Below are 72,089 nucleotides of genomic sequence, written 5' to 3'. Positions count from 1 at the left end.
CACTTTGTTATTTTTGAATCAAGCTATCTTGTATTCTATTTTTATAAATTACATGGGATACACATGACGGTATCACACACTTTCATGCCACAAAGATTATGCAGCGAACAATGTTATAAATGCGAAATTGCATAAGGATAAGGTGAAAACTGCACCCTCAACGAGAATGTACAGAAAGCACAGGGTGCAGGCGTCTTTCCTTCTGCCCGTGCTTTTCAAGTGCGAGCTGTTTTCACCTCGTTCTGACCAACTAACTAGATTGAGATGTGTTGTTATAGTGCAAGAGGATGCTCCACGGGAAACTAGGTTTGTCTCAAAGTCTGTGTGTGTCTTTCAACCTATATGGTTCCCGGTTGAAGAGTTCATGCAGACCAGATCGTGTAAAACAGGACCGTGTAAAGTGGACCGTGTAAATAAAATAAAATGGACCATGTAAATAAACAGGATCGTGTAAAATGTCGTTTTCGTGTGCAACTGTAGTTGTGGTTGTGCTGAATGACCTTTCTTTATATACACTACATAACAAACTTGCTTCTTTAAAGTCGAGTGCATCTTCGGATCGATTGTAAATGTTTGCATATGCGAGGCCTTAAGTTTTATAAGAAATTCCTCAGTGTGCCACGAGGAAATGTGTGTTCAGCGAAAATTTGTATATCATTATATACAACTCTTAAAGCCTCGTCTACAACTTTACGCAGGTTGACCTTGAGCAGAAAACGAGGAGCAGCAGCAGCCCCCAGAAAAGAGCAAGCACCCTCCAAGCTCCCGAAGCTCTCTTCGACAGGAACAGCAAGGTCACTGTGTGGCATTGAAAACCATTGCAAGGAGTGCCTTATCAGTACGCTGTGCTGCTCTTTCATCGCAGAAGACGAAGTTGACCACTTCAGAGGAACTTCACGCCGTGTGTTGTGAGTGCTTCAGTGGTTTTGTTTTTGTCCAGCCAGCAGTTAAGAAATCATGTGTCAGATTCAGCCAGGATGGCTAGAGGGAGTCGGGCAGGCATGTTTGGACATTTGTCTAGCCAAGTAGTGCCAATTTTTGCACTGGTCCTGTTGGAGTTACTGACACAATCACAGAAGCTACGTCACCTCTCTAAATGTACAGATGTGTCGGGGAAGATTAGCTGCATTAGGTTTTTCTATAACTGATAGCTGCCAACATTCTTCATTATACAGGAGTTCTGTTCCTCACTTATGGGTGTAAAGCCGTCTACAGAAAAAATGCAACACGTCTACTTCCAAAAGACTCCAAGGCCCTACTTGTAGGTTTTTTCGGCTTGTATCATAAGCACCTCGTTTGGGGTACATGAACATTTTATAAACATGTACAGCGAAAATTTTGGGTGGCTGGTCGTTTTGTCATTATCTTGTTCCTCGCAGTATTCTTAAGCATGTTGTGCATTACGTTCTCAATCTGGTTCATGTGCATAGAAGACATTACGAAGTTTCAGGCTACAGTATAAAAAGCCTGGAAGCAAGCTATCAATAATTTTTTAACAGAGTTGCTTAATCTGATACATGATACATCACTAAACTTTCGTGCGTATTCATCAATGTAAGCTCGTCTTAGTGTTATCCAAAATGAAGATGTGAGTCGACAGATGGAAACATCTAGTGGGGTAATCAGGGTGAACAGTAGAAGTGCTTCAGACAGGCTGGCCAATGTTGCGATAGGAGGACCTATTTTTTAGAAGTCACTTTGTCATCCTTGGCGGGTTAGCTTAAATGGGGTCAGTAATGACATCATCTTTTGGTATAGGCGTGTGTGCCTGTTGGAAATGTTTGTCTGAAAAAAAAAACCTATAACGCAGAAGAGTGCAGCCCTTGCTTCTTTTCAAGTTAGGTTGCGCTGATACAAAGTGTTCTCCTGTCAGAGGTTGGGGGTAAGGGAAGCAAAAAAAAGATAAATGATAGAAAAGAAGAAAAAAGAAGAAAGAAAAGGGGAATGCAAAGTAAAAGTAGTGCTACACTGCTCCTACTTTGCATCCCCTTTTCTTCTTTTTTTTCCCTTGTTTTCTTTTTTCACCTTTTTCGTTACATTTGCATTGTCCCATCTAGTGCATGAATCAATGACACATGTATTTGCTATAGCAAAGATGCCTATGTGGTGTTGTATTGAACAGTGCATTGTACTTCATTTAGTTAATTACAGACTGATCAGTCTTGCAATAAGTGCTTCCTGTCTATCACCACACATGTTCAATTGAAAAGTTTGTGCTTGGCTCTTAGTATGCTGGTATATAGCTTGTGTCTTGGACTACTCAAAATGAATGGTATTTTGCTGCTGTTTATGGTAATGAATTTATCCAACATGAAAATATCTTGCCTTGTGAACTTTGTCGGACCTGCCTTTCTTTTTCTTTCCTATGCAGCCATTGTATGTGAGGGAGGCAGTAACAGAGAGGTGATAGCTTGAGCTTCGGAAGAATAAATGCTGGCAGTGAGGCAATTACGCATCAAACATCCCAGCCATTTTGCCAACCGTCCTAAATGTGTTTTAAAAAAAATATTGTGCTCGTTTACTGTATTTTTCTGAAAACAGCAAAATGCTAAAGTATATCGCAGAGAACAAAATATTAGGCCACGTTGGTGCCTTCTGGACTTCCCAGGATGTCGTCTGGGTGTTGTTTGTAAAAAGTAAAGTGTTTCAAAAATACTGCCTCTTCTACACCAAATTCGGTCTTGGTATTAAGTAAAGGTGATTGTGTATAGTGCATGAAGCTCAGTAATATTAGTGCAATTTTTTCGCCACATCAAAAGCAAGGAAGCAGTTCTCTTTATATGGCAATTTATATGATTACACTTTGTCTTAAAGTAGAAATGAATTTTTGAAGTTTTCTTATGATGGCTGTTTTTTGCATTTGATGTACGACAGCTTCCGTTCCGAAGTTCCCCATGGCCCTCAATAGGAGACTTCAAAAATCATTTTCCTCATTTAAATAAAAATTGTAATGATAACACTTGCCATGTAACAAGAACTGTTTATTTGCTTTCAACTTACATATAAAAGTAATTTTCAATTAGATAAACACACAGCTCAAATCGCATCTCAATGTAGACAAAAACGATTATATAGTGATATTTGTAATCTGGACCTAACATTATTTTTTTTCCTAAAATATAACTTCTGTGCAGTGAGTATTTGTGGCTCAAATATTCATACAAAATGCAGTATTGCCATACAAGAAATGCAAACGATAAACAGTTTGGCTGAATTCTTCAAAGCCTATGTAGCAGAAAAATTGCACTAATGTTACTTGACTTCAAATACTTTAAGAAGCATCTTTTCTTAATATGTAGATCAAATTTGATATGGCAAGAAAAATCGGTACTTTGAAATTTTTCTCACAAATAACACCCGCACGACATTCTGCGAAATTCTGAAGGTACCCACGTGACCACTTCTCTTTTCTCTTCAAAAGATTTCTGCAAATAACTTTTTTTCAGAAGAGTAAATTACCATCATTTTTTAAACTATACATCTGTGATGGTCGCCAGGCAGTATGGTTTGTATGTTTGGTGTAGAATGGCCCAGTGCAGAAAACAACAAATGGCTGAGCATCCTTTCACGCTCGGGCAATTTCGAAAGCATTTGTTTGTTAGCAGCAATTCAGTTAAGCCCTTGTCTTTATGCTTAGGCCCAGAAACAAAACACAAGTAACTAAAGTAGTCCTAAGAGTCATGTAGTCTCACTGTTCCAAGGCTTGTGGAGCCTAATTTAGTGCAAGCTTCACCATTATTTAAAATTCAGATTCAACCAACAGGTTTTGGAGGCACAGTGCATTTTCAGCTAACTTGTTTCACACCAGTTACTTAGATAAAAAGCGGAAAGTAGAGGTAAAAATACCATTTTAAAGGCATTGTAGGTAATAACAAAAAGGACTGCTTTCTTTTTTTGTGTGGTGCTTTGCCTGAATGCTGTGCTTTTTGTGTTATAGTTCATTGTCTAGTGAACATAGGCCTTAAAAACTAACATGAGCCATGTTGAGGTCGATTTCTTGGTTGTAGTCATAGTAGCCATATAAATAATTATGACTTCAAACTTGATTGTTCTTCTGAAGATTTTTTCCTTGCATAATGATATTTGAGAGTCTTAGTCAATTTTGTTATAAGAAAACGTGATGTCATAATAGGGTCACTTTTTGTAGAGTCGTTCAGTTCTACCTTACCTTTTACATTCCTAATAGAGCAGTTATTTTCAATATCGGTATTTAAAATGGAATGAGCATGCTGTATGTAGTAAGGTGTAAGCACTTACAGATAGCACATGCACCCAACTTTTCTTTTGGCAGTTTATTTCTGTTATTCTTGATTTATATGGGGGGTTTCACATCCAAAAACCACTATATGATTATGAGAGACGCCGTAGTGGAGGGCACTGGAAACTTCGACCACTTGGGGTTCTTTAACCTACACCCAAATCTGAGCACACGTGCCTACAGCATTTCTGCCTCCATCGGAATTGGAGCCGGGGTTTGATACCGTGACATGCGGGTCAGCAGCCGAATTTCTGTTACTCTTGCTCCCCTATATGTGTGCAGTTCGGTTATAGTTATATGGCTTGCACAGATTTTTAATGGCACCTGCCTGGTCCTGCTTGCTTTCATGGTGATTTTACCCTTCATAAGTTGCATAGGTTTAACTCTCAAAATTGTTCAAGATGCCAATTTCGTACACAAACTGTATAGTATAAAGGCAGCAGATGTACATGCACACACTATTAAATGAACATTGAGAGCTTTCACTTGCAGTTCCTAAAGTTTTACTGTGCAGGAAGCGTTTAAATCATAATTTCATAAGGACATATAATCGATTATCTCTACCATTGAAAATCGTGACAACCTAGTTATTTTCACTGCGATAAGCATGCTGTTTTTTTTTATGTGGCAGAACTAATTTATACACTCATTCCTTCTATTATTCTCATATGCATAACATGAAGAATTGTGTGCCTTAAATTTTCAGTTTCATTCTGTGTGTTATATTTCTTGTGCATGTAAACTATTGTGCGAACATGTGTCTCTGGCATTATTTGTGCCAATTATTTTCATTTCCAGGTGCCTATGAAGGACACATAAGTTCTATCGCAGTGACCTTCGAAATTTACAGTGGTGCCGGAGCCTCAAGCAGCATTTCGCCGATCTCCACAAGGCATTCATGAGATAAACACAGCGCCACACTTTCACATTGCTATGATTATTATTTATGTTTAAACATTTCGTTCTAAAATTGCTGTTACATTGTGCCACCATTCTGTGGCTTAGGTGAAGCTCGTGAAATTGCGGTGCAGTCACCTCATTTGTGTACGATCAACACTGCAATGTCACTATTCACAGCTGGAGCATACAGACAAATAAAAAACATATTGATTGTAGCAGGGCTGATGTGTATATTAATGCTTCTCTATTGATAATAATAACTTTATAAGTTCTTTAAGTCTTGCATAAAAAACTGCATTAATGTGTTGCAATGTAACCACTATTTATGATCGCTAGCATGTTAATTTACTAGTTTTGTAATGTATTTTATTTAAAAGGCAATTTTGCTTCCGCATCACGACAATTAGTAAGATGCCGATGACTCAATCCCTCATCATGCACATTTAAGAAATATTGTGATTTGTACACAGTATTGCATGTACTCAAGATGTGGACGTCTATTCAATTTACACATTATATTGCTTTGCACTAGATTCAGATGTAACATGCACACATTTCAGTAATTTCCGCAAGATACGTCTTTCCATAAGAGGCGGAGTCTGCATCATACGTCTTATGCGGAGTCCGCATCATACGTCTTATGCGGAGCCCGCATCATACGTCTTCCATATTCCAATTATTCCGTATGTGAGGTCTCCGCATCTTGCGGAACGTTTCAGTAGGGTAGTGGTCTCCTGATTCTTGGCAGCAGTGCCAATCAGAACCAGCTTCGTTCCAGTCGACATCGTTCTGTGCACAGCTACGTTTGGACGAAAACAGTTCCCTCGTGTGGCTACCGGGATCGTCAATTGATATCGTCTCAGCCGCCAGTTGTGAGCGCCCGCCTACAACTGCTTCCTTTGGGCACGACACCACATCGAGAATGGGTCGCTTACCACTACTGTATTTTCAGGTTAGTTACCTTGAGTGCGTTGTTTGTGTGAAGAGCGACAATCGTTTTTTGATTGCGGTGTCGTGCCCAGCGACATTGTTCGATTCTGTGAGGCGAGCATGCTGTCTTCCGGCACGCCTGTGCCATGCTCTGCATGAACTGTTGCTCATCGTTTGTGGCGATGTCGAGACGAACCCTGGGCCTACCTTGGAAAACAAGGTCGCCACAGTTTTGGAGGTTGTTGGCAGGCTTGAAGCTGGGCAGGCCAGAATACTCAGTGAATTGAAAAGTGTTCGGGAAAGGCAAGATGTGGCTGACCAGCAGATTAAGCAATTGACGGAAAGAGTTACTGCCTTGGAAACCGCAAAGAAGGCAGTTGATTCCACTGTACTCGATTCTGTGCCTAATGAGTCTTTGCGCAATATTCCTGATAGGCTACAGTCTACAACGATGAGATGTGACGACGCGGAAAACAGGCAACGGCGGGACAATCTGCTCTTTTTTTTGGTATAGATGACGAAGACAAAGAAGATTGGGCAACATCCGAGAAAAAAATAATAACTTTCTGTTCTCAAAAACATGGCATCCCACTAACAAACGACCACTTTGAACGGGTACATAGACTAGGAAAGTACAAGACTGATAAGCAGCGGCCAATCATAGCTAAAATGAGTTCCTTTAAAAACAAACAAAAAGTTCTTTCTGCCGCGCATAAGCTAAAGGGTACCGACTTTTCGATTGGTGAGGACATCTTGCCATCTACACGTTATTGTAGGAAAAAATTATTTGAGTTCGCCAAACGCTTAAAGAAGCCAATAAAGTTGTCAGTGGACAAACTGCGCAATGATGACGAGACCTATATGTATGATCACGTAACGGATTTTGTTGTACTTCACAAAACATAGCAAAGAAAGCATGCACACGCAACGGAACCTAAGTGTTCAGATTACTATAACAAGTCACCATTCATGCAGGTATGTTTTACTAACATACGCAGCCTTATAACCAAACGCGATCAGCTTTGCTCGTTCTTAGAAGATAGTAACCCTGACATTTTAGCAATAACAGAGACTTGGCTTCATTCTAGTATACCCGATCATGAGCTTCTCCCCGATAACAGCGCCTACAACATATTTAGGCATGACCGCGATAAAAAAAGAGGTGGTGGAGTTCTACTAGCTATTAAAAAAACACTGTCATCCTTTTGCGTCAATATAGACTCCACTATTGAAATTATATGGACTGCATGCATCACATCAGCAAGAAAAATATTGATAGGTGTCTGCTATCGCCCCCCCCGTCTCGGATAACTCGTTTGTAGAAGAGCTGCGCAAAAGCGTTGATTCCGCAATTCGGCAATGCTCTCCTGATAATATATACTTACTCGGCGACTTCAATTTTCCCAAGATTGATTGGTCCCACCTAACTTCTACCTGCCACGAAGCAATGAAATTTGTAAGTCTAACCCTAGATTATAACCTGTTTCAAGTTGTCAAGGAACCGACTCGCGGTACAAACATTTCAGACCTAATTTCAAATAACGCTCATGAGACTGTTAGTTCTATTCTGCACGTAGATGGTTTCAGTGACCATAAGCTACTTCAAATAACACTTAGCCTCCCCACCCACGTATTACATAGCACTGTTAAAAAATTCGGGACTATAACAGAGGTAATTACGAAGGTATAAATGATGAATTGGAAGCTTTTTACGATCAGGTTTTTCTTCCATCTTTCCCGTACCGATCAGTCAACGAAAATTGGATTCTCTTCAAAAACAAAATCATTACTTTGGTTGATAAGTATATCACCCTAATTTCTATCTCTAACGACAATAAAAATCCCTGGTTTAAGAAAACGCTTAAGTCTCATAGATCAAAGAAGAAGCGGCTCTACAAAATTGCAAAACGCACTTCGAGCCCTTCAGATTGGGAAAAGTACAACTGTTCTTTGAAAGAGTACTGCTCTCTTGTAAGCAAAGCGGAAACTAAATATTTGACAAACGATTTGCCTTCCATGTTAAATACTAATCCGAAAAAATTCTGACAAGTAATTTCCCCTCACAATGCTACTACATCTGTCAGTATACAAGATGCTAACCATATGCCTCTATCAGATGTAGACAGCGCTTCAGTGTTGAACTCATTTTTTTCATCTGTGTTCACGTGTGAAGATCATTCCAGAGTGCCAGAAGTTCCCGAGTTTGATTATAAATTCATGGAACATATTGCCGTCAGCACTGAAGGGATTGCGAATCTTATTGGAAAACTTAAACTATCAACTTCTTCAGGCACTGACAACATTAATTTCAAGGTGCTCGAAAACACGTCATTATGCTCAATTAAAATCTTGTACCACATCTTCACGCAATCTTTATGAACAGGACAACTGCCGGCTGATTGGAAAATAGGTAAAGTAGTTCCCTTTTTTAAAAGTGGCAATAGATACTCACTAGAAAATTATCGCCCCATATCACTAACATGCATTTGCTGCAAGATGCTTGAGCATATTATTTCTTCGCACAATTATTGTCATTTGGAAACCAATAACTTCTTTTTTGAGAATCAGCATAGATTTAGGCGAGGTTTTTCTTGCGACACCCAATTACTGGAATTGACCACTGATCTTCACTCCAATATGGTTAATAATTTACAAACTGAGTGCATTTTCCTAGATTTTTCTAAAGCATTCGACCGCGTACCTCATTCCCGTCTGATTTCAAAATTAACAGAACTTCGTTTAGATTCGCTAACCTTATCGTGGATCCGTAACTTTTTGTCTTTTCGAAAGCAGTTCACTCTGGTTAATACCTTTTCCTCTCCAATTTCCGATGTCACCTCCGGAGTGCCTTTGGGTAGCGTCTTGGGGCCACTACTTTTTCTAATCTACATTATTGATCTTCCAACTAATATTTCTTCGTCAATACGGCTTTTTGCTGACGATTGCATTCTATACCGTTCTATAACTAGTACCAATGACCACCTTGCTCCCCAAAAAGACCTTAATCTCAATAAAAACTTGTGTGGTGCATGGCAAATGACTTTAAATTTATCAAAATGTAATGTTATCCTTTAGTCGAAAAAAATTAACTGTTGAATTTGATTACTCCATAAATAATTCCAACGTGTCACGGTCGTCTTCGTATACCTCAGCGTTCATTTCACTTCTAATCTTACTTGGGCGGCACATGTAACCTACGTATCTGCAAACGCATCAAGAACGCTGGGATACTTACGTTGAAACCTACGAAACGCGCCAAATAACGTCCGCAAACAAGCTTACTTAACCTTTGCTCGCCCACAGCTGGAGTTTGCATTACCCATATGGTCCCCCTTCCAAGCCTATCTCATTAACCAGCTAGAAGCTGTGCAAAACAGGGCGGCACGGTTCATTTCAAGTATTTACAGTCGCCCCTCGAGCGTCACACAAATAAAGCATGACCTTTCATTACAGCATCTAGACATACGGCGCACAGTTGCCCTCCTGTATTTGCTTCATAAATATATTCACGCGTCCAGGCCACCACCCTTGCCACTAACGGCACCATTGCACATGTCTAAACGACTTCACAATCAGCGAAGCATCACACACATCTTTGGAAAAACAAAATCATTCAATTCATCGGCTTTGCCTCGTGCCATAGCACTCTGGAATTACCTACCCGACGTTATTGTCAATTTAACTAATCATGAAAGTTTTCGCCAACACTTAATGATACATCTATCTCAATAGCATTGTATAACCTCCTTGAATTCTGTTTTTGTTCTTTGTGCTTTTTTGCGGCTGGGAAATTCTTGTTGTTGCTTGAAGCCCCTCTTTGTCATTTGTGCAACCACTGTTATTAGTTCCAATGTTATTACTTGCTTTGTATTTTTATTAGTTATTAGTTATTAGTTGCTCTGTAGTTGCTTTGCTGGGTAAGTAGAGGGTGGCCACGATCGTTGAATTGCGGCAGCTTGAAGGCTGATGCGCAGGCGCCGTTCCATAGCGGACTGATATGGCAGTCCCATGGCAAACACTCGGTGACGTCCACGTGGCCAGCCAGAAATGACTGGGCAGAACCATGCGAACCGGTGTCAGAGCTCGTGACGTCCCAGACGTTGAGATCAGCAAAACCAGCGAAACACTGCATGAAAAGCAAGCAACGATTAAACATCGTGCTGTTGCTGCTGCATCTTAGCCCACTGTGTTTGTACACAAATGAGTTGTACACGAATATGTAGACGAATGAGTTGTCACTAGGGGCACTTGCGTCCTCGCCGCACAGCAGCTGTAAGTGGTACATCATAAGCGGACTGAAATAGAATTGCGAGACATCGTGGCCACGTGATTGCATAACATTCACTTTTTCGTGCGTGTGTGCGTAGTCTGTGGAAATAAGCTGATAGATCAATTGAGCCGCTCGTTGGCGTTGCGGCGTCAACACTGCGTCTCTACAAGAGCAAACGAGGCAGAAGGGCCCCATCGTCATAGCGAGCGTCTGTCAATCAAACTGACGCGGGAACATGAATGCAAGCTGGTTGATTCTCAGAAAACCACATGTCAACTCGTGGCTCCCGAAATGCCCGTGTCACTGTCAAGCATTTCACGCGATGAACGCTAAGCAGCAGCTTCTTTGGATATTGTACCAGCACCTCCACCAAATATGAAGGAGATTTATTGGGCGTATTGCTTGTTGCTAAATAGACAAGCCACCGGCTAAAGTATAGTGCCTAGAAATATTACTGCCTAGTGTGCTGAGCGCGCGCATTCCGTACGAGAGAGGGTGGCCCCGCATGTGTTGACCGCACTAAGATTCCACAAGCAGCGCTGCCTGTTGAGTGAGTGCATGAACGCGCGAAATTACTCTCGTCTTGTTGCTGCCAGAGCCTCATCACGTGTAAAATTAGTGTGTGACAGCTAGAATCTGTTTCGCTGTGAAATTCGACGACGCCAGATGTAGATTGCAACATTCTCAGATGTTAAAAGCTAAGCAGCAATGCAATAAAGGAGGTGTTTTGAGCAGCTGTGTCGAGGCAGTTATCAGTCGAACAAAAAGAAGGTGTCTTGATCACTGCACCAACGAATCCAGCATGACTTCTTGAATGAAAAAGTAGGATCAAGAGGGCAGACAAAAGGCTAACGCCGAAGTCTGTCGTGTGCTTAAGGCACTTTGAGAGCGACTGCTTTAACTACCTTTTTTGATTAGGGTGAACGGTGTCGGGAACAAAATCGCCGTTTAGGCGTGGTTTGAAATATCTAAAGAAATCTAGAAAAACCTAAGTACCGCTTTAAATTTCAGTTGCACACTTTTTCCCCATTTTAACGTCGGACTTTTTTGCAAAAATGTATTGAGTATCATATGCGGCGATTGTGAGATTGTTCAATGCCATGTCATTTTTTTCACTCGAATCTAAGTAAAATGCAGGCTATGAAATGAAGGTTATTTGGTCTTCGGTGATAATTCTTGCTCTCAAGAACAGAGCATATTTTTACAATAACTCTGGAGGTTATACTCTCGAGGGTCTTCAAAATGAGTTTTGTGCGTATTGCAGCCACTTTGAGCACCTATCTATCTCTCTATCTATCTATCTGACTATCTATCTATCTATCTATCTATCTATCTATCTATCTATCTATCTATCTAATTATCTATCTATCTATCTATTTCTCTATCTATTATATATATATATATATATATTTATTCATCTATCTATCTTTCTATCTATCTATCTATCTATCTATCAATAAATGAAATCGCCTACGTCTGGGTGTTCTCACAATCATCCTATTAACCTAATGTAAACCAAAATTAGTGTGGGCGGCTAAGTTGGTTTGGTGAATATGACTCACTGGCCCAGAAATGAATAATGTCACAATCCCGTCACGTGCGTCATCAAACCCTTCTCGCCCCACCTCCTTTTTTAAATCGTGAGCGTTAAGAAAAAGCCGACAATGCCAACTTTGACAATTGCCCGCACTCAGCACACTTTCCAGTATAGTTCTAGACACTGTAGCCACAGTTCACGAGCTCGAGCCTCTGCTGCATGCTCAATGCTACTCACTGCCTGTGCACTGCAGTGCTTCCTCTTTTTTTAAATATAAAGAAGTTTGATCAGCTTCTACTGCGCTGAAGCCACACAGGAGCGGAAAATCTCCCAGCTCCTTCTGTCTTAATATATGACTCGTCTACTGAGTCTGTTTCCGAGTCTCAGTGTGGTATCAATCTCGATGAGACTGATTACCTAGGGTTAATAACAACGCTACTGAACAGCTTTGTCTTGATTTGTAAGGCTTCAATTATATGGAAATTATTACGTCAGTTGCTATTAGTAAGACGTTTACGAATATGAAACTACCTAACATAACTTTATTCGCACACTTTGAAATTATAATGGCTTCTTAAGAGCCCAAATTAGCTTACTTCCAATGAACCCTCTACAAGTTAGCCCTTTTTATATTAACATGGCCTTAATATTGATGGTCTCAAGTTTACATGACTCTATTGGCGTTTTCTTAAGAATATGTGGCTCAGATAGGTATTAGCATGTACTTGGCCTACTTAGGTTGGTGATATGTTGTCATGACTTAATTAGCTAGGTGTACCACTCAGGCGATGGATAATACACCTAGCATGAATGCTTGAGCAGGCTAGGAGACGATGAAGGGGACGATATAGAAGAAGTGCGCCAGTTGAGCAGCGCGCTAGAATGTACAAGCTGACCACAGTGAGTACTCACGTGGTTCGGGAATCGACAATGGCCACGTTGTTTTAAGGCACTCGGTCTGAATTATACAGAGAGGCCATGTTGTTCATTACTCTAAAGAATGCTTTTTGTAGGCACTAAACGTTTGAAAATGAGTTCAAACAGCGGGCGCCTCTAAAATATTGTTAGAAACGTTTTTGACAGCTTTCTTTTATACGTCATGTGGGCGACCTTCTACACTTGGTGACACAAAAAAATAATGACAGCAGATGCATGTGGCTTGAAGGCACCACGCAGCTTGGTCGTCCACCCTTGTAGTGACTCCAGCTATCATTCTAACCAAACGAATGCAGCGTTCACTGAGGGTTATTAACCTTTTTGAACCATTCGCTCGTTATATATAGCCTCTGTGTATAGCTTGGAAGAATTCCTAGTTTCGCCAAACTAGGGCCATTCTTCATAGGGACGGCTATTGAAAACGCGTCTAATGTGAAGGACGCGTTGAACGTGCTAATCGGTGAGGCCGCAATTCCGATAAATACTTCACTTTACCACTCTCAGAGCGCGACACTGCTGCGGCGTAGTTGAACATTGCCAGAGAAAAGTGTGACATATAAAAAGCGTGTTTCTAGAGCCCCGAATGTGCGTGATTAATGCGCAGTGGATAGCATCTCTTTTTACGTGCCGAACAGACGTGGGTTCGACGCCCGTTGAAGAATCTTATTTGCGAAGCAGCTTTTACTCGAGTCTGTCCCCGTTGTTCTCACACGCGACCACTCTACCACTGCGCATGTGCGTCCACTCCCCTTTCCTTCCTCTCCTATACTCCCCCTCTCTGTCTTACGAGTCAGTCACCCAGCTAAAGTTTAATTACTTGCTCAGCGCCCAGCCATTTTGACAAGGTGGCTTAGTTCATACTTGTGAACATCGTCGATTAAAAAGCTAATACTTCGCATATAAGGTGCAACATGAATGATGAAGTGTTAGGCAGTGTGTTTCTTTAGAAGAAATGCATACATACGTAATAAAAAATTCTAATGTTTCTTACGCTCTCTCAAATTTCAACTCTATGCAAAAAAAGCGGCTGTTTTTTTACGTTCCGCAGAACGTGCGAAACTATCACGAATAATCCCTCTGTCGACGACATGGGGGTGTCTCCTGGCAGTAGCTTTGGGTTCTACACAAGCTCATGTTTTCCGATGGCATTACCATATGGCGTTCATATCTCCCGCAGCGCCTCCAGAAAAAAGATGTCTCTGAACGACATTTCCAGTGAAGAATGCATATACGCGACCACTTTGTATGCTCTTCGCCGTGTGACTGAGCGCGTTTATTCGAACATTTGTGAGACTGAAATACGACACTGATGTTCTGGCGGAACTCGTCATATAATATTTCATGATTAAAAAGAAAGAAACTGTTTAGGAGCGAACACAACCAAATGAACACATATCCAGGTCCCATGCTTATAAGAATGCAAGTAATCTTTACACTTTGTTGATGCGATTTCTATTAGCGGGATATTCAACCTTATTGACGATGTGCATGTTATCACGAGAAACCCTAGCTCTTATGTGTCTTATTGAATGCTGCATACTTCCGCCCTATTTCTGTGTAAAGCTGCTAACCTTCAATATTTATTTCAATGTACTGTAATTGATTTGAGTGTTTTGTGTGCGTCATGCCGTTATCAAGCGCTGTGAATACATGACAGACCACGCCTAGCTTGAGAAAGTGTGGTGTACAGTTATCCTAGAAATGTAAAAAAGATGAGTACCTTGTCAGTAGGACCCTTAAATTTATTTATGCTTTCTTAGAGTTAAAAAAACTGGGAGAGGCAAGAACTGCAAGGAACATGCTGGAGCAATAAAGTCTCAACAGGAATAGTTGGTATATGTAGAACTTGCAACATCTTGATTCTACTGACGCTGACAGGAACACAATAATAATAAAAGCTGCTGCCTATCTCATAAAAATTTTAGTATGAGCGGCAAAAGATTTCGTAATCGCTTTTTACTAGAAGGAATGAGCAATGTTCCTTCGATATATATCCCATATTCTGCATTTTTATAGATGTGTAAGGCAGTGCAAGAAAAAAGCGCATTTTCACGGCCAGCCAAACCTTCTGTGGAGAATCGTGCCCAGTCTTGAATCATGCTATAATTGCAAATTTTTCGATATAACACAAGATGATTTATAGATTGAGCAAATATATGCAGATAGAAGGGGTAGCTGTAATGACCTAATGTTTCGACCTTATAGAAACTAAATATGATGCATGGGCATATAAGAAAACATGATTTCAACTCCTTATTGTATCGAAATATAATCACTTCCTTGACACCAAAAGGCGTAGAATTCACGATATGTATGTTACATTCTTTGAGCCAGAAACGAATGAATTATTAGTGTGTCAGGTTTTAAAAGAATGTATGACAGCACTTCCAATGGTGTTAAGAATCACGTTTGGAGGTTAATGAAGGTAAATATAGATTATATGTATAGGTAGTGTAAGACCAGATTCGCAAAGGTTCTAAAATGCTCACATAATTACTGTGCTTGTCGCAACAGCGCTACATCGAGCCAAATCGAAATATTCTCAAAAATTTTAATGCGTCGCCACAGCAGAAGTTGAGATAATTAAAAGAAGAGTGTCTTGCGAAGCGATCGTTTTTACAACGCGCCAGTCCCGTCAAATTCGAACTGCATCTACAGAAATGTTTTTAAAGATCTACTTATTGCCGGCAAGGGAGTGGCGAAATTGCCAGAGCGTTGAAAATTGTTCGGTATAAGGGCAAATATTCTATTGAGCTTTGTGTTCCTGGAGCAATTCCCAGGTCAGTTTATCGGCTATTCTCCAAACTGTGGCTCCAGGAAAGCAACTCATCATAAATGGCTTCAGGCAGACACGCGAAAACTTTGTCGCGACAACCTCCAGGGGTCGCACGAAGCCTTGTTCTAGTTCGTCTGTTTGCTGAACGCAACCATCTTCCACGTATTAGAACTAAAAGCCTTTTCATAGTCACTTGCGCTAACCCGCTGCCTCTTCCACGCTGCTGTGTACGATACGAGTGGCTGCGTGGCTGCTCTCTAACGATTGCCTAAGGGAAGTAACCTGTTTGGAGAAACTATTAGTGTGGGCTAGCAACTTACTTCTCCTCTCAACTCAAAGGAACTACTTCGAGCTTTTAATGCAGACCTATTGTTGCGGAACAGAAACTTTTAAAATCTCGGGAACATGCAAGACATGAAGACACGATTCAAAGTCTGGTGAATCACCAACAGGCTGGAAATGTATGAATGACTACGAGAAACCGAAGCACCTCTGCTAAATATCGCATGTACTCGAGGTAAGAAAATGTAGCTCTCAGATGAATAAGTTCATCTTTTTTTGACACCTAATAGAAGATTAGGCTCAATGTCAATGCATAATACTGTGTTAGCAATGTTTCATAAATACGAATTCTTTGCAATTCATTTGAGACAATATTTTGCGAAGTCCTGATTTGCACTATTAACACCATGGAAATGCAATCAAGTCTTTCATTCTTCAAACTCTCTTAATTGAATTTGTGTGTGCAGGTTGTGACGCAGAAAGCGTGTTTTCAAAAATAGATTAGTCATTATTTTTTCATTATATGGAGTCTCCCAAGCATGCTTTTCCAGGCAAACAAACATTGTTTGGGAAGTGATTCGAAATGGCAACTTTTTTATTAGTTATGAACAAAGGCTTGTCAGTTAAACCACACGACTACTCATGAACGCTCCTGTACAGTTGATTATTTCGAAATCACCTGTTGCAAGCCTAAATTGCTTGCTTGTCTCGCTGTGCGCGTTCTAGAGCACGGGTATATTTACAAAAGCATCGAGACCGTGCTATAAAAACAAAAAAAAAGAAACCTGCAAGACTTTTTTTCAACAAGGCACACAGAATGCGCACACAGTGTTTCGCTCCCGAAGTAATGGGATTGCTAAAAAGATGCGTCCTCCTGTTGAAGGTTTAAATTTTCTAGCGACCAGCCTTGCATACTGTTGTCACGCGCATAATCTTTTTTTTTACACTCTGGGGATGGCACTACATCTACGTCCCCGTTATTCAGTTACTCTTCTGTGAGAATACTACTTACGTTGTAGAATGAAATAAAAATTTGGCGACCCTTAAGCTTCGCCTTTAAGAGTTGAACGCGATAGCGAAATCTGGCTCTTAGTGCGCCCTTCAACCAGAATGTGCCTACTTATTAATATGTTTTGTTACACACAAACACACGCACACACACACGCACACACACAAGCACACAGTATATTGTACCAGCGTGTGCGCAGGAATGGTACATACAGGTTTTTGATCTAAAGCAAGAGTCACATAGCCTCCAAGATACATGTCACATGCTTGCCATCTCGGAGGCCTTAACGAGTTTCACAATCTCTCACAGATAACAGCACAATATCTAGCACTTGCTCTTTGCTTTATCATCGCCTCTAGAAAGGGATGATATATTTTCCACTAAATGAACATAGTTGTCTATTCTTAGAGTTGTTTGAAAGTTCCTGTGTGTTTTTAAAAGCTGCGGCTAAACTATTCCGGTCTTTTTCGACGTAGTTCGAGGCCCCCCTATTGCGCCTACTAATCGCCGAATGGGCTCGTTTTTGTCGTGACACCTGTCAAGGAAACTGCGTTGAAGGGCCCTTAAACCATTTTTCAAGTAACCATGAAATCAATTCTCTAGAAGAGCTTATTACCTCAAAAATTCAACGCCACAAACATTTTAAAAATCCGCTCAGTGCGAGTGCAGCTACATAAGTTTGTCGCATATGCTACAATTGCATTCTCTCTTCTCTCGTACCGACGAACGCACTGGAAGCTAAGCAGGGAGGAGTGTCAGGAGCAAAGAAACCACGTCATCTGCGCCTCATGACCTTGAGCACTTCTTTTTTTTTAATGCGCGGCCCTTTCAATGTGATCGCGCGAGCACGCATGGACAACTAGCAGCCTCCCACGGCATTTCCAGTAAGGAGTTTTTTTGCTCGTGGACGATTTTTCGCTCACAACCAACGGGACCGACGCTGACGGCGGATTTTCTGAGACACGAGCTGCCTAATGCTATCGCACTTAAACTTTTGGAGAGTTGTTTTTGATTTGTTAGAGAACACAAGCAAGCTCGCGAATGTTCGCGATGTGAAAGTTTTTGAAAGTGCGTATGTGAAGGTTGTTGGTTTAGCTGACTTTAGTTGAGGTGACCTTGAGTGCAACACATTGTACTAAAGTATAGTTAACAGCACTGTAACTAATACTGTCACATCACTGGTTTGAATATAAGAAAAACTACTACCTTCAAATACAGGGAACAAGCACCGGTAACCCGTATGCTCTGGCTTACACAAGTGTATTCATGGCAACCCCGGAAACCCAATCCCTGTCTTGTTGTGAGAAGAAACTTCACACATACATTTGGTACATAGATGACATATTTAACATATTGTGACGGGGCGAGGTCTAGGCTTATAGGATAGCGTCAACCGAGAATCGGTAGCCGAACAAGATGTCTGAGTTGCCTCTGGCGCAAGCGCCTAAGGCACAGGCGTCTTTTTCACCTTCGCAAAGTGCCACGCTTGCTCCTGTCGATGATGCACCGTAACATCACTCCCCTGTGGCGGAAGCGCCGCCACGGCACTTAGTACGGTGGCAATGAACGAGGAGGGCGATACGGTTTGAGTCTGTAAACGTGTACAACGTCTGTCTGGAGCGAGGGGGTCGAAGAGGCATTGTTTAGGGGTGCGATCTCGTAGCTCACGTCACTAAGTTGTCGTAACACTTTGTAGGGACCATGGTAGTGTGACAGTAGCTTCTCTGATAAGCCGACTTGGCGGTTTGGTGTCCAGAGAAGTACCAGAAACCCCGGCGAGTAGTGCATGCTTTGGTGGCGACTGTCATAGCGGTCTTTTTGGTGCGCTTGCGACAAGTGCAGCCGATCACGAGCAAGCTGACGGGCTGCATGGGCTCGAGAAACGACATCGCTGGTGTACTCAGTAGACAAGGGGGCACCCGAAGGAAGGAGCGTGTCAAATGGTAATGCTGGATATCGGCCAAATAGCAAATAAAACGGCGAATAACTAGTTGTGTCGTGCCGTGAAGAATTGTACGCGAACGTGACAAAGGGGAGTGCTTTGTCCCATTCACAGTGATCTGGCGAAGCATACATTGACAGCATCTGCGTCAGCGTTTGGTTCAGACACTCAGTCATTCCATTTGTCTGTGGATGATAAGCGGTGGTAAGCTTGTGCTCAGTGGAGCAGGCGCGGAGAATGTAATCCACAACACGTGAAAGATAGTACCTTCCTCGATCAGTAAGCAGCTGCCGCGGAGCGCCGTAATGAAGAATGACTTCATACAAGAGAAAGTCAGCGACGTCAGTGGAACAGCTTGTCGTCCGTGCTTTAGTGATTGCAAATCGTGGGGTGTAGTCTGTGGCGACTGCAACCCATTTATTTCTGGAGGTGGACGTAGGAAACGGGCCCAAAAGGTCAAGGCCAACACGGAAGAATGGTTCCGTCGGTATGTCAATTGGCTGTAGGAGGCCAGACGGTAGCACAGAGGGGCGCTTGCGGTGTTGGCAGTGGTCGCAAGCAGTCACGTAGCGAACCACTCAACGATACAGTCCGGGCCAGAAAAAGCGACGTCGCACACGATCGTAGGTACGAGAGACGCCTAGGTGACCGGCTGTAGGTACGTCATGTAGTTGTTCGAGAACGCTGGTACGCAGGTGATGGGGAAGCACGAGTAGTAATTCCGGGCCATCAACGTTGAAGCTGCGATTGTACTGAATGTTGTCCTGCAGTTCGAACAGACGAACGGAAGGGTCTGTTGGAGCAGAGGTCAGACGCTCGATGATGAAGAGTAACGACGGGTCACGTCGTTGTTCGGTGGAGATATCACCTAAATCGTGGATGGAGAGAACGCAGGGGTCTAAATCAAGGTCTGTCAAGTCGGGCGTTTCAAACGGATAACGTGACAAACAGTCTGCGCCTGTGTGCAGGCGTCCCAACTTGTAGTGGACCACGAACGAGTAATCTTGCTGACAGAGCGCCCAGTGACCAAGATTTCCAGATGGGTCGTTTAGCGATGACAGCCAGCAAAGAGCGTGATGGTCCATAACAACGGAAAAAGTTCGGCCATACAGGTAAGGCCTTCATTTCGCCACGGCCCACACTAAAGCTAGGCATTCACGCTCAGTGATGGAGAACTTCCGTTCAGCAGGTGAAAGAAGACGACTGGCGCAAGCAATCACGCGGTCCTTCCCATGCTGTCGTTGGCCAAGGACCGCTCCAATTCCATGACGACTGGCATCGGTCCGAAGCTCTGTAGGTGATGCAGGGTCGAAATGGCCAGTATTGGTGGCTTAGTCAGCAGATGGATAAGAGCCGAAAAAGCGTCCGCTTGTTCTATGCCCCATGCGAAGGGAACGTCCTTCTTTAAGAGATCAGTAAGCGGTCGAGCGATGTCGGTGAAGTTGCGGACAAATCGACGAAAATAGGAACTTAGCCCTACAAAACTTCGGACGTCCTTGGTTGAGCATGGTTCAGTAATTTGTTGTACTGCTCGCACCTTTTCGAGATCTGGTTGAACACCATCGGCACTAACAAGGTGGCCGAGTATATTGATTTGGCGAGGACCGAAATGGCATTTTGTAGAATTGAGCTGGAGAGCAGCTCTTCGAAAAACATTCAGAACGGCTGACAGACGTGTTATATGGCTGCCAAAGGTAGGTGAAAAGACGATGACATCGTCCAAGTAACATAAGCATATGAACCACTTATATCCTCGGAGAAGGAAGTCCATCATGCGCTCGAAAGTTGCCGGCGCATTACACAGTTCAAACGGCATGACTTTGAACTGGTAGAGGCCGTCGGGCGTAGTGAAAGCGGTTTTTTCACGATGCTTAGGGTCGACGGAAATTTGCGAATAGCCGGACCGAAGGTCGATAGACGGAAAGTATTGGGCACCATGGAGGCAATCGAGGGCATCATCAATCCGAGGCAAAGAGGAGACTTCTTTGTGGGTCACTTTGTTTAAATGACGATAGTCCACGCAAAAGCGCCAGCTGCCATCCTTCTTCTCAACGAGCACGACTGGGGAGGCCCAGGGGCTGGATGAGGGTTCTATTACGTTTTTAGTAATCATTTTGTCCACTTCATTCTGAATTACTTGGCGTTCCTTGTGAGATACGCGATATGGACGCCGCCGTATAGGACTGGCATCACCAGTGTTGATCCGGTGAGTCACTGCAGTTGTGTGGCTGAGATGGCGGTGGTCAAAGTCGAAAACGTCTCTATATGATGTTAGCTTACTACGAAGGCGGGCAGCTTGCACTGCAGTGAGGTCGGGAGCAATCATCTTGCTAATGGCATCTGTAGGGAGAGTGTAATTGCTGCCAAGACAGGGGGATGTAGTATCGGTGTCCAAATTAGTAACGTTGCAGCTGTCAAGTGGAGATAGGGTGGCCAAAGACATGTCTTGCGGAATAACTTGAGTCAAAAGACTCACGTTGAGTAGTGATAGCACCACTGTATTATTAGCGACGGCTACAACAGTGTGAGCAAGGGCGACGTCTTGGACCATCAGTACGTAGACTATAGGAGTGACGAAGTAGTCACCATCGGGCACATGACGTGAGCACGAGAAAGTGACATATGTAGCAGCTTGCGGAGGCAAGCGGACGTGGTGACGAGAGCATAAACGGGGAGAATAGTCTGCTGGGAAATCGCCAAACTGCGGCAGTTCAAGCTGAAGAGCACCAGTGGCACAATCAGAGAGTGCAGAATGACGTGACAGGAAGTCCAAACCAAGTATTAGGTCATGAGGACACATATAAATGATGGCAAACTGAACTAATGTAGGATGATCGGCAATGGACACATGGGCCATGCACATCCCTTGAACATCAGGGGTCCTCCCATCAGCGACAGGAAGTTTGTGGGAAGCGTAAGCGTCGGCGAAGGTTCGCGCTCATTACAGAAATGTGCGCTCCAGTATCTATAAGGACAGAAATAGCCACACCGCCAACGTCAACGTCTAACAAACTTTGTCTCGTCGGAAGCGTCAAAAGAGGATTTGTGGAGGGAGTCGCAAATGCAGCGTCACCTCCGGGCGCTGCACCATTTAGTTTTGCGAGTAGGCAGGAGCGGGGTTGAATGGGGACGACGACCAGCGAGTCTGCGGTGAGCGAGACGACTGGCGACGTCCTGGAGGCAAACGTGACTGACGACTATGCGGTGACGGAGTTCGGCTGTTGAACCATCTGTAGTTGTTTGGCGGAGAAGGCTGCGCGGCAGATGCGAAGCGGGTGCTGCCTTGTTGGCAGTGAGGTTGAGATGAAGTCCGAGTTGGCGAGGACCAGCGGTAATTGCAGTAACGAACGACATGACCGATACGGTGGCAATGAAAACAAATTGGTCGATTGTCGACGGTTCTCCACGCAGCAGGGTAACGAGATCGGGCCATGAACTGCTGCTTGTGATGGGACGAGGGTGGACGCCATGAAGCTAGCTGCGCGCTGGCCAAAGCACCCACCGAGCGAATACCTATGCTTGCGAGTTCTTGGCGGACGATGGCTTGAACCATGTTAGCAGTGAGTGGGGTGGTGTCGCTTGCAGCGGTGTGAGCCGGAGCAGAGGCAATGACTTCAAGTTCGCGCCGTACAATTGGGGTCACCTGATCCGATGAATCTAGAGGTGGTGGCTGTGTTCTTGCACGGTCTTCGCAAGATGATGTTGCAGCTGTATTCGGAAGGCGGGTAAACACGCTGTTAATCCGCCGGCTCTTCGCTTACTCAAAGCGCCGACATTCTTTTATAATGGCGTTCACTGTAGAAAAACTTTTGCAGATGAGGAGGTTGAATGCGTCATCCGCAATTCCTTTAAGAACATGTCCGACCTTGTCAGCGTCCGGCATCTCGGCATTGGCTTTGTGACACAACGATAACACATCTTCTATGTAGGAGACGTAAGACTCGGTCGAGGTCTGCGCCCCCGTCGCGAGCATTTTGTTCGCGGCCATTTTTCTTCCAATCGGCTTTCCGAACAGATCCACCAATTTCTCCCTGCACACTTCCCAACTCCCAAGTTCTGTTTCATGGTTCTCATACCACGATTTGGCGGTTCCCCTAAAATAGAATAACAGGTTTGCCAGCATAAAAGTCGGGCCCCATCGGTATCGAGTACTCACACGTTCGTACTCTGCCAGCCAATCTTCAACGTCAACTTCATCTGGATCGCCGGAACCGCTGAACGTGCCAGGATCCCGCGGGCGTTCGAGCCCGAAGGTTGTCGTCGCAGAAGGATATGTAGTTACCGCATCATCTCCGGGCGCAGGAACACCAGGAGCAAATGCAGGCGCCGTACTCTCCGTCGTCGTTGTGAAATGACCCTTCAAACGTCGGCCGCTGCGAAGTTCCGTCGTGAGGCGGTTACCCAGCACTTCCAACCATTGTGACGGGGCGAGGTCTAGGCTTATAGGATAGCGTCCACCGAGAATCGGCAGCCGAATAAGATGTCTGAGTTGCCTCTCGCGCAAGCGCCTAACGCACAGGCGTCTTCTTCATCTTCGCAAAGTGCCCCGCTTTCTCCTGTCGATGATGCACCGTAACAATATGAAGACGCAGGCGGGCCACTGTACCCAAGTTCCCTTCATTCCTAAAATCATTTCATACAACAAAGTTTAACTCCGACGCCTCGGCTCAGCCCATCAACTTTTCACACAGGGTCTTACATCCTGAAAAATGCATACTACAACAACTTTGTATAAAAAACTATCTGACAAGCAACAATACCTAAATTATACAAGTCATCACGCGAAACACTGTAAACAGGGCGTTTTCAAGAGACAGGCAACAAGATTATATCGTACATGCATAAAAAATGATCATTACGTAAACAAACCTACAGCTCTAAAAGTTACGCTATCAGACAAAAAACCCTAACACATCGCTTGACAAAGCCTACACCGATGCATAGGAACAAGACCGCAATGAAGCAGTCAAACCACGATTTCAAACTACAACGTCAACGCCCCTTCTGGCTACTTTCAAGGGCACTTTTAAACATGAACAACATCCTGACAAAATACTATACAATTTTAACAATCAGCCAGAACTTTAAGAAAATCTTTGCCAGACCGCCTAGGGTCACCTAGACGCGCGATTCCAACTTCAAAGACATGCTTGTTCGCGCGAAATTCCAAGTGAAGAATGGGACAATGTCGGGTCTCTCTGGCTGCTCCAGAGGCTCAAGCTGTAAACATATAGAGCAGGCTATCAGCGTAAAAAGCAAAGCATCTGATTACACTCACAAGTTCACACCGAGCTTCACCTGCACTTCAAACAATCAACTATAATGTCTTGAGTGTGCCACCTGTAGTAGACAATACACGGGCGAAACCGGCCAGGCGAAACTGAACAGGCACACTACAGGCACAAAACGCAATTTACTAGAAGTAGCGGTCAGTCACTACAATAAAGAAGACCACAATTGCGACCCAGCCCAGGTTTCCGTTTTACAAACAAACTTCCGGTCATCACGAGAATGAAAATAGATGGAGTCATATTTCATATACAAATTTATCTTCCTAGACCCATCAGGAATCATGTATCACATGTGCGCACGGGTGGTCCCAAATGTGCTGTGTTTATTCCACTTCCCTCTCTGTTCTCTATCTTTCATATCCCCTGTCTCACTTCCGTGCGCAGGATGGCAAACTGGCTGCCTATAGGCTGGTTAACCTCCCTGCCATTCTTTTTCTCTTATTCTCCATGTAGCACATGAAAATTTAGGCTTACGGAAAGCCATCGCATAATTGTGGCAATAGTTATAGACATAAGGTACGTGCAATCTCGAAACACACAACACTATTAAAACATAGAATTGTTCATTGCCTGCATATCATCATTATTTTTCTGTTTCAATTTTTTATAAATACAAGATACCATTTAGTCTGTATAATAATACGTTATTTTGATTTTCCAGAAAAATCAAACCACTGCTTCCTTTCTTCTTGCCCCAATTCTTAAACAACTTCTATCGCGCATCGTCAAAGTCACTGCCTATCGATAAAGTTTTCTGAGGCTATTTTTGTCCATTTACATCCACTTCCCACTTTCTCTCGCCTACCTTTCCTTTCTTTTTCCTTTCCTTCCTTTTCTTTTTTCTACATTTTGCTTATTTCGTTTGTAATATGAATTTTTTTCTTTTCTTAGCCAACATGCCGCCAAATTCTTGAGGCGATTCCACTGAGCGGGCTACGTACGGGGACACTTCAACCATTCCTATATGGACACTCTCGGCTGGATTTCATCGCCGATATCGGCGTCGGCGTCGATGTCATGCACCATATGTGTATACGTACCATATATATGAAAACGCAAATAAGAAAAAAAATCCCTGAATAAAGAACTGCGGAGCGTGAAATCGTATGCGGAACGTCCGCGTCCAGAATGCGAGGCGTTACCCACTGCGCGACCGAGAGCTACCTTCTTCAACGTTGAAACGACAGGCCATTCATATCTACTACTTACCCGTGTTAGCGGGCATCTAGGGGGGGGGGGGGGCACTATCCTGTTTTCAGCATTATCAGCAAGATAAATGGCGCAGTGAGCGCGTTGCGCGTGGCGGCTCTCATCTCTCACGCGTGCTTTGACTCGCGTAGCGAATAAGAGGGTGTACGTACGAATCGTACGTCTCGGCTAGCCTTTGGGTTTCGTCGGAATGATTCTGTTGTAGTTACTGGGCGCACACAGGTCATTCCAATTATTGCACTGCCTCCATTTGCAAAAAGGGCTCGCTTTTCAGACACAGTGAAGTAACAACTTTGACGCTTATTCGCGTTCATCTATACCTGTGAGTATGCTGCATGCGTCAGTTGTGCGCGAAAAACGCGGAGCACGTTTTGATCGGCTTGACACTCTACGCCTGACCTTGCAATTTGCTGGTATCGCGTGCATTGCTTCGCGTTTGTGGCAGCCCTGTGACGCTTTTTTTTTGCCAAATACCTCTCCCATTGAACATGGGCTCTCTTGACACTTGAAGTGCACCGCCTGGTTCTGCCCTTATTTGAAACTGCTTGCGCGTCCTTCCCAATTATGGGCGTTTGGGAATAGGGGTACGCCGCTATTACCGGCAGGTTTTTGTGGTGGGTGTACACAGCGCCCATCTGCTGGTTTCGAACTATTTTTCGCTTTTTCCTTCATTTGCGTCTGTAGCATCCTCCGCTTTGTTGCACTCCTCTCCTAGTTTGCGTCCCCCCCTTTTTTTTCTTTTTAGCGGCAATGCTCCTTAGGTCATGGGTAATTTTCTGTTCTGTAGTAGTTGTAGTAGTAGTAGTAGTAGTAGTAGTAGTAGTATATCAGTAAAGATATATATATATATATATATAAATATATATATATATATAGCCGAAATATTATTATCAGTAGTAGTAGTTTTAGTAGTATATGTATATAGCAGAAATAATATTATCAGTAGTAGTATTATGTAGGCCCCTTTATAACTTCTTCAGAAGTTCCCTTCAGCATTGCGGAAGCCACATCCCCCCCCCCCGCGGCCAATAGGAAGGGAGCTTAGCCCCTCCACATGTTTTCTTTCGCGCCTTGTCGTCTGCTCCCCGAGTCATAATTATTATGGCTAGTTTGTTAACCTTAAAAATTCAGTAAAGCTACTAAACAAGTAACTCCACCGACAAATTGAAGAAGCGTGAATTTTTCCTCTGCTGGGAATCCGTAAAATCTCGTGCCAGCAAATAACTTATTTGTGGCTGTTTCTCTCACACACCATTCGTGGCTCCTGTATTACTGCTTCTCCGTTGACGCACTCCTTCGCGTCTGCCGCTGCAACACTCTTTTTCTCTCTTTTTTATTTCCACCAAAGGAGAATTCGATGCGCACAAATGTTGTGCGAGGTTGCATGTGAATTATTTGGAGATGCAGCGTTCATGGACTGGCGACGCAGTCCAAACACTGTCTCGGTGCGTTAGGCTTCACAGGTGCTGCTAGGCAAGTACAATGTCTAACCAATATCGGGAAAACGTACCTAATGCTTTAGTTCTAGAGTGAAATATAACGAATTCATGGCTGATTTCACCCTTTGTTTACTTCTGGCAGCGCAGTTACGTGTAGCAAGTCCGCATAGAAGCGGGCGGTCACTTCTGCATGGGAGATGCCATGTTTTTTGTAAATTAATGGTGGTAAATGACAAAAATTGAGAAATGTGTACAAAATAAACGCAAAGAAGAATAAATTTATTATGTATTGATGTGGCCCAAAACGCACCAAAGAAACGCCAATTCTAGCCAACCCTGTCAATTTTAGGGCACTTGTATGTGAGACTTCGTTTCGCTGCGCCAGCGTGTGGCTTTCTTACAGCCCGCCACTCTGGTGGGGCTGGACCAAACTGTTCAAACTGAGTATAGTTTAGAGAGTAGAGTAAGCGGTTTTTTTATGTTTTGAGCTTGTCTTTAAAATCAATAATGCAGCAGTTGAAATGTTTGTAGGATTGTTACATTGTACGGCTTTTCCGGGGGTCAGTCACCAGGTATTTTCTAGTTTGTGCGTCCTGAGTGTTTTTGTTTCTTTGTGTTTTTCCCCTTGCCGCCCCGTGGGGGAGGTCCCGTGCATTGAACACGCAAATTTTTTAAATAGAGCTTAGACTTTCTCTTTTTCGTAGTGCAGGGTTTGTGTTTTGTATTTATTGTGTGAGACAAGTCATAAAGACAATTGGTGTCATAAAGACACGATTAAAAAGACCGTAAAGTGTTCAAAATGCAGGGTGAATTTGAAAATGATCCCAAGTGCAGAAGCAAATGAAGAGGAGTCTGACGCGAAGTGTCAGCAATGTGAGGTCGAGGAAAAAATAGAGAAAACGATGGTTGCCCAGAGTGAACTGTTGATGAGAATCACTGAGCTGGAGACTGCGTTGATGACAGAGCAAGAAAAAACGAGGGCAATGGGAGAAAGGCAGAAGTCCACCGAGGAAGCACTAGACAAGGTGAACAAAGGAGTGGCCGACGGAGAAAACAGTAGGGCACCGGCGACCGGAATCGCGGAGAAAAAAGGGCAAGTTTGAAAAACTTGGTTCAGCCAGTTAAAATGTCGCAAGGCCTAGCTTCAGCGAAGTAGTAGTGGGGCCGGGAGGAGACAAAGCAGCTGGCATCACAGGTGCAAGCAACCCCCAGGGGCAGGACGCTCTAGCTTAAAAGTCACGCCATGTGGTAATCGCCGGAGATTCGAATTTAAATTGTTGCTTACAAGCAATCAAAGAGAGGGTAAAAGGTGACAAGAGGGTTGCAGTAGCGACGTTCCCAGGACCCAAGCTGGAAGCAGTCATGAGACAAGCGAGCGCAAAACTCAAAACTACAAGTTATAGACGAAACCTCGTGATAATTTCAGGCGGTTTAATAGATGTCTTAAATGAAGATATGGCCGGACTAGCGATTACACTGGAGAAAGGGGTCAATGAAATGCGCGCCACTTCTCCTCAGGTATGGGTAGTGATATGCACGATACTGGAGGTACCGGTGCTTGACGGCAACCTGCAAAGAGCGGTTGTCAACGCAAACGAAGAGAGTTGGCGGATGAGTTGAGAGAAAGCCTTTGAGGTGGTGGAAATAAACAGAGAGGTGCATAGGTGGGGTGGTTCTCAACGAGACAGAATTCACTTTGACGGGCGGCTTGGACATGAGGTGGGTTGACGACTTGCAAGACCCGAAGTAGCTTTTTGGGGGGGCACGTGGGCCCTTCAGGGTGCAGGATAGCTAGTAACGAGGAAAAAACCAGGGAGACTCTTTGACAGGTGGTATGGACAGATACGATTCCAAGGTCACACCAGTATCTAAGATAGGTAGAGTCCTGGGCAGAAATAGACGTAGCCACGAGCGCCGAGCCCATTCAGACATTGCGTATATTATATGCATGGTGGCAGGAACGGGCTGAAGTAGGAAGAGATAGAAGAACAGCTAAGGGAGGAGAGGCCGATGGTAAACGGTTTTGTTTAAACACATCTTAGGGGCATGGAACAACCTTTTAACGATCCGGACTACGCGTGAGAATATTGTAATAGAACAGAAGGCAGCAGAAAAAGGGGTGGTATTGGGGCGTTAATTCATAAAAGTACAGACTGAGAAAGGGCCGAGCAGGAGTGCAAGGAACATTTATGGCTAAAAGGGAAAGTGGTAGGGCAAATGCCACTAATTGGTTTGGTTTACTTGTGGACGGGAGCAAAGGTAAGAGAGGAAAACTAGGCAATGGTAGAGTGTATATCATAGGACATTGAGGAGTTAGGAGGAGAATGCGACATAATTATACTAGGAGATATGAATGCGCACATACAAGATATAGATGGGTATACCGACACAACAGGCAACATGATCATGGATATTTGTGAAAGGCCTGACTTGATCATTTGTAACAGTACCGAGAAGTGTGAAGGGCAAATAACATGGGAGATACGAAGGCTGCAGTCGATAATAGATTACACACTGATGTCACATAGGATGTATGATAAGCTCAGGCTAATGCACATAGATGAAGGTGGCTCCAGACGTCTGGGAAATGATCACAAACGTATCAAGCTAAGTTTTGGAAGAGCAGTGAAAGTGGGAAAGAGAGAAGATGAGCAACTACAGAAATATTTTTAGTCAGAAAGGCAAATAGAAATAGCTACTAAACAAAATGAGGAAGTAATTACTGAGGATAATAAGACAGTCCGGATGTACACGAATCTAAGTACACTGTTTGAGCTAGAGCTCGCTAAGGCACGTGACAAGTCACTCCGGAAAAGAAGACACAAATTCAAAAGTTCGTGGGACGAGGAAGTTAGGAGAGCCATAGCAAAATGTCAGGAAGCCTCTAGGGCACCCAGACATGCTAAGTAGCGGGGTGAACCGACAGATGATGTTGAAAGATAATGGGAAATCTTTCTAAGCTGCAGAAGCAATGCACCCCTTCTTATTAATGAAAAGATTAGAAGAAAAGGAGCTCAGGGGCTGGCAAAAGTAAATAAGAAAGATAGAAAGGCAGCTGCGAAATTTAGGAACCATCTAAGCTCCCTAAGAAATGAGACGAGCCTAGAGCAGAGGTTTATAACCACAGCTCAATGTGCTAGGCTAGAAGGGGATGAAGCTATTGAATATATGAGAATAAGGGTAACAGAAAAATTTCCACAAAGAAGTGCTTATGAACCATAATAGACAAGGATGAATCAATTGGCGCAATGGCTCCATTTTCACAACGAGAGTGGGAAAAGGCTGAGAAGTGTGTTCCTAGTAGCACATCGGCAAGCCCAGATGGCATCCCAATTATGTTGATAAAGACATTAGGTACGAAGTCTAAGCAGGCTTAGAGAGAGGCTGTAGGCAAAATAATTATCGATGGTGAAGTCGCCGATGAATGAAAACTTAGCAGGAGGAACATGATCTATAAAGGAACGGGGACAAAGCTGACATAAACAACTACCATCCTATAACGGTCCCATCAGTGGTCTACACGCTTGCGATGCAGATTTTAAATGAAAGACTGCAAGTATGGATAGAGGATTAGAGGGTGCTGGGAGAAATGCAGAATGGGTTTCGGTAACACAGGACGTTGGAAGACAATCTGTTCTCACTGACGCAGTGCATCGAAATAGCAGAAAAGAAACACAGGCTTTGTGACTAGCATTTTAGAATATGAAGGGGGCGTACGATAGCATGGTTCAAGAGGACTTGTAGGGAATACTGGACACACTAGGCTCGGAAGATGTAGTCACTGATCTTTTAAAGGGTAGCTATAAAAGTAACAAGGTAGTGGGAAAAACAGGTACCCAAGCCTGCAGAGGTAAAACGGGGGCTTAGCAGAGTTGTCCCCTGTCACCCTTTTTATTCATGATGTACCTACAAGGGTTAGAGGCCAAATTAGAGGGAATTGGACTGGGCTTCAACCTCTCCGTCGTCAAACAAGAAAAACTCATTAATCAGGCACTACCAGCGTTGATGTACGCAGATGATATAGTACTGATGGCCGACAACAAGGAAGGTTTCCAAAGATTGATGGACATCTGCGGTAATGAGGAAGATTGGTTAGATTTCAGATTCAGTAAGGAAAAGTCAGTAGTCATAATTTTTAATGATAATGAAGGTAGTGAGCTTAGAATACAGGAGGTCACGGTAGAGATAACAGATAAATACAAATATCTGGGTGTATGGATAAGCAATGGGGCCGAGTACCTAAGAGAACACGAAATATACGTGATGAATTAAGGTAACAGGAATGCAGTGGTGATGAAAAATAGGGCACTGTGGAATTACAATAGGCATAATGTTGTGAGAGGAATATGGTAAGGGGTCATGGTTCCTGGTCTGACGCTCGGCAATGTGGTCTTGTGCATGAGATCAGAAGTTCAAGCAAAATTAGAAATTAAGCAATGTGGAATAGGTAGGCTTGCCTTAGGAGTTCACGGGAATACAACAAATCAGGGAGGACAAGGTGATATGGGATGGACATTGTTTGAGGGCTGGGAAGCTAGCAGCAAGATAAAATTTGAAAAGTGATTGAAAGAAATGGGGAAGGAGTGTTGGGCTAGGAAGGTATTCGGCTACTTGTACATGAAGAATGTCGATACACAATGGCGGAAGTGAACCAGAAAATTGACTGGTAAATACTTGGAAAACAGCAGGTGGCCAAACCAAAAAGAATTATCGGTTAAGAAGAAGGTTAAGGAAGCTGAGACCAATATGTGGAGAATCGGCATGAATAAGAAGTCCGCACTAGAGATCTATCGAACTCTTAAGCAGGAAATTGCCAAGTAAAGGATCTATCATAGTACTCGGGGTAGTTCTTTACTGTTGGAAGCCAGGACGGGAGCATTGCGAATCAAGACATGTCGGGCCAAATACGAAGGAGTAGACACGGTATGCAGTGTGTGTGGAGAAGAAACTAGCGAACAATTGATAATGTTCTGTAAAAGGCTTCATCCTATATTTCAGGATGATTGCGCAGAGTTTTGCAAAGCACTGGGTTTTAGGAACAGGGAGGGCAAAACAAACTTTAAGCGGGTAGAATTATCTAGAAGAAGGTGATCTGATTGGCGGCTAAAGTCAAGGGACAAGTGAAAATTAAACCCTTCACTGCAAAGTGCAAATCCTCAACCTCACTATTTAAAGGGAAAAATAAATATAGTTTTTGGGTTCAATAAGTAGTACGGCTTGGTCACGCTAGCCACCGCCAAATCTAAAGGGTACAGTCACATTCATCCATCCGTCCGTCTGTCCGTCCGTCTGTCGCTGCATCCATTCATCCATCCATCCGTCCGTCCATCCGTCCGTCCATCCGTCCGTCCATCCATCCATCCATCCATCCGTTCGTCCGTCCGTCCGTCCATCCATCCATCCATCCATCCATCCATCCATCCATCCATCCATCCATCCATCCATCCATCCATCCATCCATCCATTCATTCATTCATTCATCCATCCATCCATCCATTCATCCATTCATTCATCTTTCCGTCCATCCGTTCGTCCTTCAGTCCATCAGTCCATTCATCCATCCATCCATTCATCTATCCTTCTCTCTCAGGGGAACATTATCGCGGTGCGCGCTCATGCTGTCGCCGGCCCTGAGTTTCCCCTCCTGTCTTTCTTGCTACCTGGCCGTGTTTCGATCAGAGGATTTCAAGCTGAACGGAAAAATAGGGGCGGGGCGATGGGCTAGGAAGGTATTCAGCTACTTGTACATGAAGAATGTCTATACAAAATGAAGGAAGCGAACCAGAAAATCGACTGGTAAATACTTAAAAAACAGCAGGCGGCCAAACCAAAAAGAATTGCTGGTTAAGATCAAGGTGAAGGAAGATGACCCGGTATGTGGAGAATTGGCATGATTAAGAAGTCCGCACTAGATATCTATAGAACTCTAAAGCAGGAAATTGCCAAGGAAAGGATCTATGATAATACTCGGGGTAGTTCTTTACTGATTGAAGCCAGGATGGGAGTATTGCGATCCAAGACATGTCGGACCAAATACGGAGGGCTAGACACGGTATGCAGTGCGTGTGGAGAGGAAGAGGAAACTGGCGAACACTTGATAATGTTGTGCAAAAGGCTTCACCCTATATTTCAGGATGATTGCGCAGGGTTTTTCAAAGCACTGGGGTTTAGGGACAGGGAGGGCAAAATAGACTCTAAGCGGGTAGATTTAACTAAAGGAGGTTATCTGTTTGGTGGCTAAAGTCAAGGCACGAGTGCAAGTCAAACAATGACTGCAAAGTACGTGTCCTCAACCTCACTATTTAAAAGAAAAATAATCTAGCTGTTGGTCCAATAAGTATTACGGCTTGGTCGTGCTAGCAAGCGCCCGATCTAAAGGGTACAGCCATATAAATTCACCCATCCATCCATATTGGAGATAGCCCAACTAGGTGGCGTTAGTAGTTTCCGCAGCATTTCCACAGAGTGAATGATAATGTGTGGGGTGAAACATCCATCCGTCTGTCTGTGCATACATCTATTCTTCCGTCCATCCATTCGTGCATTCGTGCTTCTGTCCACCCTTCGGTCTATCTGTCTGTGCGTTCTTCCGTGCTTCCGTCCATCCGTTTTTGAGTACGTTCTGCGATTGTCCGTTTGTCTGTCTACGATGCGTCCATCCGTCCATGCTTCCGTCCGTCCGTCCACGGTCCGTCAATGCTTGAATTCATGCTTTCATTCATCCATTCGTTAATCTTACCGCAATCCTTCCGTCTTTCCATCCGTGCGTGCTTGCCTGTGTCTATTCGTTGGGACGCACGGACGAATGGACTAATGCTTCATAATCATCCCTCATTCTGTGGAAATTTTGTGATTTTTCTTCTTTTTGTTTCTTCTTATCCCCACCTGCGTGAAGAGGACACCGTATGATTGCAACCTAACTAGAAATGAAGCGAAGGCTGCGCTGTTCTGCTTCATAGATATTTTTTATTTTCAGGTAGCAGCTCAGCCGTGAGGCGGCTATGAGACAAGCCCTTCACGTCTCCTCATGAGAGTTCAAGGTGCGGCCACCCAAGTCTGCTGGCTTCTAATATTAAAGTTTATTCGTGCTTCTCCGTTCTCAGACGGCGATTATCAACAGGGGCACATGCCCCAACCGGGAGATGGTGTCACCATTAACCCCTTTAAAGCTAACACGCCAAGGATGTCAAGGAGCCTTTGGCAAAGACAAGTCCTCCTATCGAGCTTGGAAACTTGGACAAGTTGGTAGGATATAATTGATAGTAGGAACAGCGCAACTTAAAAGTAGTTACTTCGTACCTACGGAAGCGAAAAAAACGAGTACAGAAAAGAGCGCTGACTTTCAACCAAGATTTATTATCGGAGTGGTGTACATATATAGGCGAGAAAGGGAGAAAATTGGGCATGCGTAGAAGGGTGCAGTAACAACCGCTGCGACACAATGTCAGCAAAACTCTTGTCTCTTGTTGAATGAGCTGAAAACAAATACACATGTAGCTTAAAAAAGATCGAGATACGCAATCTCTTTTTGCAACAAAGCAACTGATGGGCAACTTACACATACACCGTCAAGCTTATTTATTTGATAAGCTTCAATTATCTCACGCGTGGCCTACGAGTTGTGCTTGCTTAATACCCCAAACGCTCAAAAACTGGCACGCAGCCACAGTCTCGGCAGTGGATTCCGAGGTGTCCTTGAACTACATTGTGCACAGTATTATTGTGCTCTCTTAAGCGGTCATTAACGCGTTCGATGCTCTAACCACTGAGCTACCAAAACAGCCTGTCTTAAACGGTCATTGAGGCACCTTCCGGTTTGCCCTATGTACACCATTCCATACAAAAACGGAATAAGACATACGACACCAATAACGCAAAGGACAAAGCGCGTTCTGTGTTTCACAGTGCAGCTTCCTCTAATAGCAGCTGGATTACTCACCGGCTTACAAAGCCTTGAAAGCTTTTCTGTGGCGGAAATTACAACAGTGGCACCAGCGCATTTACAATTTTTTTTTCAGCCGATGCAACACACTATGAAGATAAGGAACTGCAACACAGTTCATGGGAACTGACGCGTTTTGAGGCTGAGATCGCCCTCCTTGATTTCTAATTTGCTTCAAAAGTTTTTCCGCAACAGCAGAAATCAGGACGTTCGAGTAACCAGTGCCTGAGTGGTGTGCTACCTGTGCTTTGAAACTGCATTGCATTGAGTGCGGGCATCACCTCTTAAAAGCGTTTACAAAGCAAACATTAATCATACCCCTTTTCATCATTTTTGAGTGAGTTGTGTGGAAAGGTAAAAGGGGTTTACAACTTCTCGGTGAAAACAGCCAGCACAAATGATTGCTTCTAAGACAGAGTGTTAGGTCTAAGAACCTAATAGAATATCCAGGCGGTAGTTCATGAGAAAGTTCAAGAGGATAAAGGTGCTTCTTGAACAAATATAGAAGACCAAGGTACAACTTCAAAAACAGTATCCAAACAATCAACAAACCTACAGAGCTTCACAACAAGAGACAAGTCGAGATCTTTTTGAATGTGGTGATCCTACTGCATGAGAAAAATGTCACTCAAGACTGGTGTCAAACAGGAACCCATGCAAACGCCATTCTCTTGAAAGAAATGTTGCTCATTCCACGCCGCAACCATTGACTTTAAATGAAATGAAAGCAATGCTAGAAAACCACAAACTGACATACCTGACGCATTCTGGATGTTCATCGGCGCAAATGGATCAATGCATTCTGCTAGGCACTGGAGCAGTGCATTCCCTTTCACTATAATTTTGATTTACCCAATATTTTTAGGGGCTTCTCATGGCAGCACTCCGACGTAGGTGGATAGATAGATAGATAGATAGATAGATAGATAGATAGATAGATAGATAGATAGATAGATAGATAGATAGATAGATAGATAGATTCGCAGAGTGACTGCAGTGCGCAAAGAAATGCTTCGCATTTTGGAATAGGCATGCAGATGAGATACAGAAGTTTGCACGTGTATCTTTGCAGCAGAAAGCACCGAACGGGATTCATTGATGAAACATGGGACTGCCCGACAGTAGGCTTACACATGATCATTTTGCGTACAACCGTCATAAATCAGGATATTGCAGCATGCGCTCTGCCTTCACAATTGTATTTCTGTAGCGGAAGGTGCCACTTTTGCTATACCTCAAAGCATCTAATAATGCTAAGAGGTATAGCAAAATTTGCAGCTACTAATTATTCTGAGAGAGCCAAATTCTACTAAGTTTAGTGTCGAAACCTAAACCAACGCACTAATGAGCGCGGCAAACAGATGATCTTAGTTACGTCACCTGTCAAGGCAACGATTAGAGGAGTAGTAATTTCATATTCCTAAAGGTGCGTGCACCATAAGTGCCATATTAGCAGGCGTTGCAACATCCCACAATGGCACACAACAGCGGTGGTTAAATGTTCATATGACGTCACTCACTGGTTCTGGGCCTCTGGGAACACTGTGGCAATAGCACTCTTTCGCGTTTCAGCTGGGGTTTCATCCCCAAATTTGCCTGAATTTCACAACTTTTCAAACAATAGGAAAGGCCACTTTCTCAAACTTTCAAAAATGTTTTCATATGACCGACTTCAATTTTGCAATTTAACATAACCACATGACTCGACTAACTAAATACCTAATTATTTTATATTGTATAATTTTCGCCTGAAATGATTGTGTTTGTTATGTTAGGACTCCTGTGGCCACAAAGACAGCACAAATATTGCATTTTCGTTTTTCTGAGAATTTTTTACAAGTTTCTTAAAACAGCTTTTATATATCATGAAAATACTTGTCTCTGAAAAAATGCTTTTCTCTAAATAAGATAATACTGCACGCGCGACAAAAATGGAATGGAGTGAAACATGAAATTGCGGTGATGTAAATGGGTCTTCAGTAGGCAAAACACAGTCGTAAGCTGATGGAGCTCACGAATACAGCTAGGTTCATAAAGAACTCTTGAGCAAAATTACTGTGTCTGTCTAATTTTGACGCATAGGTCATTTTGGGGCATCGACCAACGCACTGCGTTGCCTGAAATGGCATTACAATAAAGCTTTGCCTGCTGTAGTTTACTCCTGCAGATATTCCAGTGATGAAAATCTTTCAAAGGCACCATTTGCACAAGCCATCTTGTTTGAAATGTGCCTGCGGTTTCGAGCACCTATTTCATGTCAGTCGGTGGAAAAACGCGGCGGGCCTCATAACAAGTGACTGCTATTGGGCAGTGCGCAAAAACGTATCCGGACTGACGTACACAAGTTTGACATCAAGTGTGTTTTTTTACAGGAAACAAAGCCTCGTTGTCAACCAAAGCAATAGGAAGATTTGTAGCCACTTTGCTTTATTGTTTTCCGCAAATTGTACTTGGTTCTGAGCAGAAACACCACATTAACCTTCGATATATTGTCATTCGCCATTAGTTAGCAGCTTGTCTGATTTCTACTATTCTTTCAGTTTTCAAGCAACCAGCATAAAACCATGAAGGATATTCCTTGCTTACCTTCTTTTAAAGATCAACTGTATCCATCTATCTCCTTCAGATTTGTGTTTCTCAACGTGCAAAGAGAAATAAGTTGAGTACTAAGGCTAACGGCAATCTCAACTCAGAAATCTTAGAATAGATGACATGTCAACAAATTACCGGAGAACTGGGTGACAACAAATAGACCAATAAAAACGAAGTGTCTAAGCTGGGAATGTTCCTATTATACGATGTGACCTAACGAGGTCAGAAGGAGAGAGGCGCAGGGCTTCTGGAAAGGTGTAGCTGCACAGTACCCGCATACGTCGCAATAATCTGGCGTCATCTATGGCCATGAAAATTGCGTTCGCGGTCTGCTCAACTTCAAACACGCTCATCGCAAAGCCAGTCGTAAGTTTGACGAAGACTCCACGCGACAGCGGCTAACTCGCACTTCGCGCGAGTGATTCCCGCTTGCGAAAGGCCCGCCATCGATTTCATCCGGCGCAGCGAATCATCTATGCTGACTTAGCGCTCCCTCCGCTTTCACCTCTAAGCTCCCTACCCCCTCTCTGTCTTGAAAAGAGATGAAGGAGCAAGCCGAGTGCCCAAATGGAACGTCCACGCAAATCTGCTAGGGATGTGCCGCCCTAGTAATCCCTTTCGAGAATTGACCGAAGCAGGTGTTATGACCCATACACGCTCGATGGTGTCGTGACTCTTATGCTGCGTTCACGCTTGGAAAGTGAAGAGAAAAGAAACACCCCAGAGCACTCGGAAAACCACGACCGCGTGCGTCGATGTTGTTCACATTCGTTCTGCCCCCTCCCGCCACCGCTGCCGTCGCCACCTTGACAGTAATTCGATTTTGCTTGCTCTCTGAGAACTAGAGTTCGTTTTCCAGTTATTGACAAAAAGTAGTGAAAGAAAACATATTTTCAAACATTGTTTCGGGTGATAGCCAGCAGCAACGACACGAGCGAATGCACCGGCAGCGGCGGTGCCGTTTCAACCGGCTGTGCAAAAAAAGCGAGACATGTTGGGGCATGCCTACTCGCAGCCGCTGCACCGTCTACTTCAGGAGTTGTCGGCGATTGTAATACAAATCAGGCTCTCAATGAACGCGTCCTCACTGAGGCCGTGAAGCCTGGTCGCACTGCACAGGTAGTTTGCGATTTGAACCGATATTAACGACCAGCGACGCCTGTACCACTATGTTAAATCTCCGACCGGCTGGTTGGATCACATGTTTTGATCTAGCGCAGCCAAGGCCCTGAAGCGGAAACCACATCCGGTTTCGCGTAACCGAAAATTCGGTCTCGGAGTGATTTTCGCGCGCCCGGCACGCGGTGCGGTTTACCGGCCGCTTTGTCAGCGAAACAAGCCAGTCTCTGGAGAGCTTCACCGGTTTTCCTCTCTTCGAGGCCAAGTGTGAACGCGCCCTTAGCTTCAGTGCAGATACGCAAATAAGCGACACTGCAAGTGTCTATTGGTGATGCAGGGTAAGTTTATTGAAGGTTATTTTAGCAGAATAACTATAGTTTTTTGTATTGATCTATACCGTCAAGTATACAGTAGCCCGCCGGCAGCACCATCACACTGACTCAAGAATTGATCCGAAGAAAAATTAAAAGAATGCTAGTTAGGTATTAGGCACTAAGTACTACTTATATGACTGAAAACAAATATTGTAAATAAATATTTCGAATAAGGTGAAAAAGTAGGGCCACTTGTTTTCGTAAATGCTTTACAACGCAAAAGAACGATGAAGAACAGGGTTGTAGATGATAGCGTCACAGTCTTTTAACTAAATTATAATGATTTTTTGTACCTATAGTGTGCAGGGTAATTATTGTTCAGTCGCACGCAAATATTTTGCGTTAAGAAATGGAGAAATACATTTTACACGTACGACAACAATATCGGAACGAACGCGTCACGGCGGCGACAGCGACATCACCACATAAACCACACTGCTGCTGAAATAACGCCGTGAAGATGACAAGGTCATGAAAAGTATGCAGTGCCTGTGCAGTGTAGACAAGAGCATCGTGCATTTCACGAAAAATACGACGTCGTGTCAGAGACATTAGATCGAGGATGACAATAACACAGTCATATTTTATTTGATGTAGACATCAATGAAAAATAAGTGAAGTGATACTGCACTGTACTCGTCTAGCATCCACAATGACCTTAAGCAAGCGAACGACGACAATTTAGCGATGGTATGACCACTTGGATGCAGTTCTCGGAAAACTTTGGGGCTTTGGGAAGCCCTAGCGACGTTTCGAATTTCATTGATGTATTAAAATTTTCAGCATATGTTTCATACGAAAATGTGATAATATTTTTCAACCTATACAACCGTAACCTAATTAGTTTTTTTTAGAAAGCGAGTGTAAATAAATAGTGACCCTACACCAACACACACATGTAAATGCCAGCCACCTTGCGTAAGTGGCGTAACAGACCTATCCTTTTTAACCTTAACTCGCCCAACAGGCGCCAGCAGCGTGCACTTCCTTCTACGAGGCGACAACGACGCGGGCACGCTTTGGTTTTGTTAGCGTCATAGTCTGTAAGTCGTCGTTGACATCAGGTCTTACGCGCAATATAGAGCAACAAGGAGATCGATGCAGGGCACGTCAGCTACTTCACGCGCCGGTGGGTCGAAATCAAAAGGTGATGTTTCTGCGCTCACTATGTAGCAGCAGGCACCACTGCACTCGTCATTGATAAGTTCAAAGGGGCTAACACAGTGTGATTCCACGTTCAATGACATCGCCAACTTGCTTTTTTTCTGTGAAAATGAGCACCAGTGCTATGTTAACGCGCTGGCTAGTCATGACGCCTGTACCGTATTTTGTGTCGTCATTACCAACCACTTGACAGCTGCCTCTCTCAAATTTGGTTTTCAATCATCGTTTATATCACATTTAAAATTATTGACAAACGTCTGCGCAACACGAAATACCCTAGTGCTTATAGGGTTGGTAATATTACTTTATAAATATATATAATAAATATAGTCGACATCTCAATGAAAATCTCGTACAAAGAAACCATAAAGAATGGCATTTAGGAAGCGTAACATTCATTTCCTCATTCAATTTAGCTTCTATACCCTTTTATTGTATCGCAAAAGCACCTACATAATAAACTCGGAAAGCATTTTCACAAAAACCCTTCCTTAAAGAATATAACTGGCAACATATAAGGTCAGTCATTCTCCAAAATATCTCACGCAAATAAATTTACTTTTTAACGGTTGCCTGGTATAAACTGAAAAATCAAGAAAATCTATACCCATTAATGCGCAACTAGCACTGGTGCCTTGCCCATAATGAGCAAGTATTTAGTGCTTATGCCTTTATGGCATAACTTACTGAGTCAAGAGAAGACTATAAATAACTCTCTTAGTTTTGCTGAGAAAACATCACTGAAAGGCAAGAAACAATGAAGCCGAAATATTTGTACTGGCAGGTAGTTAAACTGTTTTAAATAGGTGACAGTAATTGTGATATGATTGCGAAGGTATTAACGAGGACAAAAAGGCAGCTTGCCACTTACAGGGGCCAGACCTGCAACCTTCGGATTACGCGTCTGGTTCTCTCACCAATAAAGCTACAGCAGTGGTCGCGCACTCGTCCTTATCATCTAACATTTATATACGTGCATGCATGCCTGGCTGTGTTAGCACTTCTCTTAACCATGATGGTGAGTGTGAAACACTTGCTTTGTGTTTGCTTTTTTGGCAGTTGTCATCACGAAGCACGTGAAATTGCAACGACCACACAGCTGACCAATAAGCCCTCTCAGACAACTTGGAGGCATTAAGACGTTCGTAACTAGATGCTCGCTATGAATGTACCAGGTACAGAAATAATGAGAGCTGGTTTCTTTGTTTATACACCATTAATGGAAACCAACCAATAATCAAGCCAGAGGAGGTATGGGGTACATTCACTGTACTATTGACCCTGCCAACGATTAACTATGAAAGTACTATAAGTGTGGCATTCACACTGATAACGGAGTATGTGCCGAAAATACTAAAGACTGTTTCGGTAATTATTTGTATTGAATTATTTATAGAATTACCCGCAGCGCCACGTGGGCATTATTGCAGGAAGGTAACACGACTAATCACGTAAAAGCACATATGTTTACACAAAGACAAAGATAAAAGAATGAACTAATAAGAAAGCGGTGTGTGCAACAAAGAGGCGACATATGAAAAATTTGAATGTAAAAACAGCTGGAACTAGGGAAGTGTTTTACAATCTGCTATACCCTTATATAAAGTCTGTTCTAAAGCGTGGAGGTGTGAGAAAAGAATGAATAATGAAACACATTTGTGCGGCATCGCGTTTCAAGTAACTTACAGTCATGATCACGACGCATAGAGATCAAGTGAGGGGGGAAAATGTGCAAGTTTTTGTTAATACGTGTGAGGTCTGAATAAATACGGAAAAAAAAAGTTCCAATTTCATTGCTAAGCGGCATTGGGCTAGGATTTTCCAGCCAAGGTTTTCTTTAATTACGAGATGCTGCTTTTATAAATGTAATTACCAGAAACAAACCAGGCTGCGCGATTCTGGATACGCTCAAGTTTATATACAAGACAGATGGTGTCTGGGTCCCATGCTGCGAAAGCGTACTCAGGTAATGCACGAACGTTCGTATTATAAAGGTATTCTTTAACGCTCCTGGGGGCTTTGTGAAAATTGCGTCTAATGAGGTTAAGCATTTGGAAAGATTTTAATGTAACATGTTCAATATGCCTGGTCCATGGCAGATTTTCTGAAAAATAAACGCCAAGGTATTTGTAAAGCTGTACCCGTTCAAGTGATCTATCGTCCAAATAATAATCCGATCTCACAGGAAAACGTTTGCGGGTAAAACATACAAACGGACATTTAGTACTATTCGAAGGCATACACCATGTGAAACACCAAGTTTGAAGTTTGTTTAAATCGGTTTGTAGGCTAATGACATCGTGTTCGTTTATTATGTTCCTATGAATGACCCAGTCATCTGCATATAATCTGACATTGCAATGAAGACCCTGCACAATATCATTGATATAAATAAAAATAACAAAGGTCCCAAAACAGACCCTTGCGACACACCTGAAGTAACTGTTATTCCAGTTGACGTACAGCCATTAATTATGACACGCTGTGTTCTTCCGGAAAGGTAATTTTTGATCCATATAACTATTGCCGAATGAATACATATAGATGATAATTTATGCAATAGCGTATCATGAGGAACAGGGTTGAAAGCCTTTCTAAAATCTAAAAAAAAATGCATTCAACTTAAAATCCTGAATCATAGCAGTAAAAAAGATCATGGCAAAGTTCAACCAACTGCGTTTTGTAGGACAAGCCAGACCTGAACCCATGTTGAGCAGGTGAAAAGAAACCATTTTTTCTCGAGGAGTTTCATCACAGAGCTGTAAATTATATGTTCTAAAGTTTTACAACCTACAGAAGTTAGCGATATCGGTCAATAGTTTTGAATAGAATTTTCGGGACAACTTTTATGAATGGGAAGAACTCCTGCTGTTTTTCATTGAATTGGTACAGAACTACTGTGTAGTGATTCATTGAAGAAAACGACTAAGAAATGAACAATTTCCTGAGGACATGCTTTGAGTACCTTGGTTGGTATGCCATCAGGATCTTTATCTGAATTGTTTTTCAGGTTACTAAGGAGCTTAAGAACAACACTGTACGTGACAGTGACCATGGGCATAGTCTCGTAGAGTAAATCTGGAATTACTGGATGTTGATTAGCGCACGTGTTAGAAAACACGGATTAAAATACGTGTTTTAAAAGCAAGCATCTTTGTAATCGTCAAAGACTGCTTCTCCGTTCACCAAAAGATTTAGTATCACGTTCACCTCTTTACTGTTCACTTTCATAAATTTCCGAAATTCTTCAGCATCATTTTTAGGAGATACATCGAGCGAAGAATTCTATTTCTCTTAATATACTTTAATTAAATGTTTTCTTTTGTAGCCTATGTGACGCATTTCTTCAGACACACTCTGTTTGTGATTTTTAATTATGCAGCGTGGAGGCGGCGTTTCCTGCTAAATAAAGTTCATATTTCCTTGTTTACCCATGTTTTGTCGTTGTGGCGTTGACTTGTTACGAGTTTAGGAGGAATGTATTCAACAAAATTCATCAATGTATCACGAAAAACAGACCACAATACATCAATATTGTTGACTCGGTCATTTCACAGAATTCAGGGTAGAAAAGACAGCAGTTTTGAGACAATGATGCATAGTCACCCCGCCCATAAAAATAAACTTTTCGAGGTTGTTTTTGGGATGATCTCAATGATGTGTTAGTGTAAATGGCGACGACAGAGTCATGATCACTACTACCTGGGATGACAACCACATCATGTAGCAACGACTAAGAGTTAGTGAAAATCAAATCGAGCATGTTGGCGGAAGGGTGACCTTGTCTTGGGCACTCAGTTACGAATTGAGTCAAATCATTTGTCGTGAAAAGCTCTGAGAAAGAAGAGAACAGTGAACTCAAGTCGGAGAACACAGGTTTACCATTATTCCAGGCAACCAGAGGCATAATGAAGTCTCCTCCAAGAATAAAGCCGCAGTTTATTGTATTTAAAGATTGAGATAACTCATCGAATGATTCTGGGTTAGTCAAGCTAGGGGATCGGTAGAAGGAACCAACTGCAAAGCAAGTTCCGCTGTTATGTCGGACCTTGCACCAAACAGATTCTGAATGATGAAAAGTAGTGAACTGTTGACTTCTCTGAAAAAGTTCATTGGTAAGCGTAAAAACAGCGGCACCTTGTGTGTTCCTATCAGATCGGTATACATCGTAGTCAGGAGGAAAGACTTCAAAGTTAGCAATGGATTCATGTAACCAAGATTCAGTTCCAATAAGTACGGAAGGTTGCGTAGTAGACAACAAAGTAGCGAATTCATCCACTTAATTTTTAAGGCTGCCGCAGTTTACCAGCAGTATAGTTAGAGATAAGTTGCGAGAAGGCACACGTTTAGAGTTCGCACTTGCGGCTTTTTGATTAGCAAATTGCTTCCCATGTAGCTATCTTTTGAGTTCCGTCACCCTATCTTCTGCAGTTTCATAGACAAAAGTTTTATTTCCCGTATAAAGTTTAATTAACCGTAGCTTGAAAGGGAGTTTCAGACCTTGAGCATATTGAGTCAGCTTAAAGCGCGCCCGTCTAGTAGCAGGAGCGAAATCGTCGTGAATTACATAGTTTTTATTCTTCAGCCTTGATCAGGAATACAAAATTTGTTCCTTAACTTTAAATCTAGATAATGAGGTGATTATCGGTCGGTTCCTACCCTCACTGTACTTTCCTAATATGTGAGCAACGTTCAATATCTTGTGTTGTGACAGTCTGATCAAACTCTTCCTTGAAAAACGCTATTGAATTTTCCTCGGATTCGTGCCAGCTTTCATTTGCAATGTCAGGCAGCCCAAACACTATCAGGTTGTTTTTGCGAGACCTGTTCTCACTGTCTTTGAGACGTTCCGACTTCAACAAGTTTCTGTCGATTTTCAGTTAAGCTTTCTTTCACTGTAAGAAAGTTGCTCTGAAGAGCAGCAACGGTACTCTACAGTTCCTGAAGAGAAGCAGCAAAAGCAGACTGCTGTTTCCTCACTTCTTCTAGTTCAGGGGAAAAACGCGTCTGGACCTGCTCTAGCCTGCTCACAATTTCATAAATCCCTTCAAGACTAGTACTATTGCTTTTACTTCTTGTAGCCGGACTAGGGCCAGGGTTTAGTTCCACGTCACCGGAGAGCAGTAAGAGCAATACATCTAAGACGCGAGAGCAAAGCGCGCCCAAACACATGCACTTTTAAAAAAAACTGAAGTAGGCAGTCGGGGCACGACACCGCTATCAAACATCGGTTTGAACATCGGTAGCAAGATTAAGGGTTTTGGTAACTAACTTGTGCGAAAAGGCGAGGTAAGCTTATGTCGGCAGTGGTGACACGCCCCAGTCGCAGTCTGTCGAAGTGATGCTTTAGTAGGGCCTCCGCCCTTGCTGTATCAGTTGACGAAGGTGGTTGCCAGGCCAGAGGCTTGAAAGAATCTAACGTTGGCACTTGCTTGCCGTTTACCAGAGGAAACGACATCACCAATGGATCGCACGCATCTGACCGTATCGTAGAAAATGAAGACAATGGCAGGCCTCCGTTCGCATTGAAGAAACCAGGCAGCGGGATCAGCAGAGTTCCGATAAGAACCTGCGCGAAAAGGCGAGGTAAGCTCATGTCGGCATCGGTGACACGCCCCCTAACGTTACACATTTAGGTAACGTTAGAAAGTTAGGTGTGGGTTCCTAATCGCATAATTACTTTAACTGTAGGGTCACGCTGCGTGGGCAACAGTTGGAAAAAAGCACTGTGCACTAAGTCCATGCTGTAAAACCTTTTCAACCAATTACAACAGTGCAATGCAAGAAATCAATACTTCCAGCGCACTTGGTTTTTTAAAACGTTACACTTCGTAATTTTCAGATTCTATAAATTTAAATTCCTTCATGCATAGTAAAAATTTAGTTGCTATCATACTATATTGCTGAGTCTGTAAATCAAAAGCTATTAAGCCTCTGAATGTTCAGATAAGCAAACACAACAGTGATTTAGCAAGGTTTTCAAGTGGTACAAGTAATGGTCAGATCAATGATTTCGTGCAAAAACAGTCTGTATTTAGGAAAAAAACTGCCTTAGGCCCAGCATCGTCATCACAGGTAAAAAAAAAAGAATGACCGAAATAAAAGACGATCAAAAAAACTCTGAATCAGTTATAAAGACATGCATATTTCAATCACAAAACTGAGGATAAAACTGCGCCAAGTCGTAAAGCACCTAATAAGCGTGCACTGCACTGTGTTGTCATTGAACTCCGGCTGCTTTAATTAAGGCACCACTACGCCGTCTGCACAAATATTTCTCACAAATAGCGCCACCATTGAGTTCAAACCTATCCACGTTTAAGTCGAAAGGCACCTTGCAGATGTCGTGATTCAATTTAGAGAAGTGTTTCTAGAGCTCCATGCCAAGACTACAGCGCAGAAAACTCCCTTCCCATCGCTTCGGTGCGTTTTCTATCTCATTTGCAGTAGGTCATTCATCAGGCATGCGTTCTGGGCCCTGCCTTTCACGTGTCTCGCGTGTCCGTTTTGTTGTTTCTAGAAGTGAGAGGCAAGCTATTCTACCACGTTGTTTCACGACACAAAAGCTTTTGAGTTCAACTTCAGCTAAACATATAGTATAGATAAAAAAGGAATGCAGGAATTCTAAACAGAGTGTAACGTGTTCCAACGAAACTTACTCCTTGGCTATAGCACTTTGGTATTTTCTCGACTTTCATGTAAAACGTAGGCTTTAAAACGATACGTTCTCAAATGGTCCTAACGTTTTCGTATTTGGTGCGAATTGCAATTACTTAAGTACTTAGTGTACTATAAAATAGGTTTAGTTCTTACCAGAAATTGCTCTAGTATATCGCTGACATTGTAGGTAAATAATATAGCCTATATATTTGTTTGCACGAACAATTCACATAAATTACAGCGCTTCATTGTGTTTTCAATTAGACAGAAGGAATTAACGCTGACTTTGAAGAAATTTTTTTTCTAAGTTTGGTGTGTTTTTGCGTACTTATTGCAGCTGAAATATTTCAGTTTACGAATTCCGCAGCCAATATTGAGCCATATAAAACAGCATGCACTCACGTCATCTTGTGATGCTGAATGGTTCCAAACGACAATGTCCCGCTCTGTTACAAGAATAGCAATATTAGGCCGCAGCACGAAATGCCTAACGAGCATACCTGGTCTTTTAAACTCAATATATGGGTGCTCAACTAAATATCATCCTTTCTTTATTGCTACATATGATACACATAAATGCAGTATTACTAAATGTTTATACTTTGTCGATCTCAGCCTTGATTTACGCACACCTCGGAGCCATTCCCTTACAGTGTACTTCTTTTCGTGTTTACTATGTCGCTCTTCTTTTAACGGCCAAACTGTTTATCGAAGCTGTAATATATGTCACCTAGACTCTCAGTCGTGTGCCGGATAACGATCGGCATATAGGCGCCGCACTCCTGCGTACTGGCTACAATCCAGCCTATAAGGAGCCCAGCAATAAAAAATACCAATGACAGCCGCGAGGTGCGGTAGTAGCGCCGATGGCTGGTAAGAACAGGCGCAAGAAGGATAAAAAAAGGGGAGAGCCACCGTCTCTGTCGTGCCAGCTTACTCAGAAACGTTCAGCGTCAAGCGCGAGCGCGCAGAAAAAAAAAGTCCCCCCCTCTCCCCATGCCACCACGTCGCCAGCTCGGTGTGGCGACGGTGAACGTACAGGCCATGGCGTTTGTGTGTCGCCGTTACGTCCCGCTGCCTTATGAAGGTTGTTTTTCTACAAGATAGTCATGAACGGAAACATTTTCTAGTGCTTTACGGCACACTGTATTCAAGGTATCCTACATCTCCCTGCATTTGGGCAAACACTGTGATGTGCGCACCCAGTGTTACTATTCCGATTTCAATAGAGTAGTGCAAACAACTTTTCGTTTATCAGTTGTCAAGGTAGGATGCGTCATGCAATAAATAAAAGTGTACGAGTGCATGCACGACAGCTTACAGAAACACCACCCTATTATGTTGGTTCTCGTGTTCTACGAAACAAGGTGAACTAACGATTTTCGGAATACATGGCTGTGCGAAACAAAACGAAGGCAGCGAGACAGAGAAAGATCAAAATGGAAAAGTGATTGGTGTATGTTTGATTAGTGGTTGCGTAATTTGATGATGAAATCAAGTACAGAAGTCAGAAGTCAGGTGCATAAGTCAGCAGGGGAGCGTATACATCACCGACATTTGTTCACACTTTTGGATATTAAGTACTGTTCTCATTATTCCGAATATATTTGTAACAGCGATGTACGACCAAGACAATCAGTGTACTGCTGTGGACATATTGTACCAGCCTTAAAAATCACCACTTTCCAAAGAGCAACTGCATGCAGTAACAATAAAGTTTTTGAAGTTCGTTCTGCACCAATTCCTAACCCCAACTGCACGTGGAAATTCGCGAAAGAAATGTGCAAAAACATTGATTATTTGAATGGAGACCGACCGACGCGTCCGTCGCTAATTTGTGTAGGCCATGCTTGACCTTGGCGCACGTTTTAGCATTCACTTGAACAGTGGTGGGATGCTGAATAAAGGTAAGAGTAGCCACTCCCCATACATAGGATCAGATTAAGACTAAAGATGAATAAAAAGCACTATATATCGCCAAATAACCAGCATAATTTCTAATTATTCTAATTACAGCAATAAGTATTCGCGGAAATGCTAAAAAGATGCTGCTGCCCCAGCGACCAGCTCGCGGTACTTCGCGCGTACGAAATGCAAATGTTAGAGTAGGCACGCTAAAATACCAATGCAACGTTTACGTGCGAAAGCGCATTGTCTTCAAACACGTGAGAATAGGCTTCTGTCACTGATACGCGTGTACCTCCCGAAACAAGTCAGCGAATTTGCTCAAAGCACACGCAAATGCGAGAGACATACGTAGGTTTCGACAGCCACACGCAGCCTAGTCCGCGAATTTTAGTGAGCGTAACACCCACGGTTCACGGCGAAGCACTAAAACAGAGCACGAACACACGTTAAACGTTCTTGCGGAATGGCGCACTACGAACCGAAGTCGGAGCCAAACGTGCTCACCAAAGTTGTCTCGACTTCGTGAAGCCCTACTAACTATTCGCTGATCAAATGCATGCATATGCGTTTCATCAAAGCAAAGTTTTCGCCGATGGTTTGCAGAAAGCCACTTGGTAGATATATACATCCGCAAAAAGACTCGCCTTCATGGGGTGGCGCTGCGGTGCAACGGGTAAGACGTCGGCTCTGCGTGCATGCAGTCCCGACTTCAATTCCAGGACTGTGTGTGCTTCGCATGTTAATCCCGCTAATGTAGATGATTGTGATACTAATAGTTTTCTAATTACCTGTAGTCATCATATCCACCGCATCATCGGCGTGAAATCACTCTCAAAAGCGTAAAATAATGCTTTTTTTTCGCCTTCACGTCAAGGCTGGGCCACCTACGGAAATGTCACGCCCAACGGAAGGCCTTATCTTGTTAGGAAAAATTAGACCTTAAATCCCGACTAATCCTTCTCCTGGCTATTCTGAAGGCCACTTCTAATCGGGCTGGTTTCTATGGGACACGACTATGGAGCCGCGTAAAAGCGGCGATAATTTGGCTTCATTTCCTGTCTGCAGGCGTGTAGTCTAGACAGAATTTACCTAAGAGTGTATCAGAAAACTATAATTCCCACAAACGGGTGTGTTACACAGTTCTTAAGTAAGCTGTGCTATAACCCATCACTGATAAGAAAAAGAGCAATAGTTAGTACAACAAATGTCTAAAACGACGGCACTAGGCCTAAAGTTCCAGATTGGCATAACGAGGGAATATCAGGAAATGGAAAAGGAAACAGCGGCTGCAAGAAGACTATGTAAGGTTCAAATACTTGCTTTTAGTGCCAGTTTCTCACTCCGCAGTTCGCTCATTAGTGTCGTGCACGTGGCTGTCTGTGTTTTACGTGTAACCTCTCTGTGCTAGGAAACAGCTTAGCAACAAGCTAACATCTGTTAAAGAAAGGGTAGCAACAACCTAGTATTAACACACCAACAAACTCTAATTATCGGGTAAGACCACCAAGAAACAAGCCATCGTTATTGTTTTCTGGGGAGTAACGTCCCGAAATTGCAATAGGATTATGAAACACGTGGTAGTGGAGAGACTACAAAAAGTTAGACCTCCTGGGGTTCTATAACGTGCACCTTAATCAAATAGACACGCCTCAGGCATATTTGCAGCCATTAAAAATTCAGACGACGCAGCCGCAAATTCATTCCGCGACCTTTGGCTTTGCAGTCGAGCACCATCATTACTACACCGCAACGGCGCGGCTACCATAAAAAACTTATGTATAGGTTGTTTCTCCAAATGCGTCTATATATACAAGCAGATGGAGTACTTTTCATAATCATGTAATTTGGCTCTTTGGAAGGCACCAGCCACGTAATGTAAGCTTGGCATGATTTTTTTCTTCCCAACGCTTCTGTTGGTTACACGAGGGCTTCTTATATTTTGTGCTAGTTATGTTACAACTCTTCAACTGTCAGTGTACAATAAAAAGTACATGATTAAAAACACAGCGCAAACAACGGCAGGAAGAAAGGAAGAGACAGGACAGAGCGCTGACTTACAACTGATCTTTATTAGGAAATGCGAACAAATATATATCATGGCAGGCAAATAACACGTGTCCACCACAATATCAAAAAATTCGCACAAGCATCACCATCACCATATCGCTACTGTCTCACCGCACACGTGTTCATCCTACAGATAAGAAGTCCATCTCTTTTTGAGAGAGGGTTACAGATGCCCTACTTACACATTGATCTTTCAGACGTGCAATTTCAGCCGCTTCCATTATCTCCCTAGTTTTTCTTTCTTTGTGCCTGGCTAGGATTTTAGTGTCGCGAAACTGCGGTGTGCACCCACAATCCCTACAATGGATGCCAAGGTGGCCGCTAATAGTATTTTTCACGTTGTACTCGTGCTCCTTCAATCTTGTGTTTACGCACCTTCCTGTTTGGCCCACGTATATCCTTCCACAGGACAGCGGGATCGAATAAACTACATTTTCCGCGCAAAGTATGTAGCTAAATTTATGATTTACTGCGCAGAGCTGCGGCGCTCTTGCGGGTTTATTCACTTGCGCACATATGGACAACAGCTTTATCGGCGCAGAGAACAGCACTCTGACGTTGGCATGCTTCCCTATCTTTTTCAAATTGTGTGCGATCCCATGCATATACGGCACAACGGTACACTTTTTATTTCTGTTGCACTCCGATAACGATAGCCGGCCCTGGGTATGCTTTAGCTTTTTTAAAATAGATTCTGCGACAGAAATTAACAGATGTGATGGATAAGCTGCTGCCTTAAGGCGTTCAAGTTGTTTACTGAAGCTCTCTGAAAGATCAATGTGTAAGTAGGGCATCTGTAACCCTCTCTCAAAAAGAGATGGACTTCTTATCTGTAGGATGAACACGTGTGCGGTGAGACAGTAGCGATATGGTGATGGTGATGCTTGTGCGAATTTTTTGATATTGTGGTGGACACGTGTTATTTGCCTGCCATGATATATATTTGTTCGCATTTCCTAATAAAGATCAGTTGTAAGTCAGCGCTCTGTCCTGTCTCTTCCTTTCTTCCTGCCGTTGTTTGCGCTGTGTTTTTAATCATGTATTTGAACCAACTCGCCCAAGCTTTAACCTTAGTACAATAAAAAGGCTAAGCACAAAATATTTCACTAGCGGTGGTTTTTAGAAACATGTTAGGCAGTCTGCATATGAGGTAATATAATCTGCTTGGATATTGAAGTTTTCGTAAGTCGTTATAATATGGCACAGGTTATAAATAAGCTCCTCACAGTGTAACACAAAGCTTATAATTATCTCCTCAAGGCCCTTGAACCGGATGTTGAGTATATGCTCTCTGAGACCCGTTACCATTTTTCATTGCATGCATGTCATCGTACCAGCACATAGGTGCAGTATATGTAATGTAATGGTGCGTTTAGAATAGGCGTGTACTGCTAGTACCTACGTGTGAATTGCAGAGTGGGCGTGGAAGCACTCTCCCATACGTCGGTAAGGAACCTCAATCAATCTTCGGTGACTTGCGCGTAAAACCACGTTTTCATTAGGGTGCCCACCAAGCAACAAGACGAATGGTCAGCAGCCCTGTCCTGTTTGATGGCTCTCCGCATGCCCACTGGGCCCGACCGAAGAGGAGCCACCCTTCTTCATCGCCTATGGTTAGGAGTGGCATTTACAAAATTCTATTCCTTTGTCATAGGAATGGTCGACAACGCTCTCTGCGATGCCTGTCATTGCAAAGAGACACTACACCACGTCCTGTACGACTGTCTGTTGTATGACATCCAGAGACAGTCACTGGCATCCGTTCTTCCACGCATCGACAACAGCCAAATGTCTTTGGACACTATTCTGTCAAGTACCCAAGAGAAGACATTGCAACAGAAGGCGACAAGGGCTCTGATGAAATTCCTATGCGACATGGATTTGAACAAGCGGCTGTAGCAGCAATGTCACGAACCGTGAAAGACAAGACTGGACTATGACTGAGTGTGCGCGCGCGTGCTACCGAATGCGCTGTGTTTATCTCTCTTCCCTTTCTGGTCTCTATCTTTCATCTCCCACATCCCCCTCTCATGCGCAGGGTAGCAAACTGGCTGCCTATACACTGGTCAACCTCTCTGCCGTTCTTTCCCTCCTATTTTCCTTTGTTCAGTTATGTAGCTATCTGTCTCTCTGGAAGTGGCAACAACCGTTAGTACCATTCCGCCCTAGTCATGCTTTTGATTTGCATCGAAGCGTCTGAAACTCATACAAGTTTTCTAGCAAGAATAACTTATTGCGTTTTAACACCATTCGCTATAATAAAGCTGCTGTTCCCTTTAAACTTCTCAGTGAACTTGCCTGTCTTTACTAATGAAAGCGCAAAAAAACGACAAAATCTGCAGCGCGACCTGGAGCTTGCTAGAAACAAACAGATAATTCGAGAGACTTACTTTCAACCTTATTGCAGCCTTGCGCTGAAGCAGAAGGGAAAAACGGAAGTCGGGTTCAACTTCCCATTTCCTGTTTCAAGAAAATATTGCTGTTTCCCAAGTTTTATTTTATCTGTATATACTACAATCCGGCGCAGGCTATAATAGCAGGGTGGACATTTCAACCATGATCATTGCAAGATAAACATGAATATAATTATTAACCTAAATACGAGAGCAAAATGATGCTCCGAGAGTCGAAAATAAAATGGCAAAGACTGATGTTTTATTAACGAACATATCATCAACAATGAAAGCAAAAGATAACTCAAGATATATTTGACCATAAGTAAGCAGGTATTGTACATATACAGGTATTGAAAAATATCCGCAATAACTCTACACAATTTCAAAACGCAGTTAAGCATACCAACACCAAGCAAAGATTCGATGTGATGGCGTCAAAAACGCATCTGCTATGTGTGCTATATCACAATATCTGTGACATATTTCTCAGCGCATCATGTAGCATCCATTTAAACATTTTCTGCCTTGTTCTTTCACCCTACTTTGTTCATTCATTTATTCGTTAATTTTTCTTGTCGGTCCATTAGTGGCCCTCATGGGGGGAAGGGGGAGAGGGGAGTCTAAAGCAGGACACAATTCACGCAAACGAACGAGCATGTAAAATGCTTGATATGGTGTTAAGGTACAGCAAGCCGATGAATGTGTAACAAAAAAAGTATTCCTACGAAAGCCCACAATAAACAAAAAGAAAACAGTAGAGTGAATGCGTTCTTGGTGAGCAAATTTTGTCACTGAAAGTGCTGTAGTTATGAATATGTTATAGAGTACAGAATGTTGAGGCGACGAAGAGGGGGCTTTTACAGGACGAATGGCCTTGTGTATCAACATAATTTCAAAATAACATGAACACTAAGTAAATACAAGGAGCTATGTCGAATCAGATAACTAAGTTAATGAATATGAGATTATGTAGCAAAATTTATTCAGGTAGGAATATCTAAGAATCCTAATAACTAGAATGTTGGATACTGAAGCGATGCATACTGCATAAGGAAAGAGATGTGCGTGCCTCAGTGAAACATCGGTAACGAGGCCTGAATGTGCACTAGAGTACTTACATAGTATGACATGGCAGGAACATTATTGCACTTCTGTCTTCACTGCTTTGATATTGTTTGAAGGTTTCTAATAGTTTACGCATGCGGGAGTCTCGTCAATACTTTAGGATTTTAATATGCTGTTCCTGAAACAAAAAAAAAATGAATTGTGCAGTAGCACTGTTCAACTATAATATTTTCTTTAGCACATGATAGCGTTCGCGTTGAATATGAAGTACACCCGTATACAGTTGATGTTTCAGTCTTTCGCACTAAGAATGTTGAATTAAATAAAAGAGGCTGTGAAGGGCTCAGCCAATACATTAGGCGTCAATAAAAGGTGAATGCTGTTGACTAAACCCCGGTCTTGTGCTGGAGTTCCACTCTACTTCGGATACAAATTGATGAAACAAAACAAATACTAAAAAAGGCGCAACAGATTTTACTGAAAAGGCGAATAAAAGCCACCTCTGTGGTGGAACACTCGCGTCACTTGCAAGGGGCATCAACTCACAACGAGGTAAGCTATTAAATTTATTTCTGCCGCTGAACGACTTGATCCGACAACAAAGCAAAGCTGACTAAAATGACCCCTGTCCGTGAGTCGAATACTTTCAAAAAAATAGAATAGGTTATAATGAAAAGTGCATTGCGTGAAGGCTCAGTCAAGAAAACAGCTGTTTTAGATCAAAAATATTTCACGTAACCCTGCACACATAAATATCGCTAGTATATCTATCTACAGACATACAAACAAAGTTGATAGGGTATATCTATCACATACCCTATCAACTTTGCAGAAGTTGCGCAAACCCTTCGTGATAACAAAAGCAGGAGTGAATGTGTTATAAGTTTGAACTGCATTAGAATACTGCATAAAAAACATACGGTACGCAGCTGCAACAGGTATAAAAAACTGAACGTTTCTAGCATTTAACCATTCGATTTACAGGCTGCGCTACTGGCTGAAATGTGAACTACGTCATCTCATGCAAATGCAACGGAACAAGATAACATCGCTGTAAGAACGAGGAGAGAAAAAATTCAAGTAAAATATACGTAGTTTTATCATACTGTGTTGTGAGACTGCTCGTCCACTGCAAAGAAATTGTCCCCTACCCGTCTGCATTTTCACAAACACTGAAGCTGGTTAAGTATAGTTTATGGCCTGAATAACAGATTTCACGTGTACTCCTCATAAACCAAAGGATCGAAAGAAAACCGCCAGGCCTACGAGCAAGACAACGCACAGGGACATTGAAAGTGGAAGAACGACGTTTCTAGAGTATTTATTATACCGTGGGGCAACTACTACAGTACAGTCACAATTCACCCACTGTACCTAAATCACGCTTTTTTTGAGGTAGGAAACGTCCACTGTGACATTATTCATCTTGTAAAGAAGCCTGGTACCCGTTACACATTTGTAAGGCAAATCTTGTCCTCCGTTGATGCTGTTTTTGATGGCGATGCAGAATCAAGGTCGAGGTTTTTTTGTAAGCGGTTGAAAGCATTCAACGACCCACTAGTTGCACTATTCGCATTGTGTGACGCTTGTTTGTTGCTTTGCTCTTCGAAAACACTCTTTAAATATAACGTTATTTTTTGCTCCCCGTAGGGCCTGCAGGGAGTGTAATTTTACTGTTGTGTCAATCATCGGCCTTGCTGCGTGTTATACTTAGTTGCGCAGCAGAAGCCAGAGACTCTTCATCAAACATACTGTGGGTATTTTTATATAGTTTTTTTCTTACTTCGCATGATAGCAGTTACCGACATTGGCATCCACCGAAAGAAAGGGCGTCTAAATGGACCTGTCTTGTGACCTGGTAACATCTTCGCTTTAAATCTTTTTCTGCTCTCTATGCGAATACAAACTGTGCCTTCGGAAAAAGTTGGAGCAGCACCGTAAAAGCTAATATTCTGAGGAAACGAGCTTTTTGTTATGCAGAAATACATGTTGACGTAATGGATGTATATTTTGACATTTTAAATAAAAGTTTTCTTTCTTCTTCCTTTCGCGGACTTTATTTCGTTTCATACTTGAGTGCAATATTCTTATCTTATGCTCGTTCATGTATTATTTTTCTTAGCATGTAGACCAAAGCCACCGGTACATATATTTCTCACAGACACTACCGTACATTGCTGGTGTTGTACATTTGTCTATTTATGTGATAGTTAACCACTGAGTCAAAGAATGATGGGTGACCAAGCTGCATCTCTTTCAGTGCACAGTTATTTATTTGATGCAACGAAAGTGAAATACAGTGTACAGTTTAAATTGGATATAATCCTACGACTTCTACAATTTTCATGTGATGCTATCCGTCCCATTGAAAGGCTTGGCACGAGATGTACAGAGGGTGTGGGCTTAATCTCATCCAGATAAATATTTATTAGTGTGCTGTATCTCTCAAGAACATACTCTTAAAAGCTTACGGCACAAATTTGCCCCTGCGCGGTGTTCTAGTGGCTAAGGTACTCAGCCACTGACCCGCGGGCCGCAGGATCAAACCCCGGCGGTGGCGGCTGTATTTCCAATGGAGGCGGAAATGTTGTAGGTCTGCGTGTTCAGATTTCAGCGCGCGTTAAAGAACCACAGGTGGTTTAAATTACAGGAGCCCTCCACTATAGCAGCTCTAATATTCATATAATGGTTTTGGGACGGTACACCTCCCATATCAGTCAATTATGGCACTTATTTGAAATTCAGAACATTTTAGCATAGAAAGACAAGCAAAGATTTTTTATTGATGATAAAGCTTTAGGAACTTTCAAGCTAATCTTTACAATAAAGGTTCCTCTGTAACCTGTAGGAGCACTGTCAATCACACTGCAGAGGTTATCATATAAAAATATTGAATGACCGTTAAATTACATGCACCTAAACTTTTCAAATCTATGCTTCTAACAAATGTTACGCGGATAAGAGTGCCTGTGCTTCAATTGTCCTGCTGATGGCAATGAAGTTTGCTGGCACGTGATGTTCACTGACTTCAGCAGCTACCTTCTTTTTTTTTCTCTCACAATTTGCAAACAAGGGTTGGTGTTACTACACTGTCCTCTTTTTATATGCGAGCAGGGAGTGGGTTTGGGTCCTCCCCGTCCTTTCGAAATATAACAAGTGTACCGTCACGTTTCCGAACAGGAAGTTTCCGGAAACTTTGCCATCACATCTCGCGCGTTGTTGAACGCAGCGGCAAGATTCTGTTCCCCGTTTTTGCGATAGGGAAAGACGCATTTGGTAGCGCCTTCGCGAAACAGCTTTCAGCGCATTGCCTTAGTGTTCTGTTGAAAGGCATCTCAGCTTTCGTTCAGTGTGAACATCTAATATGAGATCACATCTATATCTAAGCTTGGATTCCCATAACCACTGTGCTAGATTCATGCTCAATGTATTCGAGTTAACATGATGGTTGTTTTTATACTGTCTGAATGGCTCGCTGTACTTTTTCGACAACGAATAGATGCCTGCTGATGATACAATGTAGTTCTTTTTCTTTATTTCCTGCTTATCTCAGCTAAGATGGTGTTGCCTTAGGGGTAGATAGAGCGATACGTATTGAATTCGAATTTTCGTCTTGAAATATTTTGACCTTGCAGTAGTGCGTGACCTGCGCGAGCTAGCCTCTAACAAGTTGAGCTATTGAGAAGAAAGTGGGTGAAGGAAAACCATTTAGTAGCTATTGGTAATTTTTGCGTTACCTATAATATACTAACCACTTGCAGGCATCTGCTGATGCTCCAAGGCAGTGTTCTTGTGGGTACTGCGAAGTACACAACAACGTCATATCAAAAAAAAAAGAAAATAAATTTTGGGACTTAATCGCATTTTACAGCAGCCGATATTTCAACGAGAAAACCAATGTAAAGGAGCGCCAGGCGGCAGGCTAGGTTATATAGCTTTCTTACAAAGTGCCTCCGAAAGACACACAAAAATCGCGTGGATCAGTTACCCAGTCTGACTTATATCTCTCACCGCCGCAAGAGCAAAGTAAACTTGAGACAAGATAAAGAATGAAATATGCATGTTTCTGCTGCTATGAGTACCAGCCACGGTGATGAAAGATTACCTCCAGTAGAGCTTACATGATGACGAAAACCTGCAAATGCTCGATATCTTGGCCCAAGAGGTGATCGATATTGTAGCGAAACTTTCGGGTTGTTGAAACTATAGAGGCATCTGATGACCATCCAGACGAAGAAGTGTGGGAACATTTACCAAAAGGCCCGAGTAACTGCTTAAGTAGGGTTTTCCAGCATCCACAGGTGCGGGGACCACGTGGAACACCACTGTTTTGCGCCAGTTTTAAAACGACTTATACGGACCAATCAGCCAAGCCGAGGATAACCAATCCCAACATTAGTTTTCATGGTCGCGTGTATCCTGCCTCGCAACAAAACTGTAGCAGCTTCTTTAAAAGGGCACATTCTCTAAAACAGCCTTGAAGCGCTTACAAGTGCTCAAATTTCGGCCTCGATTGCCCCAGAGGACCCAAGCAGTGGCTCGCTTGTTTGAGTCGTGGGGTGCACAGTGACCGACCGGATGCAGCCTTTTCTTATGACTCTCAGTCTTCTTCGAGGCTCGCTCTTCGAGAAAAGTCGCTAAATAGCGCCTCTAACAAAAACATCTGGCACAGAAAAAACTACAGCTGTAGCTGAAAAAGGAAAAAAAGCTTTCCGCGAGACATTGCCTTCGTGACACCTCCCCCCTACAAAAAAGTGGGACCCACTCGTTTTATCTGCAAAACGCGAAAACAAACAGACTAAAAACACAAAAACCTTTTTTATTCAACGAGTATGGGAGGGACTCATATAAACATGCTTATACGCGTGTAAAAAAGGTGAAATAGTCAGAAGAATTACATATTTAAAGCCGCAAATGAAAAACAAAAAAATTATCAGAAACGACGTGGGCACTGTAATACAAGTCAGTGTCTGTGCTACAAGCGCCAACATTTTGTTGTGCGTTGTTACCACTTGAAAATGTCTTCCAGTTGGTGCAAAATTCAGTGTCAGTGTCGGAGCCTTTGCGCTGTTGTACTGGAACACTAGCCTCTGTCCCGCGCACACCATGTCGCCAACGGAGTTTCTGATCCACTCGTGAACCACACTCGCGCACAACAACACTTCGATCGCGCACCTCCTGATTATTACCAGATTCATCGTCTGCGTCATCGGCATCGGAAGAGCGTTCGTACGGGGCAGTGTTTTAAACACTGCACATTAACAACATCACGTTTTCTTCCAGTTTCACATAAAAAACAGCGCCAATAACGAGAGACTCCCGTTATTGGCGCTGTTTTTTATGTGAATCATGTCGTACCAACTCGCCCAAGCAACCACGTTAGCTACTTCCAGTTTCATCTACCACCTCCCAATTATTCGCGGCTACCGGGCGCACAAACCGGAAAGGTCTGTGGTATCTTTGAAGAAACTTGGTTTGCTTGCCTTTGACCCAGGAGGAAGTCCACAAGCACACCATGTCACCCTCGTGGTAAACAACACTTCGTCGTTTAGCATCATAGCTGCGTTCGTTCTTCTCCTGCTGACGCCTCTCCCGTTCTTTTATCAGTCTTCGAGCCTGCCAGAGTCGTCGAGCCTCTTTGATAGCATCCAGGGTGTAGTTGAATCCACGTTGTGCGCCCGACCCAACATCTATAGGTAGCGTCGGCTCATGTCTGTGAAGCAGAAAGAAGGGCGTGAATTCGGTCGTCTCGTGAGTGGAAGAAGTGTACGCAAAGAGGACTTACGGTGAAGAATCATCCAAGTGGCGGTGGTGCGAGGAAACGTACATGCTGAGCATGTCAGCCAACGTGCGGTAAAAACGATTGCGCAAGCCGTTGGCTTGTGGGTGGTAGGCTGTTGTGGTGGCATGTTCGCTACCACAAGCCGAAAAATTTCCTCGGTCAATATGGCGACAAAATGCTGTCCACGATTGCTTATCACTTTTTCCGGTGCACCATGACGCAGCACGACCTGTTCGACGAATGCCCTTGCTGCCTCTGTGGCAGTGGCCACCTGACATGCGACAGCCTCGACCTATTTCGTGTGGTAGTCGGTAATCACGGCAATGTAGTGGTTCCCTGATTTTGTATTAGTGAAAGGTCGAATAAAGTCCATGCCCACCTGTTGAAAGGGTCGACCTGCAGGTGGGATAGGTTGAAGAAAACCGGCCGGTCTTCCAGGTGGTTGCTTTCACGTCTAGCAGTGAGGGTAGGAGATTACATACTTGCTGACGTACGAGAACATCTTCGGCAAGAAATAGCGGCAACGCACATTTTTCCTTGTGCGCTTAACACACAAGTGGCCCGACGTGGGTACGTCATGGCCGTGTCTTGAAATCTCGGATTTCAAGCACATAGGAACCACGAGCGCCATGCGATCTTCCTGGAAGCCTTTCGCTCTTCGATATAGCACACCATCGATCAACCGGAAGCTCCGTGCCGTACTTTTAGTTTTTCTGACAACGGGAGCATCCAGATGCTCGAGGTGCTGTACAATTTTTGTTATTGAAGGGTCTGCCCTCTGCTTTTTCCCAATATCTACCTTATCTAGGACAACAACGGTAAAGGGTTTTCTGCGCTTACCGTTGCGGGATCGTGAGGAAAGCGGGACAGTGTCTCGGCATTTCCGTTCTTGAGGCCTGGCTGATGTCACAAAGTTATGCCGAATTGCTGGAGCAGTAGTGACCGGTGCATGAGACGACTGTTTCGATTCCTGACTTTCATAAGCCAGCCAGGCTCGCTTAGTCAGTTACGACAGTGAATTTAGCGCCAAAGATGTACGGCCGAAACTGTCCGCGTGCGTACACGATGGTGAGGCATTCTTTTTCAGTCATGCTGTAGTTCATCTCAGGCTTGTTAGGGTGGCGACTGGCATACGCGATAACTTGTTCTTGAGCTCTGATTTTTGGAACAAGGATGGTGCCAATGCCGTAATCGCAGGCATCAGTGTGCACCTCTATTGGCTTTCCCGGCTCAAACCGACGCAAAACTAGCGCTGTGATCAGCTTCTCTTTGGGGGATTGTATCGCTGCTTCGCAAACCGCATCCCAGACGAAAAGAACATATTTTTAGTTAAGTTTGTGAGAGGTCGAAAAATGTGAGAAAAATCTTTAATGAAACGCCGATAGCAGCTACAAATTTCGAAAAAAACACCGCACATCCTTCAAATTTCGTGGCTTGGAGCATTTTTCGATGGCTGCTACTTTGTCTGGGTCTGGCCGGATGCTTTCGCCTGCGAGTATGTGTCCGAGATATTTAGATTCCTGATGAGCGAAGCTACATTTTTTGGGCTTCAATCGCAAGTTTGCTGAGTCCAACGCTGAAAAAACACTTTCCGAATCTCCCAAATGAGCTGCCATGGTTTTGGAGAAAATTACAATGTCGTCCTTGTAGGCCAAACAAACGCTCCAGAGGAGGCCACTGAGGACTTTCTTAATCATTCTCTAGAATGTGGCCGGGGCATCGCACACGCCGAACGGGACAACGTTGAATTCGTAGAAGCCGGGTCCACAGGCAAATGTGGTCTTTTGCTTATCTTCCTCCTTGTACCCACTTACCAGTAGCCTGATGTTAGATCAAGAGTGTTGAAGTATTTGACCCCTGAAGCATGTCGAGAATGTCATCAATTCGCGGCAGGGGTTGCACATCTTTTTTAGCGACCTCATTAACCCTTCGGAAGTCGATGCAGATACGCCAAGTCCCATTTGGCTTCGTCACGAGGACTACAAGCGATGACCAAGGACTGTAGGATTCTCAAATTTTCCCACAAAGAAGCATTCCTTCAACTTTTGCTCAATTTGTTGCTTTTCAAAAGGAGATTGACAATATATGTGCTAATGAATGGGTCGAGAATTGCCTGTGTCAATCACGTGTTCAGCGACTTGCATTTGCCGGACGGGGTTATCATTGCTTGTGAAAAAATGACGGTACTTCTCAATGAGCGACAGAAGCTTCTCCCGTTCAGATAACTGTAGGTGATCTCCAGTCTCTCTGTCAAATTATTAGGGCACGCTTTAGAATTTAAGTAGTGTGCCTTTTTTTCGAATCACCGTGTAAGGCGAAATGTAGAAATTTAACCTTAGGACCTGGTCCCAATTGTTCAGTGACGCTACATGTTCATAGCAAAGTAGCCACTCAGAAATAGATTCCCTCAGTGATCCATTAAAAACTGGAGGTCCGACAAAACATATTGATTCGAGGGTAGACATAGCTGAGAGACCGGTAGAGGGTTCCATCATTGTAGAGAAGTCCGAGGTTGTTTCCTGATGCTTGGTATTGACTCGAGTCATAATTTCAGTGCGTTAATATCGCTTCCGAGCAACCTCTACCACTCCGTAGCAAAACTTCCTGGTTGTTTAAGCTATAGAGGCATCTGATGACCATCCAGACGAAGAAAGTGAGGTGAAATCCCGCACACGCAAGCGATGACAAGTCGACACGATGATTTCGGGAAGCATTCATTGGGGGTTTATTTATCTAATACAACTTAAGTTTACACAATGCACTAAGTCAGAAATACAATACATGAAAATGATGTTATACCCCTCGGCTTGCATGACTGGTCTCCGGTAGTGGGATGCACTGTTGACCCCGAGTCCACTCTCTCCAAAAAGTTTCCAAGTCGCTGCTTAAATAGGGTTTTTCAGCATCCATGGGTGCGCGGACCACGCGGAAAACCAGTGTTTTGCACCATTTGAAAAACGGCTTATACGTACTAATCAGGCAAGCCGAGGATAACGAATCCCAACAGGAGTTTTATGGTCGCGCGAATTCTGCGTCGCAAAAAAAACTGTAGCAGCTTCATGAAATGGGCACATTCTCTAAAACAGCCTGACGCAATAACAAGTGCTCGAATTTTGGCCCCCGATTGCCCCGGAGGATACAAACGGTGGCTCGCTCGTTTGGGGCGTGGGGCGCACACTGACCGACCAGATGCAGCTTTTTCCCCTCAGACTCTCATTCCTTCTCGTAGCTCCCTCCTCGAGAAAAGTCGTTAAATAGCGCCTCTAACAAGGTCATCTGGCTAAAAAAGAACTCCAGCTGAAGCTGAAAAAGAAAAAAAAGCTTTACACGAGACATTGCCTTCGTCACAATATGACATGACTCACGGTACGTGCGTGCAACACTACGCTAGAGCACCCCAAGCTGTCGCCTAAAGTTCAGTCAAATGCAGACAGTCGTCGCCTTTATGTTCAATTGTGACCGACCGCGCATAGCATCTTGAAAGACAGCGAAACATACTAACGGCGTGACCCCCGCATCATGTGACGTATCAGCATTTTCCTTATATGCGTTTCATAGATGCATTCATTGGCAAAATATTAAAGAATTCGCAGCTTGCATTAGTGGCGCAAGGCTGGAACCAACAGCGCACTTCGTGAAGTTCTGTTACTAGTCAAGTGTTTGCTAGAAATGGTGTGGACATTTGTCATTTACATCGTCATCCTCCCTGCTTGATCATAATCACCACCATCTGCTTGTCTTTTTGTCCTCATCGCCGCTGTGGGTCGTCATTATCGTTATCGTCTGTGTGCATGCTGTGCCCGTTTGTTTGGCGAGCTCTTCCCTAGAATAAACGCTGTCGCAACGAATACTTCATAATGGCTGTTTTGCTTGTAGTGCATAGTATTGCTAGACTTGGCTAAACTTGTTACGCACCCAGATGCTGAAGCAAATGTGTAGTGCGCAAGTTAGTTTCCATAACCTGAAGTGCTTGAAGACTGGATTGGAAAGTCTTAGTGAGTATTACGAAAAATTAGCCAGCAGTGATTCCTTATATGCATAGAAATTGGCGATCTAGAGTTTTGAAAAGACTGGAAGCTGGCAAAGTGCCGATGATGGGCTGGACTGCTGTCAAGCTTGCAAAGTTGTGCCTGACAACGTTGTGAGGGAAAGCTGTGCTCTGTATAGAAAGGTCCTAGAAAAACACTTGAGACTTTTCTGTTCAATGCGTTAATGTGCCTATTCAAATGCCAGTAAAGGTACGCGTGTTGCATATCATTTGGTATTTCATGAAGGGGGCACGTGAGTTCCGTAAATATTGAAGTGAGGTTCCTCGTAGATCGACGCGTTAATAAACTTTCGAAGTATAAAACAAGCGGGTATTTAATTTAGGGTTATTTATATTTGACAACATTTATTAAATGTGAAATTGTTTCTACTTTTGCACGATAAAATGATTGTTGCATTAGACTGAACGTTAGCACCTATAAGCATGAGGCGAGGTGGGGGCGGGAGGCACGAAGCCAGCCCGTACAATGACGTTATAAGAAGGGGACGATATGAACCTACACCCTACCCCGTTCTGGCCTCCCCCAGGAAGGGAAACCCTGCGCACACTTATGCTAGGCCACATTTTACCTTTAAAGAGCAGTCAAAGGATTATTCTGTGAGTTCGTTTGATTTCAAGCATTGCTAGCTTTTTATGACACGCCGCTTGGCAGAAAACAAATCTGTTCGACCAAGTGATGCAATCGAGTCCACGTGTGCTCTTTCCGCACGCCAGTCAAGCACAGCGCTTCTTCTTTTGTAGAGGCTATGGAGGAGCTATTTTCCTAATATGAAGAACAAGCGGACACGAGAACAAGCAACCTTCAACGCCCCTATTCTCCTCTGCATCACAATTCCACGGCATCACTCATCATTTCGGTCAGCTTTGTGCTCTCTGACCGCATTCTGTTTTTGCGTACGCTGGTTGTTTATTCGACTAAACAACAAAATTGCTCTTGCCCGTAGCTACCTCTCTAAGCAAAATAACTGCGCCTAACAAGAAAGCTGGCCCGTCAACGTACGGTAATATTGCGCAATCAACAAGATGCTCGCGAAGGATGCAGCAGACTGTAGTATGAACGTATTTTGCTGAAAGATGAGGGAGGAATACACATCAGCTGACTGCTACCTGTCCTGTCTGCATTTTTTGAGCACGCCCGAATTCTTTCCTTTAGCAGCTGGTTGCACATCAGCACACGTTCGACCGCTGTAAGATGACAGCGCAATTGGAAAAGCACTCAGAAATGCGTCGTTTGTGGTCCGCCTATGTCTCCGCATATGACGCGCAAATCCTCGGGCTAGAAGCACGCAAGCTGACTGCCCACGAGGACTCGCCTAAGGTTGTGCGCACATGCAAAATTTAAGCGTTAACTTGTAGTAATGGTCAGAGCGCTTAAGATAAAGTTAAGTGCATACACACAGCAACGTTAGTTGACACAGATTGTGTAGAGAAGTGGTGTAGTGGAAAGAATGTCTGCTTGTCAAGTGGTTGGCCTGGATTCAAATCCCCGTGATGAAGTGTGTGTTCTTGATATGTGGCTTCTGACCATTCTATGCAGTGTTTTTGTGATGTGTAAACTAAAAAGAAATTTATGAGCTAAAAGAAAAAAAACGAGGAAGTCATAACCAATTGAAAAAAAAATACTTTCTCTAAAAAAATGTTAAGGGCACCGGATATAGTTTGGCCACATACTGGACCTTATGTAAGAGGCCCAGATATTACCTGAATTACCGCCTACATTGAGCGACCGTATGCGTTACCTTAAGCGGTGTCTTTTAAACAGCCTTCTGGCAAGGAAATGGCCTTGCATATAGAAGAGCCACATTAACTTAAGCTGCTTAAAATTGCCCCTTTGCCAGAGGCCACATAAAAACAACTGCATAACCAGGGGCCACTCGAGAAAGCCGTATAAAAGGGCCATCTAATGTGCGGTTAGAGGCGTTGGTAATTTGAACTGTATCCCGCCTTTTATGCGTTGTTTTAAGTGTTCCTTTGCTAAGAGTGACCAAGTAACCGGATTTTTAGTAATATAATAGCAGAGAACTTGCATCCTGCTCCGAAATTCGGAGCATTGGTGTATGAACTTATCTCAAATCAGTGCATTTTCTGCGTTTTTTGCGCCATGTGACTTCTTATACATATGCATAATAGCTGCAATGTTTCTAGTTCCTTCATTATTCACTGAGGAAGCACCTTCGCGTCCATCTTTCTTACCAGGCCAACAACTTTTCGCAAACACCTATTTCACGACGCGTAGGATAAACGAAAAAATCACACCAGCTCCCGCTAAAGCGAACCAGGAGTAGACGCGAAGCAGCGGGCGCTAACAATTTGACTGGTGGCGGCGTTGACACTATAGCGCTCAACGCATGGTTGCACAGGAGAATAGCCTGGGGAGGCGCAAAGCCTGCCGCGATATACTGGTTTTTCCTTCTGGAACATGCCGATTACTGCTAATGGGCATTAATGCACTGAACACTCTGATTGGACACAGACCCGCAGTCTGATTTTAGCTGACGCGTACGGTGCGAAGTTGAACTTGCAAGAAACACACAGGAACACCAGCACTTCCTTGAAAATAAAGATTCAGAGTTTATATATACGAGGTTGCCAGTGCGTGGTTTTCGACAGTGATCAGTCGGTGTTTTCAATCAAGAAACTCACTAGCAGACGCTGCGTGCGTAGGCATCGCGACGCGAGAGAGGGCTGAAGGGGAGCATAGAATCAAAAGGGGCGCGCATGCGCAGTGGGGTTTAAACATCGTGAGTTTTCACATTTACATCACAATACTGTTGATAATGGCCCTTGAACTTTTCTTCGCATTGTTGTCTGTTACTTTTTATTATTAGTAGTATGACAGAAGGATTTGGTTAGGGCTCGCCCTACTGAAACGTTCCGCATATACGGATCCGTACATACGCAATTATTGGACTACGGAAAGCCGCATCATGCGGAAAGATGCGAACATCGGCAGCTTATGGAAAGCGCCATATCATGCGAAAAGATGCGGACATCCGCAGCTTACGGAAAGCTCCATATCGTGCAGAAAGTTGCGGACATCCGCAGCTTGCGGAAAGTGCCATATCATGCTAAATTACCCGATAAGCAGCTCACGGAAATTAGCATAATGCAGAAACTATGCAGCTATCTGCTGCATCTTGCAAAGATCAAATGGACATCCTAAATCTCGAGTAAAAGCAATTGGCCATTCACGTTGTTTGCAAAAGCAAGTACTGTGTAGAAATATATATGAATATTTCATTCTTAATATGTTGCATGAAGGTGAAATATGTTTGCTATCTGAAACAGCCTTGATGAGTAAACAAAGGCTTGAAAGAAACAAATGTGTTAAGAAGCTACTTAATGAGGGATTGAATCATCGGCATCTTTCTAATTGTCGTGATGCGGAAGCAAAATTACCTTTCAAATAAAATACATTACAAAACTACTAAATTAACATGCTAGCGATCATAAATGGTGGTTACATTGCAACACATTAATGCAGTGTTCTATGCAAGAACTAAAGAGCTTATAAAGTTATTATTATCAATAGAGAAGCATTATTATACACACCAGCCCTGCTACAATCAATATATTTTTTTATTTGTCTGTATGCTCCAGCTGAGAATGGTGACATTGCAGTGTTGATGGTACACAAATGAGGTGACTACACCGTAATTTCACGAGCTCCACCTCAGCCACAGGATGGTGGCACAAAACACAATGTAACAGCTATTTTAGAACGAAATGTTTAAACATAAATAATAATCATAGCACTGTGAAAGTGTGGCGCTGTGTTTGTAACATGAACACCTTGTGGAGATCGGCGAAATGCTGCTTGAGGCTCCGGCACCACTGTAAATTTGGAAGGTCACTGCCATAGAACTTATGTGTCCTTCATAGGCACCTGGAAATAAAAATAATTGGCACAAATAATGTCAGAGACACATGTTAGCACATTAGTTCACATGCACAAGAAATATAACACACAGAATGAAACTGAAAATGTAAGGCACACAATCCTTCATGTTATGGATATGTGAATAATAGAAGGAATGAGTGTATAAATTAGTTCTGCCACATCAAAGAAAACAGCATGCTTATCACAGTGAAAATAACTAGGTTGTCACGCTTTTCAATGGTAGAGATAATCGATTATTATGTCCTTATTAAATTATGATTTAAATGCTTCCTGCACAGTAAAACTTTAGAAACTGCAAATGAAAGCTCTCAATGTACATTTAATAGTGTGTGCATGTATATCTGCTGCCTTTATACTATACAGTTTGTGCACAAAATTGGCATCTTGAACAATTTTGAGAGTTAAATCTATGTAACTTATGAAGGTTAAAATCACCATGAAAGCAAGCAGGCCAAGGCAGGTGCCATTAAATATCTGTGCAAGCCAGATAACTATAACCGAACTGCACACATATAGGGGAGCAAGAGTACCAGAAATTCGGCTGCTGACCCACAGGTCGCGGTATCAAATCCCGGCTCCATTTCCGATGGAGGCAGAAATGAGGCAGAAATGCTGTAGGCACGTGTGCTGATTTGGGTGTACGTTAAAGAACCCCATATGGTCGAAGTTTCCAGTGCCCTCCACTACGGCCTCTCTCATAATCATATCGTGGTTTTCGGACGTGAAACCCCAAATATAAATCAAGAATAACAGAAATAAACTGCCAACAGAAAAGTTGGGTGCATGTGCTATCTGTAAGTGCTTACACTTTACTACATACAGCATGCTCATTCCATTTTAAATACCAATATTGAAAATAACTGCTCTATTAGGAATATAAAAGGTAAGGTAGAACTGAACGACCCTACAAAAAGTGACCCTATTATGACATCACGTTTTCTTATAACAAAATTGACTAAGACTCTGAAATATCATTATGCAAGAAAACATCTTCAAAAGAACAATCATGTTTGAAGTCATATATTTTTAATATGGCTACAATGACTATAACCAAGAAATCGACCTCAACATGGCTAATGTTAGTTTTTAAGGCCTCTGTTCACTAGACAACGAAATATACCACAAAAAGCACAGCGTTCAGGCAAAGCACCACACAAAAAAAGAAAGCAGTCCTTTTTGTTATTATCTACAATGCCTTTAAAATGGTATTTTTACCTCTACTTCCCAATTTTATCGAAGTAACTGGTGTGAAACAAGTTAGCTGAAAATGCACTGTGCCTCCAAAACCTGTTGGTTGAATCTGAATTTTTAAAAAATGGTGAAGCTTGCACTAAATTAGGCTCCACAAGCCTTGGAACAGCGAGACTGCATGACTCTTAGGACTACTTTGGTTACTTGTGTTTTGTTTCTGGGCCTAAGCATAAAGACAAGGGCTTAACTGAATTGCTGCTAACAAACAAATGCTTTCGAAATTGCCGGAGCGTCAAAGAATGCTCAGACATTTGTTGTTTTTCGCACTGGGCTATTCTACACCAAACATACAAACCATACTGCCTGGCGACCATCACAGGTGTATAGTTTAAAAAAATGATGGTAATTTACTCTTCTGAAAATAGCTATTTGCAGAAATGTTTTGAAGAGGAAAAAGTAGTGGTCACGTGGGTACCATCAGAATTTCGCAGAATGTCGTGCGGGTGTTATTTGTGAGAAAAATTTCGAAGTACCACTTTTTCTTCCCATATCAAATTTGATGTACATATTAAGTAAAGGTGCTTCTTAAAGTATTTGAAGCCGAGTAACATTAGTGCAATTTTTCCGCTACATAGGCTTTGAAGAATTCAGCCAAACTGTTTATCGTTTGCATTTCTTGTATGGCAACACTGCACTTTGTATGAATATTTGAGCCACAAATACTCACTGCACAGAAGTTATATTTCACGAAAAAAAATAATGTTAGGTCCAGATTACAAATATCACTATATAATCGTTTTTGTCCACATTGAGATGCAACTTGAGCTGTGTGTTTGTCTAATTGAATATTACTTTTATGTGTAAGTTGAAAGCAAATAAAGAGTTCTTGTTATATGGCAAGTGTTATCATTACAATTTTTGTTTAAATGAGGAAAATGATTTTTGAAGTCTCCTATTGAGGGCCATGGAGAACTTCGGAATGGAAGCTGTCGTATATCAAATGCAGAAAACAGCCATCATAAGAAAACTTCAAAAATTTATTTCTACTTTAAAACAAAGTGTAATCATATAACTTGCCATATAAAGAGAACTGCTTCCTTGCTTTTGATCTAGCAAAAAAATTGCACTAATATTACTGAGCTTCATGCACTACACACCATCACCTTTACTTAATACCTACACCGAATTTGGTGTAAAAGAGGCAGTATTTTTGAAACACTTTTTACTTTTCACAAACAACACCCAGACGACATCCTGGGAAGTCCAGAAGGCACCAACGTGGCCTAATATTTTGTTCTCTGCGATATATTTTAGCATTTTGCTGTTTTCAATACAGTAACCGAGCACAATATTTTTTTTTTCAAAACACATTTAGTACGGTTGGCAAAATGGCTGGGATGTTTGATGTGTAATTGCTTCACTGCCAGCATTTATTCTTCCGAAGCTCAAGCTATTACCTCTCTGTTACTGCCTCCCTCACATACAATGCCTGCATAGGAAAGAAAAAGAAAGGCAGGTCCGACAAAGTTTGCAAGGCAAGATATTTTCATGTTGGATAAATTCATTACCATAAACAGCAGCAAAACAACATTCATTTTGAGTAGTCCAAGACACAAGCTATATACCAGCATACTAAGAACCAAGCACAAACTTTTCATTTGAACATGTGTGGTGATAGACAGGAAGCACTTATTGCAAGACTGATCAGTCTGTAATTAACTGAATGAAGTACAATGCACTGTTCAATCCAACACCACATAGGCATCTTTGCTATAGCAAAGCCATGTGTCATTGATTCATGCATTAGATGGGACAATGCAAATGTAACAAAAAGGGTGAAAAAAGAAAACAAGGGAAAAAAAACAAGAAAAGGGAGGATGCAAAGTAGGAGCAGTGTAGCGCTACTTTTACTTCATCCCCCTTTTCTTTCTTCTTTTTTCTTCTTTTCTATCATTTATCTTTTTTTGCTTCCCTTACCCCCAACCTACGACAGGAGAACACTTTGTATCAGCGCAACCTAACTTGAAAAGAAGCAAGGGCTGCACTCTTCTGCGTTATAGTTTTTTTTTTTCAGACAAACATTTCCAACAGGCACACACGCCTACACCAAAAGATGATGTCATTACTGACCTTATTTAAACTAACACGCCAAGGATGACAAGGTGACTTCTAAAAATTAGGTCCTTCTTTCGCAACATCGGCCAGCCTGTCTGAGGCACTTCCACTGTTCACCCTGATTACTAGATGTTTCCATCTGTCGACTCACATCTTCATTTTGGATAACACTAAGACGAGCTTACATTGATGAATACCCACGAAAGTTTAGTGATGTATCATGTATGAGATTAAGCAACTCTGTTAAAAAATTATTGATAGCTTGCTTCCAGGCTTTTTATATTGTAGCCTAAAACTTCGTAATGTCTTCTATGCACATGAACCAGATTGACAACGTAATGCACAACATGCTTAAGAATACTGCGAGGAACATGATAACGACAAAACGACCGGCCACCCGAATTTTTCGCTGTACATGTTTATAAAATGTTCATGTACACCCAAACGAGGTGCTTATGATACAAGCCGAAAAAACCTACAAGTAGGGCCTTGGAGCCTTCTGGAAGTAGACGTGTTGCATTTTTTCTGTGGAGGACTTTACACCCATAAGTGAGGAACAAAACTCCTATATAATGAAGAATGTTGGCAGCTATCAGTTATAGGAAAACCTAATGCAGCTAATCTTCCCCGACACATCTGTACATTTAGAGAGGTGACGTAGCTTCTGTGATTGTGGCAGTAACTCCAACAGGACCAGTGCGAAAATTGGCACTACTTGGCTAGACAAATGTCCAAACATGCCTGCCCGACTCCCTCTAGCCATCCCGGCTGAATCTGACACATGATTTCTTAACTGCTGGCTGGACAAAAACAAAACCACTGAAGCACTCACAATACACAGCGTGAAGTTCCTCTGGAGTGGTCAACTTCGTCTTCTGCGATGAAAGAGCAGCACAGTGTACTGATAAGGCACTCCTTGCAATGGCTTTCAATGCCACACAGTGACCATGATGTTCCTGTGGAAGAGAGCTTCGGGAGCTTGGAGG

The sequence above is a fragment of the Rhipicephalus microplus genome, chromosome 2 (assembly GCF_043290135.1).
Source record: "Rhipicephalus microplus isolate Deutch F79 chromosome 2, USDA_Rmic, whole genome shotgun sequence".
Lineage (NCBI taxonomy): Eukaryota > Metazoa > Arthropoda > Arachnida > Ixodida > Ixodidae > Rhipicephalus > Rhipicephalus microplus.
This window is presented reverse-complemented; position numbering follows the sequence as displayed.